At 52.0% G+C, this 60,948-nt stretch overlaps 4 protein-coding genes across 5 annotated transcripts; all 4 read right to left on the bottom strand.

Annotated features, from left to right (window-relative positions):
• Positions 1 to 461: 461 nt before the first annotated feature.
• LOC133343557 (polyisoprenoid diphosphate/phosphate phosphohydrolase PLPP6-like) lies at positions 462 to 7,867 on the bottom strand. Its single transcript, XM_061553242.1, has 3 exons — positions 7,491 to 7,867; positions 6,429 to 6,685; positions 462 to 3,903 (listed from the first exon to the last, which is right to left on the bottom strand). The coding sequence occupies exons 1-3, from the start codon at positions 7,544 to 7,546 to the stop codon at positions 3,515 to 3,517; spliced, it is 702 nt and encodes a 233-aa protein (XP_061409226.1). The 5' UTR covers positions 7,547 to 7,867; the 3' UTR covers positions 462 to 3,514.
• Positions 7,868 to 8,389: 522 nt separating this feature from the next.
• Positions 8,390 to 37,288, bottom strand: LOC133343556 (G protein-coupled receptor kinase 5-like). Its single transcript, XM_061553241.1, has 16 exons — positions 37,129 to 37,288; positions 29,453 to 29,548; positions 23,364 to 23,476; positions 16,677 to 16,754; positions 16,407 to 16,507; positions 16,098 to 16,190; positions 15,727 to 15,790; positions 15,249 to 15,389; positions 14,922 to 15,112; positions 14,455 to 14,492; positions 13,757 to 13,846; positions 13,397 to 13,605; positions 13,096 to 13,233; positions 12,157 to 12,294; positions 11,929 to 12,060; positions 8,390 to 11,478 (listed from the first exon to the last, which is right to left on the bottom strand). The coding sequence occupies exons 1-16, from the start codon at positions 37,178 to 37,180 to the stop codon at positions 11,440 to 11,442; spliced, it is 1,713 nt and encodes a 570-aa protein (XP_061409225.1). The 5' UTR covers positions 37,181 to 37,288; the 3' UTR covers positions 8,390 to 11,439.
• A 2,035-nt stretch (positions 37,289 to 39,323) lies between these two features.
• Positions 39,324 to 45,206, bottom strand: LSM1 (LSM1 homolog, mRNA degradation associated). Of its 2 annotated transcripts, none has more exons than XM_061553240.1 (4): positions 45,031 to 45,206; positions 43,342 to 43,410; positions 40,340 to 40,455; positions 39,324 to 40,115 (listed from the first exon to the last, which is right to left on the bottom strand). In XM_061553240.1, exons 1-4 carry the CDS (start codon positions 45,074 to 45,076, stop codon positions 39,945 to 39,947), a joined length of 402 nt encoding a protein of 133 aa, XP_061409224.1. In that variant the 5' UTR covers positions 45,077 to 45,206; the 3' UTR covers positions 39,324 to 39,944. The 2 variants fall into 2 exon arrangements, with proteins under 2 accessions (XP_061409224.1, XP_061409223.1); XM_061553239.1 differs by lacking the exon at positions 45,031 to 45,206 and adding an exon at positions 44,743 to 44,903.
• A 1,800-nt stretch (positions 45,207 to 47,006) lies between these two features.
• POLR1E (RNA polymerase I subunit E) lies at positions 47,007 to 52,363 on the bottom strand. The gene is made up of 12 exons (XM_061552667.1): positions 52,240 to 52,363; positions 51,034 to 51,137; positions 50,115 to 50,191; positions 49,828 to 49,913; positions 49,641 to 49,693; positions 49,224 to 49,368; positions 48,847 to 48,954; positions 48,634 to 48,730; positions 48,331 to 48,470; positions 48,129 to 48,210; positions 47,899 to 48,030; positions 47,007 to 47,402 (listed from the first exon to the last, which is right to left on the bottom strand). Exons 1-12 carry the CDS (start codon positions 52,295 to 52,297, stop codon positions 47,255 to 47,257), a joined length of 1,230 nt encoding a protein of 409 aa, XP_061408651.1. The 5' UTR covers positions 52,298 to 52,363; the 3' UTR covers positions 47,007 to 47,254.
• Positions 52,364 to 60,948: the final 8,585 nt, after the last annotated feature.

Below are 60,948 nucleotides of genomic sequence, written 5' to 3'. Positions count from 1 at the left end.
TGTTTTCCTCTAAACCCAATACACGGTGCACCTAAAATACTATTTATATAGTTATATCCTACATATTATTGAATATACGGGTTAGAAACATTCGTAGCTATTTCAGTAGAAGCGAGTCGGGAGAAAGGAGAGAGACCCACAGTCGGATCTTGACAGCGCCCCCATGAAAGAGGTCGTTGCGCCCCTGTGTGCACAAGTCACTCCGCTTGTGATGCGACTCTCGAACTAGTTTGGTCAAAGACAAAAAAAAATAGCTCTTCTTTGAAAGGTTGCCGACCCCTGGTCCGGACTTTGCTCCCCCAAACTCGGCCCCCTCGACCTCCGGACCCTGTCCTCACCCAAGACGTCAAACCCCACCCCTCCCTACCTGTATTCTGCATTCCTCCAAGGACCTTCAATGTGGGTCTCACGCTCGCCCACCATAGCGCCCTCCACGTCGCTCGACATCACCAGGCACAGAGTTTCTTGCTCAAGAGTTTTATTGTCCCAGGTTCAACTCAAATTTCCCAGGCAACAAGTGGCCAGCACCGTCCTCACCCGTAAAGTTTAATCACAATGCTTATAACTGGCTCATGTAAGCACAAGTTCCCCTGAAAAAAAAAATCCCATAACAAATAATCACAAGGTTCCCAAAAATACCCAATTTGTTCATGCAAGCCTAGCTCTGCTGACGAGACACTGAATGTCAAAACCAGTCCAGAGATTGTTGAATCGATAGTCCTCAAATGATGCCCTCCCAGAAGGCCATGTGGCGGTTTGGATGTTTACTTTTATTTTTTATGTGGAGGGACATATTATGCAGGAGTTGAACTGTCATGTGTAAGGATGCTAAATATATCCTTATTTAATTCAGGTTACCGCTAACACAGAAGCGTGGCAACCCTGCCATGGAATTGACACGGGAGGGTTTCTATTGACTAGCGCCGGTCACGACAGTTTTTATAGCTTTGCCCGGTGGCCAATGCTGGAAGCAAACCCATTGACATAGCGCCGAGCATGCGGTAGAGTAAACGGCTCTAACATTCGGCGACGCGCGACTCTAATTTACCATTTATTAAACGGTACTAAAGTGGCTATTTTTAGTGGCAATTTAAACAACCTTTGTCAACCTGGTAAACAATAACGACAGTTGTTGCCGTTGAAGTAGATAAGGAACGTGTATCGAGCAACTCAGGGCCATTCGCTTCAACTCCCTTTGGTGGTTTGCGGGTATGATCAACTCTACCCTCAGTGTGCTCGAACTTCTCACCTTCGATTAGCACGGTTGGCTTTGCACGGTGCAAAATAAGTTCAACATACATATTGTGGGTTTACTCTCCAACACACTGGTGTGCTGAACTAGTTACTAAATGGCATGCTTTACGTGGCAAACCTTACTAATCGTCTGTCGGGTGGTGGCGAGTTTAACGACATATTTATGTGAACGCGATATAACCCAAAAAAAAAACTCTTATGGATACATAAATTGTTTTGTGGCAGCGGTGAAGTAATCATGGCCACGGCAACCAACTCAGAACGCTGGGGCCAAACTCGGCTGGAGGCAGCTGACAGCGGCAATTTGTGAGCAGCAGTGACTTCTTGGTCAGGGCGATGCAGCGAGTTACAGGTTCAAATTGTATTCTCTGCAGCGACACCGATTGTATTGTTACATATTCTATATTTACGTTGAGGATGCGTTCCTGGAAAACGCGACATTAGGGAAAACAACAAACATAGAAACTTATTTAACAATTGACTTAATGATATACATTTTTAATACGTTCTTGGGGCACAATTTTAGGTGCAAATTTGCATAAACAAATAAGTACCAAAAAAAGAAAACAAAAGATTTCCAAAAATATTTAAGAAGTTTAAATGTTAGTATAGATTACAGGAATTCCCCGTAATAAGTTACAAGATTATGCATTGTTTTGCATGTACGTTTCTGATGAATTTGGGAATATTTCCTTATACATATTTTTTTTAGAATATGCGTTTTTTATGCATATTGTCTGCGATTGTTAAAACTAAAAATGCACGCGGTCAAAATTGACAATTTCACGAGAGGATTTCCCTCCACACGGAGGAGGGAAGCTGAACTAGACAATGCGGAGTAGACAGACGTGGTGGAGTCCCAAGGTGAGGGCCTGGCAAATGAGGATCTGATGCAGCTGGAACGAGCTGAGGAAAGAGGCCGATGAACCGATACCACCACAACAAATATTCACTGGCATCCCTATGTATAGCGGGGGATTCCTGTACTTACCATAGATGGCAGCAGAGATTCCATTTAGAGCAGGGGTCCCCAACCCCCGGGCCGCGGACCGGTACCGGTCCGCGTCGTGTTAGGAACTGGGCCGCACAGCAGGAGGAGAGCGGTGAGTCCGCGCGTGGCCAGCCTCCATTATTTTATTATTTACAACTTCCATCCGCGCCTCTTTCCCGCACTGCGCACTTGTCTCAGTCACAGTTTTGGCAAGCCCACAAGCTCTAACCCCTAGTAGCCAAAATGAGTAAAAAACAAACGTCGCTGGAGAGCTTCTTTGAAAAGGGAGAAAGACCCAATGATGACCCCCCCTCCCCCCAGTCTGTGAAAGAATTATCTTCCACGAAACCGGTCCCTGGTGCCAAAAAGGTTGGGGACCGCTGATTTAGATGGTCCAGTATTTAGGATGGTGATGTTGTAAACACTGTGTAGTGCGCTGTCACGTATACTGCCAAAACTATTGTTATTTGGAAATGTTTCAAAATAATGGAGGCAATCAATGCACTTTAAATCGAATAATGTTCCAAAATTCGCTGGCGACGTTTAGTGAAACAACGTAAATAGGAGCAACGTAAACAGAGGACTTCCTACTCTTTGGTTCTTTCGGTAAAGTCACGTAGGTATAAAATAAAATAAATCACGTTTCAGGCGAACACAAGCGTCCCACCTGATGACGGACACTTGTGTGGCGCCCGAAACGTCATGATTTACAAACTTAGCATCCCGAGCAGCATCACGAGACCACCGTGCTATCCCTGTGAAAATGTAATGGCTTAAATGTAACGCAGTGCAATGTGCATGGGGGTACACAGGCCACATGTGCTTGAAGTTATACACAACTAGCTTTAATACACGGCCTACGTGGAGGATGGGGGGGGGAGATGCGTGACGTCAGCAGGCACACTGCGTAACGCTGCCGCATGCGGGTGACATCACAGATGTGACGTCACCGCTCACTTGCCGTGCAAAATATATCCATTATTGCGCCCCCCCCCCCTCCCAAAAAAAATACAAAAGTCTATTTTTATACTTTTTGCATTGTGTACAGTCTGGAAGTTACCCACATGCCAAATTTCAAGTTTGTTTCATGTTGGGAAGTATGCTAAACATTTCGAACGGACACACATTCACAAATTTCCCTTTTATATATATATAAGTTGTGTAATCAATGTACTAAGTGGGCTAGGGCAAATTTGTCAATGAAGACTGGTAATATATTTCAGCTCGTTATGTCAAGACTTAACAACTGTGCAGAGTCTAAAGAACCATTCAAATCCAATGCGCATATTGCAGCAGCATCTGGCAGGTGGTGGCAGACAACCACATGACCTCCACGAGCCAGGCCTGTAGCCAGCCTTGCACCAGGCCGCAAGCCACGTCGCTTACGTGGTGCCGTCCGAGCATCACGCGCGACAACCCCACGGCCAGAGCCCAGGCTAGCACTAGCCACCAGCCAAGCCCCGCGATCCACCCGGCACCTCCGCCCGCTCCGCTGAACACCAGCATTGCGAGCATAGCGGCGCGCGTGGCATGACCCGACGGGAACGAGTACTGGTCAACGGAGACCGTGGCGAACATGTCCATGCAATTGTGAGAAGGACGCGGTCGCCGCACCACAGCCTTCACCGTTCCCACCATCACTAGGTCCAGCAGCAGCGCTATGGTGAAGGCACAGGCGAGAAAACGGCACCACACGCGAGCGTTATCCTGATTTCACCAACATCGGCGATGTAACAGAGGTACCTTTAAACACACTTAAGTAGGCATGAGTTACTCTTTAGAAGAGCCCATTTACCAAATGAATACAGCTATGCCAGGTGGCATAGTTAGCGCTACAAAGTTACTCACCGCCTGCCAAAACTGAGTGACGACACCGAGAGTGTGGATTGCAAGTGACAGCGGCAAGACCACTGAGGCATGCAATGTCGCTGGGTCGGAGTGCGAGATGCGTACGGACCCTTGTACACACACTCCTGCATTGCGGTGGCACGGACATCTGGAATTGCCAAACCCGGTGGCGTCATTGCACACATTCGGGGTCATCACAATTCATTGCCACGACACGCGTGAGAGATGAACCCGACACTTGTAACGTGCTGCAGTACTCGCACTGGGCAATAGCGGTGGTCCTCTCCTCTACGAACAACCCACCAGCAGTGCACTCGATCTCGTTCGATCTTGGAAGCTAAGTAGGGGTTGAGCCTGGATAGTGCTTTGATGGGTAACCAGCAAGCATGCCAGGATTCCAGAGGGTGCTATGGGGTTGTGCTCTGCGGTGGTCAGCAGAGGGCAGTGCAGCAAAGCCGGTGGAGAGAAAATGGTTACTCTTTGGTTCTTTCGGTAAAGTCACGTATAAAGAGAAAATAATAAATTAAATACTAGCATACGACGTTTCGATTGCAACACAAGCAATCAGGTATAAATGAAATAGAAACACAAATCTAGTATATTTAGAAATGTAATGTAATACAACAGAGAGTCGGATAACATAACAGTCAACACCCTACCTGGTTGATTACGTTCTTCCTGAGAATGCTAAATTTGAGAGAGAGATAAAACACAGAACCAGAGACATATAGACAGACATATAAGTAGAGACAGATATCACAGAGATACATAGGCACACAGAGAAACCACGCCTCTGTGTCGAGGCCTTAAATAGAGAGAGGGGGCGGGGGCGGAGAGAGAGGGAGGGGTTAGAGAAAATTAGCATGTCAAATGAGTGGCATGCTGCAGAAGCTTGGAAAAATGAGGAGACAGGGAGAGAGACACACTGAATTAAATAACATAGCAAAATTTCGAAATGTAATGCAACACAGAGAGTCGGTCAACACACAATTAACGCATAGACTGGTTGATTACGTTTTTCCAAAGATTGCTAAGTTAGAAGTTAAGTGTGAAATTTTAAAGAAAGACAAGACGCAAACACGAAGAACAGACAAAAGCATAGAGGGAGAGGGACAACAGCTGAGACACACAGAGAGAGCAGAACATAAGAACGACAAAACGATTGGAGACAGAGAAAGTACACTAAATCAAATTTCGATTAAGACCTAGCAAAATTTCGAAATGTAATGCAATGCAACATAGAGGGTCGGTCAACACACAATTAACGCATAGCCTGGTTGATTACGTTCTTCCAAAGATTGCTAAATTAGAAGTTAAGTGTGAAATTTGTAAGACACAGACACGAAGACCGATACACAAGCAGAGAGAGACAACAAAAATCCAGAGAGAGAGAGAAAAAACAAACTTAAACTTCCCCGTAGAAGTGGTTCATACTTAATTTGGAGCTTTCGTGACTGCAGGAATTACTCTTTGGTTCTTTCGGTAAAGTCACGTATAAAGAGAAAATAATAAATTAAATACTAGCATACGACGTTTCGATTGCAACACAAGCAATCATCATTATTATTTTCTCTTTATACGTGACTTTGCCGAAAGAACCAAAGAGTAATTCCTGCAGTCACGAAAGCTCCAAATTAAGTATGAGAAAATGGTTCTCATCCATTTTTGGCTACTGTAGTACTCCCAACATGAATCATGAACATCGATATTTTAACCAATTGTCCATTTTGTGAGGTATCTTTAAATTGCTAGTAACTGCAAGCGAATACAAAAAAAATCAACGGACGCCCTGCATGCGTGACATAATTTGTTTGCGCTTGCTGTTTGCTCTTGGAAACCACATTGCTTACATCAATGAGTTTATAAATAGCTTTTAATATCGTTTTAAGTTACCATATGGGGATTTAAATGTTATCGTAGTTTTTATATTGGGAGATTCATACCTGATTATTCACCAATGACTCTCATGTATGATATCATTTCACACATTTATAAATCATCTCACGTACCCCCCCCCTCCCTTGACATTGACACGTACGCCGAGGGGTCCGCGTGTAACCCCCGGTTGACAACTGTAGTGCAGTGGTTCCCAGCCTTTATGGACCCACAGACCAATGTGAACCCTCTAAGAAATGTCTCAAGACCACCAAGTACAAAAAGCATATTTTTAAAGATTAAAACTATGTCAAGTCATAGTATCGGCATCAGTTCCCAGACCACTTCCCATGCCATTGAGGACCCCTGGGTGGGCCGGAGACCACTGCTGTAAAGTACAGTAAACACCAAAATAACACTCATCCAGCAGTGGATTGACATGTCCTTGAGTAGCGCTCACCGAAGAGTATGTTGATCCACCAGTGTCGCTGCACCGCGCTGTGCCCAAGGTACGTGCACAGAAGGCCCCCAGCCAGCCACGGGATGCCGTGACCGCTGACCTCGATGAGCTTCATGAGGGGCCGCCCCGAGGGCCACTTCGACCCGACCCCAGCGCACACGGCCAGGCGGGAGGTCAGGGCCACGTCCCATGCCACCAGGCGGCCCAACAGTGAGGACTCCGGGGTGCCCTCTGCGCCCAGGGGCCTGTGGCTCACGCTAGCACCACCACCAGCAGGCAAGACGTTTAGATACCGTGGTAAATTCGATATTCATGATATTCGCAACCGACATCACGGAATACTTTTCAAAAGGGAAGCGAAGCCGAAATGGATTTTGTCCCCTTCGCATTAGTTGGTTTTAAATGTCTCGGCGATGTGGTTGCGAATATCGTGAATATGGAACTTCAAACCCACGAGCCATGGTATTTGAGAAGCAGAGCACGCAGGGACGAGGACACCGCCTGGCCTGGATCTGACGGCTCAACAATGGAGAGCCGCGGGCCACGGAGGCCCTTTGCTCACGGCCGACGTGGAGGCCCCGTGACCCGGCACTCTCAACGTGAACCGCTTCGTTTACATTTCAGTGGACAATGCCATGCAATGTCCTCGTGTGCTTTTTGGGTTTCGTTTGTTGTCTTTCCCCCGCACGTCCGATTAGCACAGTTGGCTACGTGGGTGCGAAAGAAGTTCAACATAGGGTATACATGCATGTGGTCCGCACCACCGGCTGTGTTTATGCAATAGGCCTTAGGGCTGACACCAATTCCAATGTATGTAAATCGTGATGAAGATATTAATTTTGCCACCAGATCTCGGTAAAAAATCAACTCCCGCTGCCACCCGAACATATGCCAATTCCCGCTTTGTCTCGTTCAAACCCGGACTGGTGGCAACCCGAGAAGACCTCCTGCGGGGAGCCGCAGCTGCGGGCCCCGAACCCGGCGCGGTGCAGGAGGCCGCCGCCGCCGCCGCCGTCCCGCTGCGTCGTCGCACCTCGACGCCGCCGCCGCCGCCGCCCGGACCTGAAGAGCAGGGAGCTCACAAACCCGCGTTGTGTGGCGCGGGATCTGGGCTCCATTGCGCCTCCTCCACACGGACGCCGCCTCTGCCGCCTCCGCCGCTCCCTCTGCCCTCTTCCCGTCGTCGCCCAGAGACACCCGAGCCCTGGACCCCGGAGCTCGACCGCGGAAGTAGCGAGTGGGCGAGACACGCGAGACACGACGCGAGTCTCGGCGATGAAGGAGCCGCCCCCCGACTGGGTGAGAGCGGCGCCGGTGACCCGGGCCGATCCCTCCCGGCAGGGGGCGCCGTCTCCCTCCACTCCCCGAGTCCGGGAGCCAGGCAAACGGATGGAGGCCGGGCTGTAGCCCTGCACCCACAACCATGTCCTGGTTTACATTTTATTAGTGACTTGGCACGTCATCCCTCCGGGGTCGACTGAGTACCAGTTTGTGGGCAAGTCAACGGTTGGTTGCTCAACGTGTCGGCTCGCCACCGCCATAGGAAGGTGGAGTCACGCCACCCACACCGACCCACTGTCGCAAAGGCTGTGAACAGGAGGTGCGCACCGCCTCAATGCTCATTTGGTCACATCCGTTTTTTTGTTTAAAACAATTGAAACATGTGCTGCACGGTGGACTCGTGCAGCACATGGAATGGGATCCGATGGCATTTCCAAAAGTGTAGGGGAGTTAGTCGCGGCCCTCTGTCATTTGCAGAGGTCCGCAATTGACCGAACCACGTGGGCACACACGAGGGGTTGGGGACATTTGGAGCCAAGGCGGTCCCACCGCCTGCTCTTGCAGAGGTGACTCCGCCACCCTCCAGGCATGAGGGTCACGAGGAGCCCCCCGCCACCCCGAGCACTTTGCGATGTTTCCACTCAAACGCACGCCCGAAAAAGCCACCCCTCCTCCGAGCGGGTTCCATGTATTTATTTTTATTTACAAATAATGCTAAAAATTTTTTTTTTTACAGACTACAAATGTTACATCACCTGTTCATACACTACGTACAGAACCACGTAAAGGGAGGCTGGAAGGCATTGAACATTGAAACAAAGTAAACGGCGGCAGAGAGAAGAGACGTGCCGGATCCATTGGTGTCAGTGTCCCCCCCCCCCCCCCCCCCCCCCGACATCCACCCTCCCTCAGTGTTCATCACCAACATCCATGATTAACAATCCATCCTCAGCGTCCACCTTTGGTCCACCATAAACGCCCACCACCTTTGGCATCTGCGCTTCACGTCCGCCCCTCGTGACACCCCTTGGCAGCCTGGCTCGCGGCGAGTTGGCGACACGGGTACGAAATTAACTCACTTGGCCACCACTCCGGTCTTTGGTTAAAAAATATACAATCGACAAATGTAACAAATGAAATATAATTTGACTATGCCCGTGAAATAGAACAGCTGGTCATTTCACTGTTGCAAATCAAACATTTGCAAACGAGGCAGGGAATTTGCCACGAAGTCCGCTCACTCTCGCGCCACCACTCGGCAGCGCTGGCCCGTTCCAACCTCCTCCTGCTCCCAGTCCACCGACCGCTCGACATGAATACGCGAGTACCGCCATTCTACACAGACAGGCCTCCCTCCCGCGTGACAGCAGGCATGAGGTCACGCCAGGGTCGGTGTTGCAGGTGCGATTAAAAGGGTATAACGCAACACGGAGCACAGGGGGTGAAGAGTGATGATAATTTGAGTGGGGGGGGGCGTTTCACCATTGCCAATTCCCACCACTGGCCCAGTCACGCATGCGCACAGCCCACCCCAGCGCTGTGCTTGTGTCGTGTTCAAAAACCTGTTAAGGCAAACATACATTTGATACTGTGGTCCAATAAATCAGTAAACACAAAAGTTGTAGGTGACAATTCTAAACCTATACCATTCCCTGAATGTGTTGTAAACATTTGGGCACTGACACTACACGTCGCTACACAACCGCACAGCACAGTGTCACATCGATGCAGCAAATAAGACGATGACCACGCAAGACGATTAGAGGGGGGGGGGGGGGGGGTGAGCGCAGTGTGGGGGGGGGGTTACCCCCCCTCCTTCCCGAGGGCCTGGGGTTTCACACTCGTCACGACCACTCGGCTTCATGAGCAAAACGCGTGCAGCCCCGATATTGGCGCACAGCCAGCCCGTGGCTCCACCACCGCTCGTTCACTCACTCGCCCGCCCTCACTCGACTCGGGAGGGCAAGTGAGTGAGTGAGCAGTCACGGCACCGTACGAGGTCGCGGTGGAGCCTGGGAGCATGCAGTCATGGCACTACACACCTGCACGCAGCTCGGCCAGCGGCTATTACCTGTAACCGCCACGTGTCAAAAACAAATCCTTACTAAACATTACATATAAAAATACACAATGACGTTAAAAAGCACAGATTGAAAAGATATCCCAAATTTCTATGTTGACATTTTCAAAAAAGTGAAAGATTGAGAAAAATATTAATAAAAATGCACCATATGCTCAACTGTTGATTATGGCTTTAAACTCTATGCTGGAAATATACATCTAGGGTTATCCTGCGGACGTTTACAAACAAGATTGGATGGCTGACGCCGAATACGTAGACACGGCCCGACCAGGCTTCTTCAGCACTGGTGGGTGGTATTCGATTGTGGAAAAGGAGGACGATGAGAGAACCAGCGCAGAGGGATCGACCCCGTGGAACGATATAGTAGGTGGCAGAAATTCAAGCGGCACGGTGTGGAGCACTGGCTGGGTAGCCCAGGGGAGCGATTGCAAACGGGGAAGTAGGAGGCAAGCCGTGGAGTCTCCAGGATTTGCAGGCAGCCACCGGGACACAAACTCCAGCGAGTGACAAAGGGAAACCCAAGGGTGGAAGGCTGGGATAACTCCAGGGAAAATAAGAGGATGTGTTCAGCGGATGCAGGTTTGCAAAAGAACTAGCAGGATGTTGCAGTAATGCAATAGAAAACCAGAACGAGATTTCACGAGTGAAACTAGGTGATTGTACTAAACGTTTACGCTCCGTTACACAAGTGGCGGGCAGTGGAGTTGTTGTGCAGCAGCGCACATTGTGGTGCGAAGCAAAGACCAATTGCAGCCAAATATTTAGACAAACAGCTTTTGCAGTGTTTCCCCTATTTGTAATGCAGACCACAGCTGTGAATTGACTTTAAATGAACAACAAAAAATCGTGAACGTTTGCCTTGCGGAATTACATAGCCAGGACTTCAGGGACACAAAACTGGTAGAATGCAGACAAAGAGGCGTTGTACAACGTGCAGGCAGAAGACACAGGAGCCATCCCCCCCCCCCCCTTCAATTCTGATGGAGAAGCACATCCTCCGTAGCTACATCAACACAAGACTCCCATGCGACATGGCCCACAGGGTGCTTGGGACAGCCACCGCAGCCCAGCTGGGGCGAGATGTCGGGCCAAAAGACTACTTCTGTGCCAGCAGCCCCATGACCACAATTGGCGAGGAGGTGGCAAGCCAGGGTCTGCAGGTCAGGTTACATCCCGACGGCCGGGGAAGGGAGGCTGCTTGAGTACTGCGGCAGGGTCGACCGGGCTCTGCGTTCAGCGCACAGTTTGAAGCATCAACATATTTAACACTCTCTCTGCATTTAGCTCCGAGTACTGATTTTGACTGTAATACATGCACGCACGCGTGCGGACGCAAGGAGAAAAGTGGCATGTACAGAGTCTGCGGCCGCAGAGGGAGACGTGGAAGCGCAACGCAGGTAGTGTGGTTTGCGTCCCCGCGACGGTCCCTTGCAGAGCCAGCAACTTTCTCGCCGTGGCCACACGACGAGGGTTCGCTTCCCGGCCAGGCGGGGCACACCGGCGGCATTGGTAAACTCAGAAGTCCGGCGCTGTCCAAATGGTATCGCGTGTAACATCACAAGCACGCACGCGCATGGTGCAGTGTTCCCATTCTGGTCGAAAAGTCTGTTGTTGGTGTTTTACAATGTTCGACATCATCCAGGCCGTCTAGTCATCCTCGCCACCCTCCTCACGGCCGAAGCAAACCTGAGGACACACAGTCACCAAGCAGGTTCTGTCAACACCACATCTGCCACACGGCATTTCTTGCATAACCCTCAGTGTTTGTTATGTAACCGAAACATGAGCGAGTACTGTCACCGCACGGCAATGACCCCGTGCGATTGCACGAAGGGCACACAGTAGAGCAGCCGATTGCAAATGGTGCCACTGTGTGCGAGCGGCTTGGTAACATGCATGCAGTCATGGCACTCGGAGCTTCCAAAGTCCCACCCCGACCACAATCCCTCCGTGTCCAACCAAACTCCCTGCCTCTCCCTCCTGGCCAGACTCCATACTGAATAATTAAATACTGAACAATGGGCATGAATCCATGGATGCTACGTAACCTCCGCTGAACACACGTCTGCTGCGTTAACATAGGGTGTGGGAGCTCATACCACACATGCTCATGTGCATATGAGGGTGTGCGCCCACCTGGCGTCCAAAGAGCCTCTGCAAGAGTCCCTTCTTGGGGGGCTGTGGTGGCAGGTTGTCATCGAGATCTGGGGTGGGCGCTCCGTCCGGTCCAAACACATTCAACTCTTTGAAGCATTCCGTCTCGATCATCTAAGACACAAGCACAGGCACACATCAAGAGGGTCCGTGGGGGACACAGGGTTCAAGTGGGCAGGGGGGTGCATGGGCACTTTCTGGGGTCCGCACCTCATCCTGCCAGGGTATGGGAACGCTGCCGGTGGAGAACTTTGAGTAGAAGTCATCGTCGGCAGGGTCCAGGTTGACTCCCTTCACTGTGGAGAACTGCTCAATATCGAGCACGTCCTTGCAGTAGACAGCGCGAGGCTGTCAACACACGCAGACACAACACACACACAGTCCCCATGCCGTTCCAAAGGCAGTTGCAATCACTGAGGATCTCGGCTAGGAGTGCAGTTGACAGCGGCAGAGGTCACGTGACTAAATGTACCTGTGCTAACCGAAACACAGCACGGCCGCACTCTTGCGCCACTCATCTCGCTGTGTGACCATAGACCAATGGCGTGCCACTGCAACCCGCAACAGCGTCTCATTTTTCATCTAATGCAGTTTTTTTCCTAATGTTTTTATCTGTAATCTCATGCAGTTCCAAAATGGAAACCCAAGCACTGGGCTCACTCTGTTGAGCTCCATTTTTTATGAGATTACTGATTGAGCATGAATTAAATTAACCACAATATACCGCTAAGTGGTGGTTACATCATGGCGGCATCTGCGTTTCGGGAGGTGCACAATTTAATCACACTCTTTTTTTCTTCAGATGGACAATAATGCTCACCACAATATAACCCTACCCAAATGCACAAAGACATATTAGATTCAAATTTTTTAAAAGTCTGATGTGCGATTGTTATACTGTTCAGAAGTGGCTTTAGTGACGCATTGCCACAGACGCCATTGCTGACTCGGTCTCCAAGTCTGGCCGAGGTGAGAGGAGTAAACAAACGGCACCCATCACAGGCCAGGGCGTTGCAGCAGCTCCGGTTTTCAACCGAGCGGCCATTACATTTATACACCAAGCGATCGTGCCACCCATTTAATTTTCGTTACTTGCTCCTCCTTTGACAAAGCGCTTTTTTTCGACATCGCAAGGTCGCGTGTACGCACATCGGGCACAAAGGGTGGGTCCATAATGCCAGCCTCCAGCCGCTTGAAGTTGATGTTTCTGAAGAATGCGTGGGCCTTTACATCCGATGCTCCACCTCCTTGGCAGCCCAGCCGCTCCCGTGGGTCTTTGGTTAGAAGCTGCAGGGCCCAACAAGAGGTCACGGTAGTTAGAGAGGCATCAAATAGGCACATAGGGCCCACAGATAACAGTGAATATACAGGTCATGGTGGTCACACAGAAGCCCACAGTAGACACACAAGGCCCACCCAAGTCACGGTGCATGTGAAAAGAAGAGCTCACCAGTGAGCAAAAGGTGCGGGAATCCTCAGAGAACTTGTCCGAGAACTCAACAGCGTCCTCCTTGACGCGGCGGTCCACTTCCTCGCGCTTCACCTTCTCCTTGCGGCCACGGAACGGCGAATGTCCCTCCAGCATCTCGTATACGAGGCAGCCCAGGCCCCACCAGTCAGGCCAGAACGTGTAGCGCTCGTTGTTAATCACTTCCGGAGCTGCACAATGATGTACGCACGCACGCGAACGCACGCTCATTATCACGACGCTCCCACCGTTAACAGCAGCAGTTACCGTTCACATTCGCGTCAAAATGGCTAATATACCAGGCTAGGTGCACTCAACCAACGAAGCAAGTCACAGCCTTACCCATGTACCCCACTGTGCCGACGCGACCCCGGATGCTCTCCCCTTCGGGAATCTTAACAGCCAGGCCAAGGTCCGATATCCGAATGTGGCCTGTGGATGACAGAACACGTGACTCGCATACATTCACGCCAGTGCTAGTGCCGCACGTTATCACGAAGAGACGAGAATACCTCAACTTTTCTCCTGACTCAGCAGCAACCTTCACAGGCAGCCGAAGAGACGCAGCGTGACCCCGTGAGCATGCATGCAAATGCCGCAGTATCTCAGAATAAATCATTTTTCAGTTATGGAAGAAGAAAATATGCAGCCACACCCGAAAAACAATCATTACTTGTTAAAGTAAATCACAAAAGTGTCCCCAACTGCTGTGCTGACCGGGCTGTGCCACACGGCGTTACAACCTGCCAACAGCTGCAGGAGCAAAGGTTAACACGGCTCATTTACAACGGCCGCTACATTGTTGCCAAAAACAAAACCTATAGTTAAAGTAATTATGACGTCAGCAGGGTAGGGAAAAAATCCCCCATCCACATTCCCACGCAGGTTTTGCAGGCTGGGTTTCCAGTTGCTGCACACCTACCAGTCGCCAAACTGCGCACTCAACATCACCCGCAGGGCCCCCAGGCAAAGCGAGAGACAGGGTCCTGCGGTCAATTCCGACAGCTGGAATGATTGGCACTGCAGCCATGAGCACTCACCGTAGTCGTCCAGAAGGATGTTTTCTGGCTTGAGGTCCCTGCAGCGAGAGAATATTGTGTCAGGAGAATAGTCTCACTGCGGTGCAGGGGGCAGCCATTACAGATACAGTTGAGGAGGGGGTTAGCAGTTCAGTTCACTCACTCCACAGGAAGTATGGATGGTAAAGTTGACCAGTTTTTTTTTGTGGGTCTCGGGTAGCTCAAAATGTGGAAGGAAAAACCGGAGGACCCGGAGAAAAATCCACAAGACCACAGGGAGAGATATATACAAACTCCAAATATATAGACGTCAGGGTCGGGATCGAACCCACGACCTCATGTATGCCAGGCGAAGTCATTAACATCTCGCCACCGTGGCAAGATGTCATGGTCAATGGGTCGCTGCGAATGTTGTGGTCAATGTGGGAGCGATAGAGAAGAAAGCCCCATCACATCCCCCCCCCCATCCACCATTGAGCCAGCGGCACCTGTAGACGATGCCCTCGTGGTGGAGGTCGCTCAGGCCACACGTGATCTCAGCGGCGTAGAAGACGGCACGCTCCTCCTCGAAGCCAGGGTTGCCCATGTTGTAGATGTGGAACTTGAGGTCACCACCGTTCATGATGGTGAGCACAAGGCAGAGCGCGTCCTTGGTCTCGTAGCCATACGCCAGGCTCACCTGCACCGCGACAGACGGGCCAACCCCCCATCATTACACATTTGGCGCCTGACGCCATCGCCACCATTGTCCCACTTTTGAACAAACCGTCGGTGGCATCTAAGGCAAGGTTATGGTCAGGGGGCAGCATACTCACCACAAACCTGCTGTTCACCTTCTCTAGGATTTGCTTCTCATTGAGCGCCATCGTTTCTCCTTTCCTCTTTTTGATCCTCTTCTTTTCGAGCTTCTTGCACGCGTACATCTTGCCGGTGGCACGCACCTGACAAGCGCATACCTGCGGGCATGGATTACAGAACATGCACGCACGTCGTGCATCCTTCACAGCAGTTCCATACAGACCAAACACTCACTGAAAAATTACAATCGCACGATCACTCCTTGACGGGACTACGATCCGTTGGAGGGAAAGCCGAAGTCATCCTCCCGTCACCCTAACATGAGCTGAGTTGACGGCTACGAGTTTCCATCTCACGCCCACTGCCCGGACTCCCTGAGTCTATTTGAGCCGTACGAAGTACCCGCGTGAGAATAAAAATGGAGCCAGGAGTCCTGCATCCCGAACACGAAAGTCCCGAGTGTTGTGGCCCTCCTGGACCAAGTGCTTCACTCACCTCCCCAAAACCACCCTTGCCCAGCACCCGGTACTGCCGGAATGTGTTTTTCGTAACCGGCTGCCTAAACCAGGAAAGGCAAAAGCATCGCACGCATTAGAGGGTTTTCAAGCACACATTACATTGCGACAGGTGCATCCTTCTGATCGCGGGAGCGTACCGATTCTATGCACCGAAACGTGAGCTCACTTGCCTGCACACACCACCACACATCGTACTGGTCCTTGCTCACAGCACTCGCGCACACACTGGGCCGCAAGCACAACCTTCAACGCACTCCAGGAATGACGCCTGCAGAGTTCGACACCCCACGTGCCTAAGTGTCCACAGCACACAGCCGGCATCGTGCACACGGCTCCACATGTACTCACCGCTCCAACCATTTCCACTGCAGGAAGCGCGAGAAGTACATGCTCTCCTGGAACTCCTGGAAGGGCTGCCTGCTGAGGTACTCATGCAGCGCCCTACGCATACAGACACCTCCATGTTAGACGTACCAGCGGTAACGACACATTTCGATCGCCGCCGCTGAGATGTTCACGCAAGGTGGTTACAGTTACGGACACAAAAGCATTTTAGGCAGTGGCAGGCCGCGAGGCAAGGCACTGTGGAGAGGTTCGGTACTGCGGAAAAGTGGTGGGGCAAATGAGGTGCTTGGCTTGAGCTGGGCTTAGACTCACTTGGCGGAGGGACCGAAAAGCTCCTTGCAGGGATTCCCATCCAGGTTCTGCTGGCACTGTCTCACCAGCTCATCGCTGATCCCCGGTACTGCCTCTGGTGACTGGAGCACAAAACAACAGGCAGCTCATAGACCACACTCCCACGTGCAAGTGCACCGTGTAACGCTGTTGGTCTCTCGAGCATGGTGTGATGTCTGTCGTGCAGGTGTACGGTGTGAGACTATGCGTTGTACTGCAGGTGCAGAACGATGCCTGCACAGCTATGCTCACGTCGGGAGTGAGGTGCTTCTTGATGATCTTCTCTCCCTCTTCTCTCCGCTTCTCATCTGGGCTAACTTCATAGTCGACCTGTTTCAACACACGCAGCCAACACAGCCCCTTGCTGAGATTTAAACACGCGCACATGTGCTGCTCACGAAAAGTAGCAAACCTCAACTCTCATCATGCCTTGCGTGCATGTCATATGACCACCACATTGCATGTACAATGCTCTTTGTCTTGTCACATATTTCTGTTAGTTTTCCCATAATATACAGTTTTGGATTTAAAATAAAGTCTCTAAAAAGTACACAACTATATGTGGTGAACATTAGCATCAAAACAAATAAGGACACAATACACTTCCTTCACACAATTATTTAATCTCATGTTATACATAATTCTTATCTGTTTGGCAGTTCAAACGGCATTGGTTCAAGCAAGTCCGATTAAGCTGATGAGAGACTAAATGTCAAAACTGATCCAGTGTTGGACTGTGTTCAACCAATGGCTTATGGCTGATAAGAAGTGTAAAGAACACTGATTTTTTTATGCAGAGCGACAAATATGGGAAGGAGGCGAATTGTCTGCTTATTTATTTTGTTACATGCCACAGAGGAATCGATCACACGGAAAGGTGTGCACACGGAAAGGTGTCCTCTGATGCACGCACTTAGAAACAGCTTAAATAAATGCACGGCAGCAGCAGCTGACATCACCAACGGTGAAACGAGCAATAGAACAGTGATGTTTGTAACAGGCACCAAAAAAAAGAGCACTCCAAAAGAACATTAAAATACACACCGCCGTAAGGACACAAACTGACATTGATTACAAAAATAAATCTTCTGGTATGTACAAAAATATACTTGGGTTTGATAGTCAGGGGTGTAGTCAGCGCAAAATAAGTGTGGAGCCGATGAGACCCGTGTGGCCTGTGAGGTGAGTACAAGCACTGTAGCCTGTGTGCCTAACATGTATTTTATGCATATCCTGTGTGTGCTGTATATATAAAACTGTGTGTATCCAATGCTTAACCCATGTGTATCCCACAGACAGCTCATCTGTATACTGTGCAAATCAGTGTGTATTCAAAGCAAGTCTTGTGTGTATATAACCGCGCGTCTCAGGTGTGTGTCCTGTGTGTATAAGCACACTTGTTCTGTCAATGTCCCTGTGTTTATCGCACATCCCGTGCGTTTAGCGAGCGGCTGCGGAGGTTGCGTGCGGTTATCGCCGCGTAACCAGGAGGTGACGTGTGCCGGGGTATCCAGGAAGTCCGTTATGCAGTCGAGTGGGACCGTGGCCAGGAAAGGGAGGTGGCCCCAGGGAAAGGGCGGGGGGGGGGGCGCAGAGGGGCCCACGAGTTTGGGACAACGACCGCCATGTGCTCCTCTTCCCGCTGCTCGCTCCGCAGCGCTGAAGCTACGCACACACGTGCATGTCTGGAGAGCAGCCGACTCAATTGTGTGGGACTGGGGGAGTCTGCTGATTGCAGCCAAGCGCTGCCGTTCGCGAGCATTCCTACCGCCACGCGCAACGCTTCCTGTGTTGAGTCACGGCCATTACACGGCATAAACACGTCCTGGCACACAGCTCCGCACCCAAGCCCTTGCCTCGCTCAAGCTCGCACACACTCCTGCGTGCGCACTCCCCTGGGCATTGACGGCTCGAGGAATGGAAACAACTCCACCTGCTGCTCACGGCATAGCGCACCACTCCCCCTGGTTGGTGCCATGAAAACACGGTCGTCAACATTTGGATACGAAGGCACAGGCTGTGTACGTTTCAACGGTCACCACAAAAATAGGGAGACGGCCGGGGTACCCCTAATGGCGTGGAGTGGATCGGGACGGCACGGAATCGCGCCGGGTCGTGCGTCACGCACGTCATGGCGCGACGGACGTCCCTGTCGCCAGATCGTAGGCGGGGGCTCCCCATGAGGATGACACCTCCTTCTTAATTGCGTCAATTAGGCTCTAAGCGTGTCTAGACGACATTAGGCCATCGTGTGACGTGGGCAAGCCATGTGCAGCACTTATAAGCGGCAATCAGTGCATGCTCGCTCACTGCCTGCACAGACACATACGGTGCGAACACGTGTGTAACAACACCCGGCGTGACTGGTGCGACGAGCACCCCCAACACTCGCACATTCAGTGGTTCCGAAACAGAACACTTCTCTTTCGGCAGCTTCCCTCGCACTGCTCGACTATGCAAATTCCTCCCATCGTCTCGTCTCCCAAGCTCTCGTCTGTTTTGGTGCTCTGCCTCAACGGGCGGTGTTCTTGGTTGCAATTTTCCCCATATTTCTCCATCCTTTGCCCTTCATTTCCACAAATGCCCCCCCTCCCTTCAGCTCCTCCAACATCCCAATCTTTGGCCTTGCTTTTGTTATTTTCCCTCACATTATTTCTTCTGTAATATGTCCTCATTCATCAACCCATGCCCTCGATGCATCCAATCCAGTTCTTCTACCTCCGTCAGATGAAATCCATTATCTCTTTAAAACATGCTAAATGAAAGAAAATGTTCACTCCGACCTATTGCAGAAACTTTGACAGTGCTGCTTGTTGTTGACCACTTAACATTTTGGGCCGTGGACTGCTGTGCTCAGAAAACCGTGTAAAATAACAAAACAATCAGTGGTTCCTATAAGAAAACTCATCGAGGGGCTCCCTAACGTGTTCTCAAGGTGAACAGCACAGGGAGGTGGGGGGGGCCTCGAAGACCGCCCTCACCCAGTGGCAAGAACTCACCCGGTCCCGTGAAGACCCCAGCGCCGCTGTGCATTTACAAATTAAAAAAAACATTTTTATCTTCACCGTGTACAAACGTACACACCCAGACATACATCCGTTAACACTGAGCCTCCGAGTCATGGCATAATCGCTTGGCTAACCAAAAGCTGGCCCATAAATGGAGGCGAGGAGCTCGGTACAAGCTTGGTGGCGGTGCTGGGACGTGATGGGAGCCTCGTCTGATGGCCTCGTGCCGTTGTGTGCGTAGCTTCAGATCTGGGGATGAGGGACCTGGATCGAAAGGAACGGGGGGGGGGGGGGGGGGATCTGGGAAAATGTCGCGTTGTCATGGTCGTCACCCTCCCGGGCGTGCGTGCAATAATGGGCAGGTGGTATTTTTGACAAGAGTGGGCTTCCTAATGCAATCAAACGCACTGTGATAGAAAATCGACACCACTTAAAGCGCGCCTGATTGGTTTATAAAGCCACGTGAGGGAGAATGCCCGCGTGCGATTATCTGCACCCCCCTCCAGAGAGGCCACTGTTTACCACAGTCACCACGGACACAGACACGGCCAGATAACATCCATCTCCCAGAGAACTTCCATGACCGTAACTCCGATAAACCACCGTGAGGCAACGAGCACAGCCTCGAACGTGGGGCTCCGTGCCTGGGAGAGACGCACACCCACACACAGGACAAAGACAAAGTTCCCCCTATAGCCTTTAACAGACCGTTGGGGAAAGTGCTGTTAGCAAGCCGCTATAAAGGCCGGCACGGCACACCAGGGGGTGGGCGGACAGTACCACGACTGGCCGCCTTTGTTTCTCAACTGCCGATATTTACACACCTCACTAGGTAATGATTTGAAGCGGAGTCATCCTAGGGGAGGTCCGCCGGGACCAGCTCAGATAATCGTCACTGGTGTTGGCCGTGAGCGGGAATCAAACTCGGGTTGCCCAGGTTCAGTCACGGACACAAAAAATAAGACAAACACACAGTCATATGTACACACACAGGCACGTGAACATATACGACACACAGTTCCAAACACTTACAGGCATGCACACACACACAGATACTCACATAGATGCAGATACACACAGATTTACAAAGACACATGGTCACATTCACAAATAGGAACGTACAAACAGATACACACATACGCACCAAGGCACATGGTCGCTCACACAGGAAGCACGAGGGGAGAACAGGACCCCTTTAGGAGCGGCTCGGCGCTCCGGGCGCATTCTGCGAGGCATGCGGCCACAGTTAGAGCCAAACAAACACGCAGCTATTTTTAAACCTCTGCGATAACGGCAAAAGTGGATGTGATGTCTCCAACAACTTCTGGGAAGCCACGATTTATAACCTAAACCAACGACTCCTCAACTCCAACAGGGACAATGGCACGAGGCCATCAGACGAGGCTCATGGAGGACGACGTTCCCACAGCAGAGACAGCAAGAATACAGCGCTCACCCTTTAAACACGGGCTAGCAGGGAGCAGTGACACATGACGCAAACGACACGAAGGTTTTGGTTGGCGAAAGAAAACACCGTAATTTAAATACTTTAGACGTCCAAGGATGGTGAGGGTTAAAGTTCAGGCCGCACAAACAAAACGTCAAATTTTCCAGGAAGTATTTCTAGATGCTGCAGTGGCGTGTTGTGGTTGGGCCGGTGCCGCGCCCAGCCCCGCGCCACTCACCACAGCTGACTGCCACCCTCGCTACTTCGCTCACCGTGACACCACGCCCGTTGCCCCAAACAGATCACCGCACACGCACGCAAGCTCACGGTGTGACACTTCACCATACATTATATATCCCGCAAACTCACGCCGCACGAGGCTGTGCTGCGTTAATCAGCAAGTCGCACTACCGCCACACAAGCACCAGTGACCGCACACCGTGCCAGGGGCTTTACGACACCGCCATTTTCCGCAGGGGCATGAGGATGCACATTAGCACAAGAGGAAAAAAGCCTTTAGAAAGATGCGCACGATTGCAGGAGACTCTTGCGCAGCGCGCATCACACTGAGTGCGTGCAACCTTCCTGCTTCTCACAGTGCAGCAAGGAGGTAACCTCGACCTGGGAGGTCCGTGGGGTCCATGACCACGAGGTCGTGGGATTGCCTGGGGTGTGTGCCGCCTGCGGAGCGACGTGGGCAGGATGTTGGGAGTGCACAGGGTGCAATGAGATGGTGGGTAAGTGGTGCAACAGTGTAGGTTGTGCAGACAGTGCACAAAGTACGAATTATGGGGGTGGCGCGGACAGTGGGGGCAGTGCAGGTAGTGCAGGCGGTGTAGGTAGTGCGAGTGGTGTGGGTAGTGCAGGCGGTGTGGGTAGTGCGAGTGGTGTGGGTAGTGCAGGCGGTGTAAGTAGTGCAGGCGGTGTAGGTACTGCAGGCGGTGTAGGTAGTGCGAGTGGTGTGGGTAGTGCAGGTGGTGTGGGTAGTGCAGTCGGTGTAAATAGTGCAGGCGGTGTAGGTAGTGCAGGCGGTGTAGGTAGTACAGGCGGTGTAGGTAGTGCGAGTGGTGTAGGTAGTGCAGGCGGTGTAGGTAGTGCAGTCGGTGTAGGTAGTGCAAGTGGTGTGGGTAGTGCAGGTGGTGTGGGTAGTGCAGGCGGTGTAGGTAGTGCAGGCGGTGTAGGTAGTGCAGGCGGTGTGGGTAGTGCAGGCGGTGTAGGTAGTGCATGTAGTGTGGGTAGTGCAGGCGGTGTAGGTAGTGCAGGCGTGTAGGTAGTGCATGTAGTGTGGGTAGTGCAGGTGGTGTAGGTTGTGCAGGCGGTGTAGGTAGTGCGAGTGGTGTGGGTAGTGCAGGCGGTGTGGGTAGTGCAGGCGGTGTAGGTAGTGCAGGCGGTGTAGGTAGTGCATGTAGTGTGGGTAGTGCAGGCGGTGTAGGTAGTGCGAGTGGTGTGGGTAGTGCAGACGGTGTAGGTAGTGCAGGCGGTGTAGGTAGTACAGGCGGTGTAGGTAGTGCAGGCGGTGTAGGTAGTGCGAGTGGTGTGGGTAGTGCAGGCGGTGGAGGTAGTGCGAGTGGTGTGGGTAGTGCGAGTGGTGTGGGTAGTGCAGGCGATGTAGGTAGTGCAGGCGGTGTAGGTAGTGCAGGCGGTGCAGGTAGTGCAGGCGGTGCAGGTAGTGCAGGCGGTGTAGGTAGTGCACGTAGTGTGGGTAGTGCAGGCGGTGTAGGTAGTGCAGGCGGTGTAGGTAGTGCAGGCGGTGTAGGTAGTGCAGGCGGTGCAGGTAGTGCACGTAGTGTGGGTAGTGCAGGCGGTGTAGGTAGTGCGAGTGGTGTAGGTAGTGCAGGCGGTGTAGGTAGTTCATGTAGTGTGGGTAGTGCAGGCGGTGTAGGTAGTGCAGGCGGTGTAGGTAGTGCAGGCGGTGTAGGTAGTGCAGGCGGTGTGGGTAGTGCAGGCGGTGTAGGTAGTGCAGGCGGTGTAGGTAGTGCAGGCGGTGCAGGTAGTGCAGGCGGTGTAGGTAGTGCAAGTGGTATGGGTAGTGCAGGCGGTGTAGGTAGTACGAGTGGTGTAGGTAGTGCAGGCGGTGTGGGTAGTGCAGGCGGTGTGGGTAGTGCAGGCGGTGTAGGTAGTGCAGGCGGTGCAGGTAGTGCAGGCGGTGTAGGTAGTGCAAGTGGTATGGGTAGTGCAGGCGGTGTAGGTAGTATGAGTGGTGTAGGTAGTGCAGGCGGTGTAGGTAGTGCACGTAGTTTGGGTAGTGCAGGCGGTGTATGTAGTGCGAGTGGTGTGGGTAGTGTAGGCGATGTAGGTAGTGCGAGTGGTGTGGGTAGTGCAGACGGTGTAGGTAGTGCAGGCGGTGTAGGTAGTGCAGACGGTGGAGGTAGTGCGAGTGGTGTGGGTAGTGCAGGCGGTGTAGGTAGTGAGTGATGTGGGTAGTGCAGGCAGTGGTGGGGGCAGTGCAGGCAGTGGGGGTGGTAGTGCAGGTGTCATCCTCACCACGGCATTGAGGAAGCGGATGCAGCAGGCGAACTTGGGGCGCGTCTCACAGAACTGCCGCCACAGGAGCCGCCCAATGGACTGCTTCTCACACAGGCTCCAGTAATTCCTCTCTGCAAAACACGCGAGACCGCGCGTCAGCCACACACACACAAATGTTCCCACGTAGCTGTGGGACATGCAGCTACAACTTCGCTTACAAAAATAAACATCCTGCCCGGGCATCCGCCAACTCCGTTGTCTGTAGACTGGTGGCCACCCCATCTCATTCCTTGGCCTGCGCACAGCGCATGGCCCACGTGACCACGCCACGAGGCTTCGCGGACAGAGAGGCCCGGTAAGTGCAAGCGTCGCCGCATTAATCCCGACCCTTGCCCCAGTGAACCAGACAGTTCCCGGCCATCTCTGCTCCCGTGGCCCTGTCGAGGTTTTTCACGTGCAAGCCAGCTACGGCCCAAGCCGCACAACCAAACACATGCTCCTCGCTGATCATGCGTACACCTGTTCTCACAACTGTGGAATGCGTCACTGCACGGTCCAAATAAAATGCATCGCTCCATCCTCTCATTTGAATGTCAGAACTCTACAAAGGTCAATTGTCAGTGGGACCCTGGGGGTCGGCTGAGCCATCGAAAGAGGACACCAGTCAGTTCGTGCCAACATCAGCAAAGCCCGTCGGCTGCAGGACCAGGTTTTACAGATCGTACTGCAAACCCCCACATCACCGCAGGGCTTTTCCGTTTATATTACGCAGGTTATTTTTAAAGATAAGAAAGTTGTAAGCTTCACCATTTTAAGAAATGTACACAAAGCAACATATTTTTCATAACTCTCAACTTCTGAAAACGTCTTGATTCACGGAATTCAGGTTTACCTACTGCATAGCAGGGCAGCGCTAAGCCAGTCAAATCACAGAGCCCCGGGCACGTGACCACCGTCACCCCGCCACGCAGCCCCCCTGGCAGGGTTGAGCACATCCCACGACTCCGCGGCCCTCGCCCGCCAAGCTAGGATCGGTCGCCACGTGCCGGGTAAATAGCGAGGTCCATGCCGTCGGGTCCCGAGGCCTTCCTTGCACCCACGGGGAGGCGGGCGTCGAGGCTCTCGCTCGCTCCCCACACGCATTGGGAATGGCACCGTTTGCTAATCGTAGTGGAGGGATGGAGGGATTCCTGGTTTTCCCCTTCGTCCTGGCCACCTCCATCGTAAACCGGCTCATAGGACTCGGGCGTTGCCGGCCTCTCTTCCTGCATCGCCTGTCGCCATCCGTACAACGCATCTCAGTCTTTATTTATCGTCTGACGTCGAGTTTCCCGTGTTTAAGCTTTATGGAAATACCCGAGTCGCCGTCCTTCTTTGTCATTGAATTTGTGCAGAATTATAACCAAAAAAAACAGCAGCAACGAGTGTAGGGTTTTTGTGTTCCTGAGAGGTGCTGCCGTGGACAAGCTTCATGCTGGATGGCATTACAACCACCAGGACACTTAAACCCACCCCTCTCACAGATAATATTGGCCTCAAGGGCACAAGATGTCGCATCTAGTTACACTTGGTGGAAGTGGTGCATCCCACACAAGGTTTCGTGTTCATGACGGAGATTACTCGAGGCTGCCCCGATCCTGCACATACCCAGCAGCGCTTCGCACATAGTGCGGAGTGCGCTCAACCAAGAGTGTGCGATGGCGTCTCACGACCAGGAGCTTCAAACGCCTCCCCCTCCTTGACAGTGCTCAAAACACAGGGCCCTGCACGCAGCCACCCAGCACACAACCACCTTTAACTCCTCACGCCCCATGTGCACTCGTAAAGATACAAGTGGAGCTGCATGGCCTCACCACCACGATGAAACCTGGGTCGACACGGAATGCGTTTTGGAGGCCACGCGCTCTCCCCACCACGATAAAGGCAGTACCATGAAGCGATACTCCAACGACGACGTGTCTTTTCAAACCACGGGGAAAAAATGAGATGAGTAGCCCAGACTCCTGTTCCAGCTCAGTGGAGGCTGTGGGGCGCAGTGTGGCCTCACCTCTTCCATGAGGGATATAAATAGAGGGGCTCCCTCCCTTTCCAGTCGGCCCGGTTTTTTGACACAGGTGACGTGAAAAGCCCTCGGCTCTCACCCAGCAAGGACAAGGGTGGGGGTTGGCAGGAGCATGAAGAGGGAGGCAGCGGGAGGGGAGCAGAGGGAGGGGGTAAGGAAAGGGGGGTATGGGAAGAGAAGACTTTGGCACTCCATGAGCTATGTTGTGGACCTGATTAGTAATATTCATGACTTTACTTTGTACTCACAATCATTAATTACCCAAGATAGATTATTTAGCACTGTTTGTTTCTGGAGACAGCCAGCAGTCTAGAGGCTATATTAGCCACACACAGTTAGCTCTTAGTGCTTCTCTGTCAGCCACCAAATTGCTCAGCATCAACAGCGTAGAGCAAGGATCAAAACACAGCACCCAGAGACCAGAGGCACAGTCCCAAGAATCAGGGACATTCCCAGGAATCAGGGACACAGTGCGAGGAATCGACCACAGTCCCAGAATTCAGAGACACGGTCCCAGAATTCAGAGGCACGGTCCCAAGAATCAGCCACGATTCCAAGAATAGGAGACACAGTTCCAGGATTCGGATACATAATCTCTCTGGGCGAATCTAGCAATAATTTGAATGGGGATGAGGCAGCGCTGTGCCTATCACCAGCCAAGGGCCTTTAACCATTCCACCTCGTTTACGAGGGACACCTGGGACCTTTGCACACACTAACAGCTTTTACATGCAAATTCTTTCATGAAGCTAAAACGAATGTCTATTTTTAGATTATGCAAACACCCCGTCCCAACAGACAATGTACACATTTACATTCGAGGATTCAACAGACCCAGCAAACCCCAACCGAGAGTGCAGCGTCCCCTCGCCCCTCCCCACCATCTCCCTGGTGAGGCGAAGATCCCCTCCGTTTTGTGTTGTTTATTTCTTGGATTCCGCCCCCCTTCCATTTCTTACAGCACTCGGACCAGAAGGGGTGTGAGGTGCAGCCACAGAAACCCTCTATAACAGTCTCTCCCAAAGCAAAGCCACCCAACCTCAGCAAGCTTAAAAAAATGTGTTATACACAAGAAAGGTTAACAGAGTCTCTTGACTTTTTTGAGGGTTCTGCCAGTAGCAAATGATTTCTATGGATATGTCAATCGAGTAATTTTCAGATATTTTTATTTATTTGGACAATCGTGCTGGCACAGTAGGGCCTACTCTTGCATCAGCATACGGCACGCCATTTGTACAGTTAATACACCTGCAGAATAAATCTGAGAGGCCGGCGGGTTCGAACCATGAACCTCTCTGTATTAAGCGGTAAATGCGCTACCAATCGGCCATATCACTGCCTCTCCACCTCCCTCCCACCGAGTCACCACTACAGCCACTTTAACCGAAACAGCGGCTTCAGCATCAATTCGCTCGCTACCTGGATTCAGATAACAAACATTGCATGCGCATGGAGATTCATGTGACCGTGACATTTATGAATCGTGACACATCGGCGCAGCAACAGTGACCGTGACGCCGAGATTCTTCTTGGTATGGGAAACAGTTCCCTTCCTGTCATGACTTCGGCATGCCCAGTGTCATGGCCCTTCTCTCGTATGGTGCAAATTTGGCCAGAAATGTTCATATGCTTATATTTAAGATTCGCGAGTGATGAACAAATGGATAGATTTTGGAGGCCCCGTTCGAATATTTGCAATGCTGCCGGGAAGCAATAAAAGCAGGCAGCGGTGTTACCGTGCGGTTCATGGTTTGAGATTAGTGACTGTGGTCGCACTGTGGGATCCAGGGTCACCGCAACACTTGAAAAGCTGCATGGACGAACGACTCATGTTTAATGTTTATGCCATTTGTCCAGCGCCCTTGTGATGGCTTGCCATGTTACGGCATTATAGGAGTTGGCATCGTTATTATTATCTCAGCGGGGGATGTGCAAGCACAGCGAGGGAGTGACGAGCTCCGGGTCGGGCCCGTCATGCCGTGGTTCCCCAAGGAAGCGAGCTGACACCGCCGCGCCGCCCTCTGAAGCTGCTGCTGCCGCATTCATCACCGCACCGTCACCCTCCCTCACTGGCGCTCGCCACTCTCACAAGGCAGTGCAAGAAGTGTGCCCTCGTTTACTCAGCACTTATGGCCACGACCACACACCCGGTCGACCTGCGGTGACACGAGCAGCAGCAACAGCAGAGCTCCGGCACCGCCGAGGCCGCCATCGCACGGGGGCCGGTACCGACAGCGCTGGCAATCAGACTACGCCCCATCCATGCCTCCGGTTTAACTGCTCAGCGTCACCAACAGATGTCTCTACTTTCACAACTTAACCCCTCCGTAATGTGAGACTGACTTGTTGCATCACTGAGAAAAAACACACACATACATCACCATCGCAGCTGTGGCCGCAAGCCAAGCATTTAGCATGGCAGCAATGCACACCCCCTGGTGTGTGCAGGTGAATTACTGCTGAATAAAGCTCACGTTGCAAGTGGCCAGCACCAGTGTTTCACTGAGAAACGGTGTTCACACAAGTGAGCAAACGTACAGATGTACACCTCCACAGGTAAACATATGCAGGTAGGTAAACATCCATACAGGCGAACACATACATACACACACGATCGTTCACGCAAAGGCGCACACATCGGTGAATGCAAGCAGAGCAACACACTCACATGGAAGTGAACACACGCAGATGAATACACCCATACAGAAAAACAACCACACATGCCAAATACAAGTTGATACACCTACTCAAAGATGCGTGTGCTGTGGGCATGCTATCTCAGCCACTACGTGCAGCTGTTCCCCCTGTGAAGTGAGTTCCTACCACTGTACGTTAAAGGTACAAAGCGAGGCCTGTGACCTGGGCGTGTTCCAATGCCTGTGTTGGCTTCACGAGCACAGAGCTCTTCACCCCACACAGGCGAGGGAGGGTGTGACCAAAGCACACACGCACACAAAGGGGCTGTCTATGCGTGGGAGTTGCACGAGTGAGCGAGCGGACAGCGCAAGTGAAACATGACCACGGCAGGACAGTAACCGGACAGGCCGGTTCAGCGATACCTCAACTGTCCTTAAGCGCGAGAAGAGCCACGCGGGAACTAGCCGGAACAAGAGGGGTGATGTTGCCACGTTTTGCCGTGCCCAGCGCCCCCCATAAGGGTGCCATGGTGGTTAGGAGATGTTCACGACGTTGCCTGTTATACAGGAGGTCGTGAGTTCGATCCCGACTCTGGCACCTGTATATTTGGAGTTTGCATGTTCCCCCCGTGGTCATGTGGATTTTTCTTCGGGTCCTCCGGTTTTTCCCTCCATAATTAGAAAATACGTTTAGCGTATTGAGCAGCTATACATTTCCACATGGTCAGCCACTTCGTTGAGCTATCATTTATGGCCAGATAAGTGCTGAAAAAAAGCTATGCAGCTCAGTGGGCTTTACCTGGTAACATAAAAATCGTCCATAGACCAGAAAACAAACTGGTACCACCTAAGGTAGAAAAAAAATTGTACCAATTTACATGCCTAAAAAGTGCTAAATTATTTGAAAACCCCACTCATTTGTAATTGTTACCACATTATTAAATGTTGTTGACCACAAAGAAATTTAAACCACTAAAGCGATGCCACCTCAGGTGGTCCCACCCAACAAGTGAACTAATCAGGTCAGGGCACATGGACGAGCAACGCTGTGAGGCCAATTCTCTCTTGTTGCTCGTGTCCCACGACATTTTCCAGAATGGCACGCAGTCCCCAGCCCCCGGGGCTCTTGTCTTACCGTTTCCACAATGCCATCCACCTGGCTCCCCACAAGTCATGTGGGCTCTCATCAGTCTCAAGAGTCATCGTGGAAATGAAGAGCAGGAAGGTGGGGAGAGGGAATGTGGGTGGTGCAAGTGCACAGGGCCATCAGGGGATTTAGAAATTGAGAGAGGGGATAGAAGTAAGACGAGGAAGCCAAGAAGGTGGTGGGGGGAAGGAAATGTAATGGAGAGGGGGAAGGGAGGAAGAGGGAGGACAAGGGGCATAGGAAGCCCCACGGCATTACTCACCCACAGTGCGACGCAGCTCCTCGCACTGGCTGATGTGAGGGAACCTCAAAATCTCTTTCCACTTCTTGCTCTTCCCCTTTCTCTTCCCCCCACCACCTGCACAGAAAACACACAAATCAGTGCCTCGGCAAAGAAGATGAATGACAGAATCTCATTCATAATCAGCAATTTGATTGTGGTCACATTTTAAACAGTCAGTGAGCTGCAAAGAGTAAAACTAATTTTTACATTTTGTTGCAGAAGCCAGAGATGCCCACACTACACAGTCCAAGCCCCACATTCCCCCTCCCCTCATATCCCTTCCACCACAAGGCTCCCCCCCCCACCTCGCGGTGCCTAAATATTTACCCTTGTATTGGACCTGATATGCGAGAAGTGGCACCCATCTGCCACGTCTCATGCGGCGACGCGCGCTCGCCCCCTTGGCCACCCACCCAGTATTGACCACGTGCCCATCAACTCTGCGTGCACTTCTCCCTGTCAACTCAGCTGCCCATCTTCACCTTAACACGTGACGTATACGCCTACAGCGGGACACTGGGTGCCAAGCAGATGGCTGCGATGACATGAAGGTGCAACCATGAGCGTAACTCGGAGGACAACAGCACGCGCAGATGGAACGCGCGACAAGGAACAAGTTAGGGTTAGGATGGGTGCCCTCTGGATCCCACGGAGCGTGACCCAGGACCAGGAGTCAGCATCCACAGCTCCCATCATCAGAACATAACCTCGAAGTCCCTTGAGTAACCATGGGCAGTGTGCCCTGAACATTTCCCATCACTCCAATTGTCCTTAATTTTCTATCAATTTGGTGTTTGCAAGCTCAATAGGTCAATGAGCTATGAGTACTTACTACTTACCATTATTAATTAAATTCTTATATTAATGTTATTTCATCAGACACCCTTACTGTAGCAACTACATGTGGCAGCACCATTCCTCATTCCCGAGTGCTGCTCTGATGGCAAATTAAACTCTAAGCAGACGGACTTGCTTTGTGCGCCGCAGCCCCAAAGAACAACACAACAAATTAATTGAATGCATAATTAATGCACAGGAATAACTGCGGCATCCTAATGCATGCACAGGCTGAGGCAGCCGGCAGAGTCCTGCCTAAGCCTCGGAGCACCAATCCGTCCTAACATTTTAAACAAAAAAAACAACAACCGGGTCCTTTATTAAACTAACGTGTGACTCAAGCTGCATTCCCCTCGACGTAAAACACTGTAATAGCATTGGTAAGTGCCTGTGTTGGGAACGCAAAGCACGTGAAACATGCTGCACAAACAGCGCTTCCTTGTCCGACTCCGGTACCACACTGGTGCCACACCAGTGCTGCCGTGACTCCAGCCGAAATCCCGAGCCTGCGAGGTCAATTGCGTCCACCCGAGGGCCTTACCCTGCACCATCCATGCTCCCTTGCATCTGACTCGGTACTCTGGCCAGAAAACAGACATCTCCTTCTGTTGATCTCATCGCAAACAGCAGCCCCGCAGTCTGTATGCATGACGCATAAGCTTATGCTTTCTGCTGAGAACACTTTGTATGTATGCATGTTCAACTTCTTTCGCACCGTACGTAGCCAAGCGTGCTAATCGGAGGTGCGGGGGAAGGAAATCAGACTTTTCATGGACTGCGTGTGCTGCCATGGCATCACTCCAAAGAGCTCGCAAATAAGAGGGTGAATGAGTGATGCACGGGGCGGATTCACAAGCTCCCATCACCAGTTGTAGTCTGGATATTACCTACCTACTCTATTTATAGACTCCCCAACATGTATGTATGTAGAACTTTTTTCACATCATATGTAGCCAACAATGCTAATAGGAGGTGTGGGGAAAGGACAACAAACTAAACACAAAAAGCAGTTCTCAAGAAGTGAGTTCAAAGGTCCTCCAATGTGGGTCAATGGCAATACATTGAGGCAATTTGAGTACCAGTGTTTGATATCGGTTCTTGGTCGATAGAGTGAAACCCTCTGACCCAGCAGCAACAGGAAGTTGAGACCACACTGACCACTTCCTCCTGAAAGCAGTCCCAGCCAAGAGCCAAGCTCAGCCTTCCAACAGCATGTCTTTTAGATAGAGCAACCATTGCGCTTATGCAGTTTTAATAATTAATCACCATAAGTGGTGGCTGGGAATGTCTCGATATTTTAACCCACATTTACAGCCTGATCAAGGCCACGTGTGATCTCAGTGCTGACCTTTTAAAGCTGTGGAATTTTTCTGAGATGAATATCGTTAAAGAAACTAATTTGTTACATCCACATAGAAAACAGCACTTCACACACACCACATAATGTAAGCCATGCTCAAATTTAAACACCCTTCAAAAATCAATAATGAACTGCCTGGAGCACACAATACAACCCTTACACACACGGTTAGCACACACTATGCTCATATGCACAAATCACGCAGAATTGTGCAGAACATGTAACCAGCAAGATAAGAAAAATGACTTGCTGGCTTGGTCAAGGCCTGGCCGAGCCTAATGAACAGGCCCCTTGTGCCACACTCTTCCGCTCCTGGAAGGCCCACCAGGGTTGCAGTGCCTTCTTTTTTTGTATGGCATTTGAAAAAAGCAACAGGCTACTATTGCATGTATTATTTTGTAAGCCATTCCAAGTAATCCGGGGTGGTAGCTGAGTAGAGTCAACTTGTTTCTCCAGAATACGTATGCCATATTTGGCAGTCCTCATCAGTGATATCCTGATGGTTGGTACCTCACTGCATTCGCAGATTAGAGAGTCCTTGATCTTCAGTTTATGGATGAAATATCCACACCTTCCACCTGCCGATGCACCGCGTATCGCTCTTGCAAACTAGCTGGTTAACTGGCTCAACTGGATTTTCCGTATAACAAATAAACATCGAATTGAATGTGTTTTTCGGACACGGTAGAGATTTGTCCACTTTCAGTGGGACAGAAAGACTGGGCTATTCCTTCGTCGGGTCTTCAATAGGACAGCAGTGTGAACCATAAGGTACTGTTTGCCACGGGTCCTACAGTGTAGCACCAGGACCGCCTGTACACGTGTGTAGGGAGATCTTTATCTTTGCGAGCGGACGAGAGGCGGGCTCACGTACAGTCCGACCCAACAGGAACCCCGTAGCGCTCTCCCAATGCTGCCTGTGCCAGGCCAAGACGAACTCACTCCATCTCAAGTTAACTTCCCTCACCCGAAACGCTAACTCACGTGACAGCTCCTTCTTACCAAAGGAGTGCATGTCCACACGGACCTTGTCTAGCATCCTGCTCTGTTATTCACAGGCTATGCGGCACACATAATGTATGCTGCACTGTGGCAGACGATTGCCCAACTGCTTTTAGGGGCTTTATGCCACAAATAACGTGGCTGCACTGTCCAGCGCTAAATGGGAAGGGCCTGCAGGGTGGCCCTGGGAAACCAGAGCTCCCGATTATCGGCACCACTGCAGGCATTGCCGTGATATAAAACAGAGCTACCACGAATTCGAGGAGGCTCGAGCCCATCCAATAACTTTCCCCGAGAGAATGTAAATTCATCAATTTGCTAGCATCTGCGCGAAGCAGACACCAGGCCACGGAGTCGCCACAAGCAACACGCGGGGTCTGGACGGAGCTCCGACCCGGCAGGCGCTCAGGAATCAGGGCCCACGAGGCATGGCACCGCCACCGTGGCCTAAAGTGCCCGCGCGTTATCTCTGGCGCGGCGTTAATCTTCATAAAAGTTTATGGGCAGTGTCATTAAAATAATCCACTATGCAAGCCATGAACTGTGTGTACTGACGGTGCATCCACTAATGACATAAGCGGCTTGTCTCAATCACCCCGCCACGGCGGAGATCAACAAAGCGTGCGGCAAAGACGGTGCCATCGGTACAATTTAATAAAGCGAGAGGGTCATCAAGCTTTGAACCCTTATTTGCACTTGTGGTTTGTAAAAGTCTTGCCCAGGGAGGGATAAATCAGCTGTCGTGGCAAAGTTCGCCACCACCACACCCAGAGAGAGCGGCCATCAACGAAAGACACATGAACACCCGGTCAACGAAAACACACGGCGCGAAAGCCCCGTTCCAGCGAAGCCTTGTACATCGCCAACGTAAACAACACGCGTTCACAACACCACCAACATCACCGCACAGTACTAGCACGCACCGCCAACATCAACTAACACACACCATAACACCACTAATTCACTCATCGCCAACGTAAACATACATTACCAACATGATTGACACACATCACGAACATTATCAACAACATATATCACTGACACCCGTCGCGAATCTCGCCAACACAGCACCACCACTAACCATGACACATCCCCAAGACCACCAATGAACATCGCCAACATCACCATTACACACCACGATCACGAACAAACATTAACATCAGCTAACACGCGGCAACCGCCCGCACTATTGAAGCTCATTCCGCCGCGTATCCCAATGGAACCGGCCTGGCCTGGCCACCCACCGCCATGTGCTCGGGTGGCGCTGGGTGGATGAGGAAGTGGGATCAACCTCCAGCCCGTACCGAAGCATCACCAGTCGAGTGCAACAGGCCAGCGCTAAGAGGGCAGCTGTTCTTTAGTGGGGGCAGGGGGTGGGCAAGCCCGTGCCCCCCGGTGAGTGGGGGGGGCAAGCCCGTGCCCCCCGGTGAGGGGGGGGGCAAGCCCGTGCCCCCGGTGAGGGGCTAACCCCGTGCCCCCAGGTGGGGGGGGGCTAACCCCCGTGCCCCCCGGTGAGGGGGGGCAAGCCCGTGCCCCCCGGTGAGGGGGGGCAAGCCCGTGCCCCCAGGTGGGGGGGGGGGGGCTACCCCCCGTGCCCCCCGGTGGGGGGCTAACCCCCGTGTCCCCCGATGGGGGGGTTAACCCCCGTGCCGAAGACAACCCCTGGGCGACCACGGACACCACCGCTCACAGCCCGCGGGGCACATGGCGCTCGCCAACACAAACCACCACACTGCCGCCTCCACCACCAGCACTTCCACATAATCATTACCACCTCGCATATAGTTTGTGAGCAGTTGCGCAGCGTGGGTGGTGGCATGGGCCTTAAGTGCAAGTACTTAAATGAAGCCCCATGCCCCCCTCCTGCAAAAGCCTGGCACTTTGCCCCCCCCCCCGCGACCCATGCGCAGCTGAACCGCCTGCACACTACACATCGACGCCACTGTCAACGGGCCTAAAAACGATCCAGAGATGATCGTCGGGGACCCTGACCCACGTGTTTAACCGCTGCTGGTTGACCGAAGCCCATCTGCAGCTGCCGATAGGCCCTGCTCCAAGATAATGATTTGTTCCTTGTCCAAGTGAGTTGTGTCTGCCAGATCCACGGTCTCGGCCAGCCCAACCCGGCCGACATGGCTGTGGTTGCAGCTACGCGAATCTTATTTGACAACGTTGGTTCCAAATGTGCGTGTGTGAGAAATCGACGTTTGGTTCAGCCTGGACGGAGCCGGTGTGCTGCCCGGTATCGGCAGGCCTCGCACGCCAACCCGCGCCGGCTCTCCTGGCGAGAGGACTGTGGCGTGTGGGGGTGGTTTGGGTAATCGGCATCATTTCGTGTTCCTCATACCAACGAAAGTGCGTAGTACATTACGGTGGATGTGGTGTGCCGGTGTATATCTAGGTATGTGTTATCCGTACCACGGTGTGTTTGCCCGTGAGCGTTTGGTGTGTACCACGATATGTGGTGTTATTCCAGGGTGTGTATGGTGTGTACCAGGATGTGTGGCGTATAATTGTGTGTGCGTTGTGTGTACGGATGAAACACGGCACGTTGGCAGAACGGAGAGCAGATGGTGCATCTCTGCCAGTCATCTCGGTCAACTGGGTCTGTCCCGCGACCTGCCAGCAGCGAGCATTCCACACGAAACATGGCCTGAAGGTGCACCTAGCCTGGCACATGCGCCGTGCTAAAGTCCCGACCACTTCGTGGATAATGGTGGTTGTAGTGTGTACTCATGTGTGCACGGTGTATACCACTGTGTAAAGTGTGTTTACCTGGGCGTGGAGTGTGCGTGGTGAGCTCCAGGTGGTGAGCGTGGTGAGCACCAGGTGGTGAGCGTGGTGAGAACCAGGTGGTGTGCGTGCTGAGCGTGGAGAGCGCCAGGTGGTGAGCGTGGCGAGCGTGGTGAGCACCACCAGGTGGTGAGCGTGGTTAGCGCCAGGTGATGAGCGTGGTGAGCACCAGGTGGTGAGCGTGGTTAGCGCCAGGTGGTGAGCGTGGTGAGCACCAGGTGGTGTGCGTGGTGAGCGTGGAGAGCGCCAGGTGGTGAGGGTGGTTAGCGCCAGGTGGTGAGCGCCAGGTGGTGAGCGTGGTGAGCACCACCAGGTGGTGAGCGTGGTGAGCGCCAGTTGGTGTGCGTGGTGAGCACCACCAGGTGGTGTGCGTGGTGAGCACCACCAGGTGGTGAGCGTGGTGAGCGTGGTGAGCACCACCAGGTGGTGAGCGTGGTGAGCGCCAGGCGGTGAGCGTGGTGAGCACCAGGTGGTGAGCGTGGTGAGCACCGGGTGGTGAGCGTGGTGAGCACCACCAGGTGGTGAGCGTGGTGAGCACCACCAGGTGGTGAGCGTGGTGAGCACCGGGTGGTGAACGTGGTGAGCACCGGGTGGTGAACGTGGTGAGCACTGGGTGGTGAGCGTGGTGAGCACCAGGTGGTGAGCACCACCAGGTGGTGAGCGTGGTGAGCACCACCAGGTGGTGAGCGTGGTGAGCACCACCAGGTGGTGAGCGTGGTGAGCACCGGGTGGTGAACGTGGTGAGCACTGGGTGGTGAGCGTGGTGAGCACCAGGTGGTGAGCACCACTAGGTGGTGAGCGTGGTGAGCACCACCAGGTGGTGAGCGTGGTGAGCACCACCAGGTGGTGAGCGTGGTGAGCACCACCAGGTGGTGAGCGTGGTGAGCACCGGGTGGTGAGCGTGGTGAGCACCACCAGGTGGTGAGCGTGGTGAGCACCGGGTGGTGAGCGTGGTGAACACCACCAGGTGGTGAGCGTGGTGAGCACCGGGTGGTGAGCGTGGTGAGCGTGGACCGGCTGCCTCTCACACAGCAAAGGGACCCTCGGCCGCGTTCAAAGCAAAATCTCAGCATTGCCGGGTGTTGTTTGCGATGGCGCTCGTGACGGTGTTGGTTATGATGAGGATGGTGGTGGTGCCTGTGTCAGGGCTGTTGCGTTTTTAGGGTCGTTGTGATGGCGGTTCTAGTTATTTGCAGTTGTGTTGACGGCGAGAGATATTGGTTGTTGCGGTTGGAACGTGGTGCTTGTTGAGGCTGTGATTACGATGGTGGATATGTTGGTGATGGTGGTGATGGTGGTTGTCGACATGGTGAATGTTTTATTTAATCGCGCGTCAGGGCCGCGTCCTCTCAGGTGTTCTCGGACAAAAGGCGGCGCGGGCGGCCCGAGGCGGCGAGCGCGGAGGACTCCATCTGCGCTCCTCGTTCTCGTGGATTCATCCGCGGCCCTGGCGGCTCCTGCCTACCCAGCTCCCTCACCCCTCCATGTCTCTCTCCCTCTCCGCCTCCCCGCCTTTATGCCTCCCTGGCTTCTGCGCGTCTCTCCCCTTTCCTCCCCATCTCCCACGTCTTTCTCCCTGCGTCTCTCGGCACGTCTCGCCATCTATCCCCCCCCGCCACCCCAAAACGCCTCAGCGTCTCTCCCCCGACTAGCTGCGTCTCACCTTCACGGGCCTTCAACAACACGGTGTTGGCGACGATGTTCTCCAGCTCCATGGGACAGGGCGGGCGGCGGCGGCTTGGGATGCGTCTGCTGCGTGCGGCTCCGTGACCGCGTCTCTCCCGTCAGGCGCCACGGACACCTATCGCGCGACCGAGCGGGGTCCTCGCCAGCGCTGACTGAAAGTCAGGCGCCGCGGGCAGCCCCGCGTGGGAGGCAGAGGGGTCCTCAAGACGCGACCCACGCCTATTGGCTGCCGCTCACGAGCGCGCACTCGAGACACGCCCCCCTGAGCTCCGCCCCCTCCCCGAGCTTCGCCCCGCCCCCTCGCCCCTCCACGATCGGGGTCCGAACGGAACGAGGGATCATTACTACCCGGGTTAGGTCGGAACCGTGACCGGGATTGTTTTCCCACCCCCCGCCACACACCACGTCCAGCAGTCTTATACCTCCGGATACGCTCGTGGCTACCATGAGCCACGTGCCACCCTCTTCGAAGGTCAACCGGCGATCCCGGAGCACAAAAACATGCGCTCACGGCACGTGAAGCGGAACCAGAGCCGAACCCAGAACTCAAATGATTCCGATTGGAATTGGACCTAAACACGAACGCAGCTGGAACCGACCGCAGTCACCCCCCCCACCCCCGTCCCGTGAGTGGTTGGGAGTGGCGCGGTCAGGGCAATCGACGCGGACATCTAAAGTGGTGACCCGGCTTGCAAGCGTGTCTCGTCAATGCCAGCGTGACGCCGATTGTCTTCAAACGCCGCCCACCACCTCCCAGCCAGTGGCACAGTTGGGAACGTGCGATTTTCCCTACGTTCCCATTATCGATCAGTCGAGTAATCAAATACAGGAATTGGATATCCCAGCTCTCATGCCAAAACACCCCAATGAGAATGACGTACAGCCATTCTTTGTTAATCCACTGCTGGATGAAGACCGACTCAAGCCGGTGCGGGGTTATTTGACCATTCACCGCGCTGGTCATTGCAGGATGTTGAATGCGAGCAGCAGAGACCGGACAGCACAAAAGCAGGACAATGATGTACAGGATCTTGTTGTACTCTGCCCTCTGCTGCCCACAATAAGTGGCTTCCCACCGTCTCCTCACACCAAACTATTAAACTTTTTTTATTTTACCATCGTAAGGCGCACCGAGCTAGATAGCTCTTTTCTCCCGAAGCGACCTGGCCACAAATGATAACTCAACTTAGTGGCGTATGCGGAAATGTATAGCAGCCGAATAATCTAGATGTTGATTCTAAATGTGGATGGAAAAACTGGAGAACCTGGAGAAAAATCCACGGAGACACGCAAACTCCAAATATATAGCAGGCGTCAGGGTCTGGATTGAACCCACAACCTGTATCCCAGGCGAGGTAGTTAACGTCTCGCCACCGTGAAACCCCACTATCCAAATTCATCGTCCCGATGAATTTCAGCTGCTCGTGCAAAGAGATCCACGTCCGGTCGCACGACATGCAGATATACAATCTTGCAACGGAAGGCGTCAGAGCTTTCTTGAAGCAAAACAGAAATAACGCACATGCATGGAATCTGTGCCGCGCTGCAACATGCATGTCCTCAGTATGTAATTGGGATAACGTTCCGTTTCATGGCTGAACGATGAGATGACGTCCACGCAATTGTTTTGGCCAAACAATTTAGCTCTGGATGTTTTTACACCAAGAGTTGGGCAACCTTTTGATCATTATCGCTGGTTTTCTATTGGGAAATCCCTAATAACGAGACTTTAAACGAACATTTAGCTCAGTGTATCATCTTTATAAACGTTATCATGCTCCCCTTCCCATTACACAGCTAATATATGTTCACTTTCAACCGGTTGGAAAGAGTTAAATAGGGAGATAATCTGTGAATTGCTTCTGTCGTGAAGTTGAGCCGCTGCCTGCATTCAGGCTCGGTATGGGGCTCAATGCCCTGGATCCCATGCACTGGGGTAACAAGCACGTGGGACCACGGAGACGAGCTACGGCGCCTTTCACGTTCTGGAAACGTGGCGACGGGAGGAGACGTGAAGGAGCGAGGGCCCTTCGACGTGTCGACATGTCTCCTCCTGTTGTGGCGACGGGAGGAGGTGCTCCTCTCTGGCGAGAGCGATCCGAGCCCCGTGCAGTTTATTCAAACGTGTCATAAACTTCACCAACGAAACAAAGTGTTCAATATCTGCAAAACTGCTTGTAAAACAATTTATAGAAATAAAAAGTAAAACAGACACCGTTATGAACATAAATGCTTGTGTTTTAGGCTTCGGTGAAAGATGTAAAGGGGTGATTGTGACAATCAATCATATTTAACATCTCTTTAGAGCACCTTCACAAAAAGATAATTGGTTATTTTTGTACGTTGGAAGCCCCAAATGCTGCATGCAAATTGAACACTTCCATGACAAAGAAAAATCAGCTTAAAACACCAGACGTGTGCACGGCAACCCTGCCCAGCATATACATTCCACCCCTGGTCTAGTGTCTCAACAGTATCTGTTATAAATGTTCATCTACCGCCGACATTCTACGAAAACCGCACATGCGCTCATTTTAACGCGACAGTTGAACCCAGGCACAGAATGCATTCCAACAGTGTATTGAACCATCCGCCGTGTGTGGCTGGCAGCGGAGTCGCGTTTCTTTGTGTCGGTGGCAAAAACATGCAGGATGGGCGAGGACGGTCGGAGCTTCCTGGTCGGCGTCGCATCACGCATCGTCCACCCTCGGGAGGGCCGGCGCTTCATTGCGCGCGAGAGGATGCAGTCAACCTGGGCGTTTGTTGCAGGGCCGAATTTCTCCCTGGCCACAGCTAGTACTCCTCGGCAGTGTCTGTACGTGGAAGGGGAAGGCCCCGCTCCTTGAGGGCCTTTATTTTGGCCTTCTCAGCCTCGGCTTTATCCTGCTGCTCCTCGCGCTGGGCCTCGAGGATTGCTTCGATGGACACCCTCTCAAGGCTCGTCTCCTGCTCCTTGTCCGCGTCCTTCAAAACATTTGAGTAAAGATGAAGAATGCATTGAGGCTTAACGATCGTCAAGTTCGCACCGTCAGATTGGCTGTCGGTGACAAGACACAGGATGTTTTGCCGACATCATGACGAAAATGACCAAAAATGCGTGCGTGAACAGTAAAAACAACTTCCAGTAAAACTTAGCGTGAAAAAATTAGTGTTTTGGTTGAAAGTGGAGACGTTGATGCGCGACTTACAATCTCGCCGAGCAGGACAACGTTCTCACCGCGCACCACAAAGATCCCACGCGGGATGTCCCCATACCTCTTCCCTACATGGATCCGCTCAATGGTCTGGTGCAGCACCAAGTTCGCTACGTGGGACACGCGCACACGAGAATACGGGCTCGGTGGGCATGTGTCTGGCACTCTCCACATACCTTGACACAGCTCCATTTAGGCCTCAACTCTAACCAAATATAAATGTTTTATTTCTTGCACTGGCGATCACGTGTGTGTTCATGTGAACACAAACGGGTGTACGCTGAATGAAAAATGTACTCAAAGACATTTTTTTTTTAAGTTCTCCATAACCAAAGTTGGTGGTCAGTAGTTTTATATATGTTTGCATATTGCAACATACATCTAGAGAGAGCAATTGCTGGCACTATGTGTGGTGGTGGCCTTTTCATTCAAATTAGAGATAAAAACACTGACTTAGTCACCGACCAGACCCCCACATCGCAGTCTAATGAGCTTCCCAGTTACTGTGATGTGCAAGAACAGCTGGAAACTCCTGATTCGTGCTCCCCACCGATCAGCCCTTATTACCCCCCACCAAGGCACTGACGCACACACACCCCTACGCGAGTACCCAGTGACAGTGGTGACTACAGAACATTGCACCTGCTAAACATGTGCTGCACCTGAACACATACTCAAGCCACAACCTGTCTCCTCTGAATAAAGTAACATTACTGGATAAATAAGCAGACAATTACACCTTCACATATCCATCTCTTCATATAAAGTTTTTTTTACTTCACATCCCATCAACCACATTGCTTTCTGGGAGTGAATCTTTCGGCAGCATTGGTTTAATACAACTAAACTCTGGACAGTATCAACATTCTGTGTCTCATCAGCAGGCTTGCTGGGTGGTGGCGCACGCCTATAATACAGAACTCCGAGGCAAGGGTTTGTGGATCACATAAATTATTAGAAACTCCCCATGGACGTCGAGGTGCCATACCCAGGAAAATATGGTACAGCATACGTGGACTCCACCTGTTCCATCTGTATGGGACAGTGTTGCCCCCTTCCATATATGAGTTTTCTCCGGGTGCTCCAGTTTCCTCCCACGTGTATAAACACTCATTAATCGGCCGGATCGCCGCCTGGCTGCCTTCCTGTACGTCTGTGGTTCCTCGCGCCTCTGAGTTGGTCTCTCTAAGAATAAGCAAATACTCTGCGTGTTACACAAGTTGTAATTATTATTATAAATCAATGATAGTGAACTGCCAGATGTTTATAGGAAAGGACCCTCTCTTTAATATGGATTCTAGTTCAACTCAAAACTATATAATACACAGCACAACAATCATGTGTTGATGTGGATACTAACAAAATCAATATGCAGGCAATATGCCTCCTTTCCATATTGTCTCTACACATACAAATATACGTTTATTTTAAACATCCAATCAAACAGCCTTCCGACAGATATGTGAAAGAGGCATATTGTCTGCTTAACAACGCAAATTACAATTCTGTGCAAAGTTACTGAGCAGCTTCACTCACAAACAAGCATTCAGCTCTGCTAGGTATTTGATGCAGATAACACCAAGTGTCACTGCCACGTAAATTAAGACAGTTGGTCTCGCAACACTGAACAAGGCAGTCACGTTCATCCACCATAGGTTACAAAATTAACTGCCATCATTTTTCGTACGATGCACAGCGGCCGGTGGCGCCTGTTAGTCACACAGACATCACTGGAGAAGCAATGAGAAGCACTTGTACAAAATGAAGCATCATCGCAACTTTATTCAGCGGGGATATATTAATTACAAAACTAGTGGGGGGAAATTATGAAAATGTCAGAAGTAGCCATCAAAATAATCTGTCTGGAGGAAACATGACAACTCTTGGTCTGATTGAACTGTCGTGTTAACTTAGCCAGAACCAGCACAGCTTCTCTATGTGATCGCAAATGTATTACTGTACCACGAGAGGGGTTGAAATAACCTCTGAATAAATATTCATTAGCGTTATTGTGAAGAATATAAATACAATAAATAGTCTCCTTCAGATATCAATCATTCCACGTAAAAATGTAACTTCTTACACAATTATTATATTTATACACAAAAAAATCTCCATGACTCTCATGATTATTTTGAGTTACGTATTATATAATTTTGCATCGGACTGGGACCCCACAGTGTAAGGGGAGAGCTCTTGCCTGGAAGATCGGCAGTTCACCAGCACTGATTCAAGCAAATATGACTGCTGATAAGACGAACCAGTCAATACTTATCTACAAACAATGCTGCGGAATTAATGCACTCCCTGAAGGCCGTGCAACTTATCCGTTGTGTAAGACATACTTAATTTTTTTGTATGCGGAGAAACGAATATGTGAAAGAGACAGTCCGCTTCTTTAGTCTCCTATGAAGGCCGCACCTGAAGCAGGGCGCCCTCTAGTGGTGACTGAGTCGCATTCTTGCGCAACTCACCGGAGTGAGCCACTTCACAGTGCCAACGTCCTTGGGACACTGCCCTTTCCAGGCGTTTTCTGTCCTTTACATTTGACTCACAATGCGGGCGGAGCTAGGCGTGAATGCATTAGCATCTCCCGGCCATAACCGCCCTGACCAAACGAAAATATCCCCCTCATAGTCTTAACAGACTTTTGTGGCAAGTGCTGTTAGCGGGGATGGGTGGCCAGCACCACGCTCGGCCGCCTTTGTCTCCCCAGTGCTAATGTGTACACGTCGCACCAGGTACTCATTTGAGTAGACCTAGGAGAAGCCGACCAGGACCGGTTCAAACACCCACCACTGTGAACAGTTATAAGCGGGAATTGAACTCGGGACGCCAGGTTCGTAGCGCAGCGCACAAACTACTACATTACTGCTCCCTACACATCTGTAACCACCACCATCGTCAACGAGGACTCTCAACTCTAGCGGAGAAACTGCTTCGCCCCCTGCCATGGTTCAAGGCTCACATCTCCTCGACAGTGCGGGAGGACTCACCGAACTGGTCAATGCTCCTAAGGAAGCCGATGAGCGTGCGCCCGTCCCGCAGCAGCACGAGGTGTTTCTCTGGGGACATAAGAAGAAACCGTGAGGATATAAAACACCACCATCACCACTATTGCCAAAACACCATCTTCCCGAGCACCAAATCATTACCACCAACTAGCATCATAATCACCACCAGAATCACCATTATTATCACCACCATCATCAGGACAAGTGTATCACCGAAAACCACCATCATTTCCAACAACAGCATCACCACCATCATCACCCCTACCAGCAGCATCACCAACAATTACCACCATCAAAATCATAACCACCACCACCTGCCATCATCATGCGGGTGGATTAACCATCATAGGCACGCAGTCTGCTTGACAGTGGATGTTAACATCCCGTGACGTCATTCTGAGAAGAGTATGCCATTGTGCGAAAGGCATCATGGTCCAAATAAAAAAAATATGCGCAATTTACTTCATTGGGAACAGCAATTGTCGCACCCAACTGAAAAAAATCAGAACTATTTTTTATTTTCTTGGTTCTTTCGGTAAAGTCACGTAGAAGAGAAGTAATAAAATAATAAAAATAAAACATAATAAAATAATTCTCACGACGTTTCGGCCACAACGCAAGCAGCCGTCCTCAGGTGAAGAATGAAACACCGCCTGAGGACGGCTGCTTGCGTTGTGGCCGAAACGTCGTGAGAATTATTTTATTATGTTTTATTTTTATTATTTTATTACTTCCCTTCTACGTGACTTTACCGAAAGAACCAAGAAGATGAATCCCTGCAGTCACGAAAGCTTTAAATCGAAATTTATTTTTTATTTTATTTAAGACTCAACTATTTTATTTTACCAGGCAAGGCCCACTCAGGTATGTACAATAGCTATTTTTCAGAAACGACCTGGCCGCAAATGATAGCTCAACGAAGTGGCTTATCGAGTATATCAGCCAAATACTCGAAACGCATGTTTATAAATGTGGAGGGAAAACCCGGAGGACCTGGAGAAAAATCCACGCGGCCATAGGGTCGATGAAACCCACGACGACCACCTGTATACCAAGCGAGGTAGTTAACATCTCCTAACCACCGTTGCGCCCCAACTGAAAAAGTTGAGTCTCAGTGAGGCTTTCCTGGGTAAACGCGTGTAATGATAACGACAAATCACCACCCCCATCACCAACAACCACCACCATCGTCAACATCATCACCAACAAAACCACGCCAAACACGACCACAAATACCATGGCCACCATCACCACCACAAGCAACATCAACACGACCATCGCGACCAACATCATCATTCATAACCTCAGCGACCACCAGCAAAAACAAAGATCCTCCAATATCGCCTTTAACAGACTGCTGTGACAAGTGTTGTTCGTGAGCACCTATTAAGGCTCGTGCAGTGGGGGCAGCACCAAGCCCGGCCGCCTTTATCTCTTCAATGCTGTTTAAAAACTGCATCAACACTTGTTTAAGGCTGCGTCAACCAGCAGTACCACCATCATCATAACCACCACCGGCCACCATCAACCAAGACCATCACACCACGCCGATCTCTGGCTCCCCCTAGGGATTCTCCGCAAGCCCCCCCCCCCTTAACCCGCGTTTGCCGGCAGCGGTTGCAGGCTCGTGCTTGGACCTCCGCGGAGACCTTTACGCGGGACGCCACTCACTGTCGATGTCCTCGATGAGGCTCGCCGTGCCGGGCATGTAGTTCATGGTGGCGCCTCGTCTCCTCCCTCGTACCGCCCGCCCGCCCGCTCGGAGGAGTCGAAGCCCAACTCTAACTCATGCCGGAGGGCGCGCCTGGCGGGAGAACCTCGACTTCCGGGTCATCGGGGACACGTGACCGGTAAGCCTCGCCCCGCCCCCCATAGCAACCGCGGGGGGTGCGCGGGGAGGGGAATGATTCACATTCCAGGGCCTCGTGCGAACGCCGCGTTCAGAGCGCGGGGCGCCGTTCAGGGGGTCTCCCTGTGCAGTGAGGAACGGTCGCTTGTGTTTTAGGAGCGGGAAGCCGCGGAACTTCGACAATAAATGGATGGCGAATATGTGAAGAGCTTAATTAACTAATGATTCCACTTCGCCACCCCGGTCTCGTGACGTCATCGCGCCCTCAACCTCACCCCAATCTCGTGACGTCATTACTCTCGTTCTCTCCACAGGGTCTCCTGACGTCATCGTCCCCACTCCACCACTTACCCGAATCCCGCGTTATGTTATCACTGCTCTCCTTAACCTCACCCCAATGTCGCCCTTCTGCAACTCACCAGTGTCGCGTGACGTCATCACCCCTCTCCCCGCGTGGTCCAAATCCCGCCTCACGTCATCAACCCCCTGTCCTCGCGTAGCGTCATAACCAGCCCCCCTCTCCTCACCACTCCCGCGTCTCGACGTCACTCAAAATCGTAATATTTATTATTTATACACAACATTATTTCTCTACGATGCTCATGATTATTTTGAGTTACATTTTATAATTTCGCGTTGAACTGGAACCCCCAGTGCAAGGGAAGTTCCTTTTCCTAGATGATCGGCAGAATCTCTCTTTCGACTGGAGGAATCATTTTGAGCTAAGGGGCCGTTCATAAATGACGTCACGCGATTTTGAACGATTTTTGACCCCCCCACTCGTCACACGGCGTCACAAAGTCAGACCCCGCCTCAAATATGACGTCACAAAGCTCTGCCCCCCCCCCCAAAATAAAACATGCTTCAAATCGCTTTAAACTATTGTCATTGTCGTGCGTATTTAATGTGGCGCTGCACTCTGATGTAGGATAAAACATTTATTAAAAAGTCGATTTAATTAAGTAGAACAAGTTGCGTATTTTGATGTGACGTCACATTTCTCAGATGTCCAGTGGAGTGACATCAACCCCTCTTCACCCCCGTCTCGTGACGCCACTCTTTCCTCACCTCAATGTCGTGACGTCACAATCCCTCTACTGCAACTCAGCAGTTTTGGGTGACGTCATCACTCTTCGCCTGTCCACCTTCGTCTCGTGAGGTCATGAAGCCCTTCGCACACCGCCCCAATCTCGCGTGACGTCAATGCAGCACTCCTCTCTTCCACACCCCCGCGTCTATGACGACATTAACCCCTCCCACCTCAGCACAATCTCGCGTGACGTCATCTGGATGCATTACAAAGATCGCCCGTGGAGCCTTCACAGGCTGCGGTTGGCGAGCACCTATTAAGGCCGGAACGGCACATAAGTGGGAGGCCGCCTTTGTCTCCCGAGTGGCAATGTTTACACATTGCACCAAGTACTCATTTGAGGCCGAGTCTACCTAGGGGAGGCCTAGAACCAATTCAGATATTTGTCACTGGTGTTAGTCGTGAGCAAGAATAAAATTCGGGTCTCCGGGTGAAGCAACAATGCACCAGCACGTGCACATTAACTGATCGAACCACTCCATCTCTTATGTGGACACTCGTGAGCATGTTTACTCCCTTGACTGCCACTCTGTTAGCAGCCTCGACCACAAGCCACCATCCCTTCCACCGACATGTCCTTCCCAAGCCAACTTTCCAACTTGTGCGTGTTCTCTAACCTATGTGTTTCACTTCCTGTCAGTCTAATTCTGAACACACTTCATGGTCCAAATGACAATACTTGCCTCAAATAATATCACTCAGCAGCCATTGTGCAAATTCAAAACTTTATTAGAAAAAAAATAACGTTACAGTGAAGTCTCGAACCATACTCCTTGCTCCTGCCCTCTGCGAAATAGTCGTACTACCTAAGTCTCTCGTGAGTGGCTCTCTCCTCCCAGAGTTGAATTGATGCACTGGAGGATCGGATTAAGCCATCGCTTGGTTTCCCCCTCTGTGCAGAACTAGCGCTCATGCATGCATATGTGATGTGTCGGTGACACCAGGCAGGTGGGTTCCTATCTTTTGCGCTTGCGCTCGTGAGAGGCAACGGGCATGGTGAGGGGTACAGCCAACTCAGCTATGCGGGACTTGAGGTCCGTGGTGGAGCTCGTTGCTCGGGTTTGTTTGATCTTCAATCCCAGAGCACGCGCCACCTCCAGGATCCTGAACAGGGCAGAGCAAAACAGGTGGCATGGTTGTGAGAGCAGTCATGACACAAACGAAGTCAAGTGCGATTGAGCATGACACAGATGAGTCGATGATCGCGACATCTGTCCCGAGAGGGTGACCTCTGCGGGTGGCCGTCAGGTTTGACCATTGTGCTATTGTAGTGGCCGACAATTTCGTTGCTGCTTGCTTTAGCCACATGTGCATGCTGACATGACCCAAGGCCAGCTCATACCCAACTCTGAAATCATGGCCATTAGAATGCTGCATAGAAAATATAGAATAACCTCTAACAGGATTTCAAAACACAAACACACGACTCTCCTGGCCATACTGATGAAGGCGCTCAAAAAAGCTCTCAAGCCGTCAATTTAACTTGCAATCAGCGATTTTGAGCCAATTAGGATCAAAAGAAAAGCATTGCAGTTAGTGTTACAACTTAAACCCATCTGGATGACATCAAATGTGCAGAGCTCCAGACCCCATCACTTACTTTTTCTCGCTGACCTTGAAGTCCTTCTGCAGTAGCGAGAGGTTGATTGAGAACGAGTTGAGGTGCAGCGCCAGCACCAGCACGTACGCAATGATCTTGTCCCGTAGCGCTGGGGTCATGGCATTCTGCACCCTGCACAACCGGACATGACCGAAGCACGACGTCACATGCGCACCACCAGAAACATCGGCACCACTGTGTGGAGGCCGCCAAATGGATTCTACTCTGACCTGCCATTGTCGAAGGAGACCGTTGTGAAGCACTCAAGGATCTTGGTCCTCAGCAGAGGCGGCATGTGGTCACCCAGAGTATCTGAATGACAAGCAACACCGGTGTTCTCCACTCAAAACTGTACCGACAGCACATTATGACCGAGGCACTGTGCATGCAGATAAAGTGCTATAGCTGCGAATATGCAAAATGCCACAATACCTCTGGAGGAGAACTTCTTCTTCTTCAGATGGAACAAGTGGACCAAGGTGTCCAGATACCACACGAGTCCAGCCCGTAATTTGCGGATAGAGGCATCATTAGGCGTGACTCGTATCGCCCCCACAGCAATTGCACTCAACCTGCGAGTGGGCGCACACACACACCGCTCTCTTGATGCACAACCAACAGCCCGTCATGCACAGTCTCTATGCAGCAGGCATTCTCCACCGAGGTGAAGGAGAGGCAGTGCAGCGTTTAGCCGAGGCATTATGATCACGCTCCCTCTGTCGGTACCATACGCACGTGGGGTCTTGTGCGACGAATGTCATGCCAGACTTCATTAGCTCCAAGTATTTGGAGCTCGCTTCCTCCGCTGCCTCAAGTTCGGTCTCTGTGATGACTGATAGAAATACCTCAGGAAAAAAAATTGAGACATGGGGACCCACATTCACTGTTACACTGACCTTAAACCGTCACCCCTGACCTTACAGCCCCAGCCGGCGACACAGAGGATACTGTCATTGAGTTTGTAGGCCTCGTCCGGAGAGGTGGCTTTGGGGTTGCACGGTGGAAGGTAGGGCGATTGCTCGAATGCCTCCACCCGCTGCACTTCACGTGTCAGGACTGCACACATGTGCGTGCACGTACAAGAGAGCCCACATTCACACACAATGCATACATACATACACACACCGTGTACTGGAATAATTTTGTACAATATTCATAATCCGCAATCTGATCGCCTCAGACTCTTAGTGGTCAAAACAGACGAAAGGTTGATGCAGATATTGTTGAGATTATTATTAAACCTTACAGATTGCGACACATGAGAGTGGCATATTCACAAGCGTGGAGAAGAACATGGTCGTTTGTACGCGAGCGAGCGCACTCACACTCGGAGCCACGGGTGTCGATGATTTGCTGAGCCACGGTGGAGACGGCCTTCTGAAGGCTCTCACCGCCCACCTGGTTCATGCGACGCGCTGAGAGCGCACGCTTCTGCTTGTGACTCCCAAACGCCTCGATCAAAGCGTCAACCTGCACGAAAGAACGAACCACACACATACGTCATCACCCAGCACCGCACACAAACGTACAAGTTATCACGCACACACAACAGGTTGATGCACCAACATGTTAATGCACCTCCGATTAGCACAGTTGGCTACTTATGGTGCAAAAGAAGTTCAACATCCATACAACAGTCATCATACATCACCATACACATGTTCATCAGTCATCGCGTATGACCACACAAACCCAACAACCGACAATGCAAGTGCAATGTGGATTCAGGTGCATGCCATCACCTTATCTCTATATGAGCCTTCTGATTTCTTCTTTGGCTCGTATTCTTTCTCTCCTGTTGGCAACATTGGTCACACATATTATTGGCTGCTCATAGGGCTACAAGTCTCATTTGGGTTTGGTTTGTGAGCCAATGCGATGAAGGTGCCGTGGTCTGCAGTGGGCGAGTCGGGGGCTTGGCGGCATCACCTTGGATATTGGGTTGCATCACGAAGTGCTGCGCGTTGTACACCCTCATCTTGCCATCCTTCTTGTCCAGCACGCCCACGTAGTACCTGCCACAGCAGAGGCACAGCCATCCACCACACTCCTTTCTTTGTACCCTTTGAAGTGCCCAGCACAGTTGGACTCAACGTCAGCGGATTTAAAGTTGTGTACAGGTCTAGCTCCACTACGTAAATACTTCCCGGCCGGCTATGGGCACTTAAGCGGTATTTACACGTGTACACAAGTCATGCTTCCAGGCTCCGCCTCACCTACACAGGCTGTTGCACCGTGACGTATTCACGCCAAAGTTTTGTCCCACGTAGTACAGATGCTCCGCTTGTGCCACCTGCAACACAAATGAGGGTCGGTCAAAGAACGCGAGTGACCCATATTTCTCTAACCGTCTCTACAGTAGTGACCCAAACATGCACACTCACACTCAAACCCACAACTTATTGTCTTTCCCCCGCACCTCAGATTAGTACGGTTGGCTACGTACGGTGCGAAAGAAGCTCAACATACACACATAAATCAGCATGCAGCAATCTCCCAGACTCACTGACTTATGCCATTAGCCTCACCTTATGGAACAATTTTTACCCAGTATCAAAAAATCTGAAAAAAAAAAGGTTTAGTGGAGACTTGAAGCCTTGTAAAAGCTTACCATCTGCTGTTTGAATATCTTAACACCTTTATTACCAACCCGAAACCTTTATTACTGCCGTAAAGGGTAACGCCTATTCTTTTTTCAGTCTCACCTTATTAAAAACGTACATTTGCAACTGTTACAGCTGGACAGCATTCTACAATCTACGTGAAAGAGCAGTGTGCACCATTCGATCATTCATGCAATTTAGTCGTGTGTTGGGACTGGGCTTGTCGGTTCATTGTATATATATAACGTGGCATTGGTTATAAATCTGAAATATTTGCATGTGATCTGTTTGGTAAAAAATGGGTCAATAGCCAATCCGAAACCTCGCCTGGTTGAAACTCTCGCAAATTCGATGTTCCTCCGATTAGCACGTTTGGCTACGAATGGTGCGAGAGAAATTCAACGTGACATACGTTCCATCTCGGAGGGTTTTCCGGGTGAAAAATATAGTCAGATGAAATAATACCCGTGTGGCTCCCAAGTTAAGAGAGAGAGGTGGTGGGGGCGAGATGGGCTGCGTGTCTCCTCCTCACCACGATGGCGCGGTGCTTCTTACGCGGGTGCTCCCGCTCCGTGCTCGTGAACACGGAGAGGCCGATGCCTCCCGCGCTCGCCGGTTCTCCATTGGCGAACTGCACTGGAGGGGGAAGGTGGAGGGGGAAGGTGGACGGGATGGGAGGGGGCAGGTGGAGGGGGTGAGAGGGGGCAGGTGGAGGGAGTGAGAGGGAGAAGGTGGAGGGGGTGAAAGGGGGAAGGTGGAGGGGGCAAGGTGGAGAGGGTGAGAGGGGGAAGGTGGAGGGGGTGAGAGGGGGAAGGTGGAGGGGGAGGGTGGAGGGGGTGAAAGGGGGAAGGTGGACGGGATGGGAGGGGGCAGGTGGAGGGAGTGAGAGGGGGAAGGTGGAGGGGGCAAGGTGGAGAGGGTGAGAGGGGGAAGGTGGAGGGGGAAGGTGGAGGGGGTGAAAGGGGGAAGGTGGAGGGGGCAAGGTGGAGAGGGTGAGAGGGGGAAGGTGGAGGGGGAAGGTGGAGGGGGTGAAAGGGGGAAGGTGGAGGGGGCAAGGTGGAGGGGGTGAAAGGGGGAAGGTGGACGGGATGGGAGGGGGCAGGTGGAGGGAGTGAGAGGGGGAAGGTGGAGGGGGAAGGTGGAGAGGGTGAGAGGGGGCAGGTGGAGCGGATGGGAGGGGGCAGGTGGGTGGAAGGTGGAGGGGGTTCAACCTCGAGGACGAGCGAAGCGTTCAACGGGGCGAGAAGCGTTCAGCGCGGTCGGTTTACGTACGGTGCAAAAGTTAAACGTGCGCACATACAGACGGCCACACTTGCCCCGTTGTTTAAAACCGCACACACTAAAGACAAAATAACCTCTGCCACGAGATGGACCTGAGGCCAGCTAACGGAATGGGGGGGGGGGCCTCCGCTGCCGTGCGGCTACGAGTGTCGCCCTCCTCGTCCATCTGCCCGGCCTCGCGACCTCCACCGCCGCTCATTCTGGGCTGAGGAGCGCGAGCAACAAACAACAACCCCTGCCCGCCGCCTCCTCCTCCTCCCCAAGCTGCTGGCCGCGTTACTTTTGAGCGGGCTGGGCGCCTCTGAAGCTCCCCGCCCCCCCCCGTAAACGCGGGTTCCCTTCTTAGCACGGGTTGGGAACAAGGCCCCGCGATTACAGCCGCGACTCGGCGAACACGGAGCCCGCAGCAAGACCCGCGTGGTCTCGTATCTCCTGGTCCCCAGCGGCCTCGCCTCACCCAGCGCGGCGCGGGGCCCGGGATCGCCACTCTCCCACATGGCCCTGGAAGCCGCCATGGCGCCACGAAGGGCCCCAAGTCGACTACCCCGCCTCCTCGGCTCCCCCGCCCCTTCGCCCCTCCCCCTCCCTTCGCCCCTCCCCCTCCCTTCGCCCCTCCCCCTCCCTTCGCCCCTCCCCCTCCCTTCGCCCCTCCCCCTCCCTTCGCCCCTCCTCTCCCCCTCGGCTCCCCGCCCCCTTCGCCACCCTCCCTCCACGAGGTTCAATCTCCACGCCCACACCTGGAGGGGCATTAAGAGAGAAAACTGTTTAACAGGCGACGTTTCGGGCAAAGGACCTTCTAGCATAGCAAATAAAGAGGCCAGAGAGATGGAGTATATAATACGAGTTGGAGACGACACCGTGGGGGTCTGATGGGGATTACATTTGCCAAAATGTTTCATGCTAATCGTTTTTAAATGGGTATATAGACACATAGCTTTGAGCAATAGGCAAGCCCTCCTCCAATAATAACAATGTATCGATCCTAAAACTTTTGTGAATGTTTTGTATTTAAATGTCCATACGGTGAGTGATGAATGTGCTACGGTTAAATACCGTATGTAAATAAAACATGAAATAAAGTAACATTATATTATTATTATATTATTTTATTATATTATTATATTATTTTATTATGTTTTATTTTATTATTTTATTACTTCCCTTCTACGTGACTTTACCGAAAGAACCAAGAAGATAAAGTAACATTTTCACTTTCCTCGAGTCCTGATGCTGGCTTGCTCGTCGGAATGGGCGCAATGCAGCACCCACAATGGGACACGCGCGCGCGGGGCACGCGCACGCAAAGAAGACCCACGTGGAGCCTTAACAGACTGTTGGTGGCAAGTGCTGTTCGCGAGCAGCACCTTTGAAGGCCATCACTGTGGCACACGAGAGGGTGAGTCGGCAGCACCACGCCCGGCCACATTTGACTGTGCAAGTGGCGATCTTTACACACTGCACCAGGTGCTCATTTGAGGCGGAGTCGACTTAGGGGAGGCCCAGGACCCATTCAGATAATCGTCACTGGTGCTGGCCGTGAGCAGGAATCCAACTGCGGTCGCCGGGTTGGAAGCGCAGCGCGCTAACCATTGCACCACCGCTCCACACACACAGACACAAAGATCCCCCATATAGCCTAAACAGGCCGTTGGAGCAAGTGCTGTTAGCGAGCACCTTTGAAGGCCGGCACTTGGCACACGAGGGGCTGGGTGGGCAGCACCACGCGCGCACACACACATTTCCCGCGTGAGGGTGACATCTCGCTGAACAAAATAGTTATGCGGTTCCGTTTGCAAGTGACTGTAAAAAATATATATTTCATGGAAGCTGGTTCGAAAGTGCGGGCATTCGTAAGGCGGGCATTCGTAAGTCGAGGCCTGCCTGTTATCGCATTGGCAAAATCAAATGTCGCATTCCTCGGCCTAACTTTCATTGCAATTGGGTTCAATGGGCTCTCAAGAAATGCCACTGCCAAATGGATTTTCAAAAGTTTTGCATATCTAAGCCTTGCAAACCGGATAGAGAAATTGATGGGAGACCATTTAAAAACTACCTAAGTTGTAGTTTTAGAAAACTATACAAAAGTTTTTTTAAACAACGGTTTTATTTTAAAGTGCACTGAAAAGTGAAAAAAATAAATTCAGCCGTCACCAGCTGATCAGAATATTTTTCGACATTTGTAACTAAACATAAAACAGTGGGGTGCTCCTTTAATATTTGTATGCATAATACGTTGCTTTAACATTTTTTTGTTTAAATAGATACAATTGTAGTGTCACTACTGTGTACACACACACACGCACACGTGTGACGTCACTATGCGAGAGAGCATCACTATCCCGCGGGTCTACACACACATGACGTCAATCTTAATTTTGGAGCTTTCGTGACTGCAGGAATTATTCTTTGGTTTTTTCGGTAAAGTCACGTATAAAGATAAAATAATAAATTAAATAATAGCATACGACGTTTCGATTGCAACACAAGCAATCATCATCAGGTATAAATGAAATAGCAACAAAAAATGGGAAAATGTCAAAACTGGGTGGTTTTTAACTTTTGCCGACAAAACTGGATCCCAAATGTCAAAACTGGGTGCACCCTGGGTGGCCAAAAACTTGAGTTTTGGACACTCAGGGTGCACCCAGTTTTGACATTTGTCAAATACACTTGATAATTGTATACTAGCACAGTGTGCCAGCACCCCATTCATCCAAACACTTGGTATTTGTATACTGGCACACTGTGCCAGCACCCCATTCATCTAAACACTTGGTATTAGTATGCTGGCACAGTGTGCCAGCACCATATAACTACACACACTTGATATTTGTACGCTGGCACAGTGTGCCAGCACCCCAACGACCAACATTTCAAGCTACGGCTCGGACTCGGAAGTGAGCTCGGGGCGGGCTTGCGACCAGGCGGGCGCACTGCCACCTTGCGTGATGACCTAGACTAGTGACTCGCGTCAATACCAAACTTTTGGATTGTTGGTTGATGCTACGCGCTACTGTACACCCTTAAATTTGCCATGCATTCGACCATAGCCCGCCAAACGACCAAGCACAGAGACAAAGGCGACGTCCTTGGGAGATGGACCAGCCTGCTTGACGCTCCTGACCATGGTCCCAATGGTGCGGAACAAACCAACGAATGCGCATCTCGTTGATTGGTCAATCCTTTGGCCCACCGTTACGGTGATTGGCGGAAATATTGTGTGAAAAATCAAATTGCTGGCAATGAAAATAGACATATTGTCTCGTGAAAAATTGAAAGTAGACGTAGAAACGTGATTTTTCACAAGCATTTTTCACGAAACAGGTGGAGGAGCGGCTCACATTCGAATGGCAACCCTCCACCCCAAGAAGACTTTTACCACGCGCCGCGAGGCCATCCACGGCATCCAAGACTTTGCTTTGCAACAAGGCAAGCGCGCGGTCCTTGACCTCAAGCGAAGCGGCGGACGGCACGTTGCCATCGTCTGCTCTAGTTCAACACCTTGTTCCTTCAAGGTGAAGCTGACGAAGCTCACGGGGGAACGACGCGGCTTCCGCGTCTCGGCGCTGTGCACGGATCACCACGGCTGCACGGGCACTACCAAGATCACGCAGCGCCAAGTGGAGGCGAACACGACAGCCCGTTCGGCCTTTCGCGCCAACCCCCGTACCTCCGCACCGACTGTCATTGCCCAGGTCGCCGACGTTGCTCGCGTCATTGTTCCGACCCGGATGATGTACCGCGCCAAGGACACGTGCATCGCGGCAAACGAGAGTGCGGCCCATGCAGGCTTCGAGTTCATCAACTCGCTGGTGGAGACGTTCGGCAAGCTCAACGCGACGACCTGCAGTGTGCGAGAAGACGCGGGCATCTTCTGGGGTGCGTTCATCTGCAACCCGATCGCACGCTCGTTGCAGCCAAGTCTTCAACGCGTCGTCGGCATCGACGGGTCGCACATGAAGGCGCGCGCCTACAACGGAACCATGCTCGTTCTCGTTGGGCGCGACGGCAACAACCGCAACGTCCTTCTCGCCGTGGCGCTGGTGCCGTCCGAGACGGCAGCGGCCTACGACTGGTTTCTCAACTGCTGCACGACCAACGACATCGTGCTCGACGGCACGCCGGTCTTCTGCGATCGTGGCACGGGCATCCTAGCCTCCGACTGGAAGGACCTCATGCTCATCCACTGCACGCGGCATTTGATCTGCAACGGCGTGGACAACATCGGCTCCGCGTTCACGCCCGACCTCCAAGGCATCATCTACGATGCCCAAGGGTGCGCCTCCGAGGCCGCGTTCCGCAGCTCCTTGGGCTGCTTGGACGTAGCTCTGCCTGCGGCGGCCACGTACTACAACAAGATCGACCCCCACACGTGGGCGCTCTACCCGCACCTGCACACGACGCCATTGTACGGCTGGCGCACGACGAACTTTGTGGAGTCCACGAACAGCGAGGCCCTGCCGGCTCGCGAGATGGACCCCTTCCACTTCCTCATGCACCACATGGAAGACATGATGACGACGGCCTTTGCCCACCGCAGCGACGCCGAGAAGTGGGCCGCTCAAGGGCGTGTCATTACGCCGTACGCTCAAGGACTCATCGACGCTCAGCAGGCGTTGGCCCCGAGGTACAAGGTCTACGAGAGTACCTCGACGCGTGCATACGTCAAGGATCCAGACGCCTACGCCTCTGCCAAGCGCCGAGTCGATCTCAGCTCTCGGTCGTGCACGTGCGGGTACATGAAGCAGATGGGCTTGCCGTGTCGGCACTACATTCGTGCCCTCATGGCGTTTGGGCGGATGCCCGAGCTCTACGACGCATGTGCGGTGTGTTACCAAGTCTCTGCCATCAACACGACATGGACCTCGGTTGCCGGTATCGAGCTGCCCATTGCCGAGGAGCTGCAACGCGACAACACCATGATGCCACCTCCTCGCCAGAAGAAGGCTGGCCGCCCGAAGAAGCGTCGGATTCGCAACCGTGGCGAAGGTGGCCCATTGGGCCTCACGCGGTGCTCCTTCTGTCGCGCCAAGGGCCACAACAAGCGCTCTTGCCCGTCGAAGTAGTTATATATATGTAACAAACATGTTTTGTTCTAAGTGTGCAGTACCATACTTCTCGACGCAAACACTATCTACCGTTGTTCTACTGTAGTAGGTGTAGCATGCAAGCTGGTACACTGTACCAGTATACAAATGGCAAGTTCGTGTATGTTCGCGAGCTGAAAGTGTTACTGTAGTTGCAAGCTGGCACACTGTGCCAGTATACATATGGCAAGTAAGTGTTACTGTAGTAGCGAGCTGGCACACTGTGCCAGTATACAAACGGCAAGTAAGCGAGCTGGCACACTGTGCCAGTATGCAAACGGGAAGTTTGTGGTGCAAGGTATGGAACATGAGCCACGAGAAACATCATTTGGAACGCTCTAAATCTGTGGCGACATATGGATGAATAACGCAAGGACCTAAACGTGTACAAAATGATACATTAAATCGTACACCTTCTTCACCCAGTTTTGACATTTGTCCACATTGAACATCACCCAGTTTTGTCATATCAAAAAGCACCACCCTGTTTTGCCTGTCGTTTTCCAAGACCACCCAGTTTTGACATTTGGGATCCAGTTTTGTCGGCAAAAGTTAAAAACCACCCAGTTTTGACATTTTCCCAACAAAAAATCTAACCAGAAAACTATAGACAGACATATAAGCAGACAGATATCACCAAGATACATAGAGAGAGTAACACAGGTACAGAAAGGGGGATCGTCTCTGTGGGGTGGCCTTAAATAGACAGAGGGGGGCGGAGGCAGAGAGAGGGAGGTAGTAAAGTACGCAGGCTTGAACATTAGGAGAGAGGGAGAAAGAACACACTAATTAAATAACCTAGCAAAATATCGAAATGTTATGTAATACAACACAGAGAGCCGGTCAACACACAATTAACGCATATCCTGGTCGATTACGTATTTCAAAGATTGCACGGCGCTCCACACCGGTGGCGGCCTTCAAGGAGATGGCCACCATTTACGACCCGCCGTCCACTATCCGGAACAGATTCGTGGAATGACGGCAGAGGGAAACCGAGTCGCCCCTTGCCTTCAGAAGCGCCCTCTTGTCACTTGCTTAGGCTGCATTCCCGAAATTGGGCCGATGGGTGTCGACTTCCTGGTGATGTACCAGTTGTTGGGGATGGCTAAGGAGCTGAACGTCGCCCTGCCCGCGTCCGAGGAAGATGATCCGACTTCCCTCGTGATCGAGCGATGTATCCAGTCCCACCTCAGGTTGAAGAAATGCTCGGGCCTCGTGGCCCGAGCCGGAGGCCAGAGGCGCGACCGTCCTCCACGTTTACCTCCCTGATCGGGCTCTACTCGTGGCGTCTGCTTCAACTGCGGGTGGGCGGGACACGTCGCTGTGGAGTGCCGGTCGCCACGTCGAGGATGTCCTGGGCCGCCATCCTCGTCTCCTCACCCGCCTTCGGCTTCCAAGGGTCCCCAGGCGAGTTGCGATGCACCACACATTCGGCTCTCGTTCCCACCTCACCCATCTTTCGATCATGTTGATCCATGTACGGTCATTACTCCTTTGCGTCTTGTCATGCCGCGCAGGGGTTCCGCCGCGTCGGGTGAGAATTGGGCCTTCGGCCGCGCACAGTCATCGCAGTTGGCCCGTCGAGTCGTGGCCACGGCCGTCGGGTCATCTACGGTCGTCGGTACCATTCAGGGAATTGATGTGCGAATCCTCATTGACACCGGTGCCACCGCCACCATTATTTCCTAATTGATTTTTTATATATTGCCGGCCCATTGCTGTCTGTTACGTCCCATCCCGGTTCCATATTTTGCGGCTAACGGGGGTTGGCTGGGAATTTTGGGACAGATTGTCGTGGAGGTTTCCATCGGCGGCATTTCTTTGCAGGGAACCATCCTGGTTTCTGATCCCCTGGTGGTGCCGTGTCTGTTGGGGACAGACTTCCTTGGGAAAATGCCCCTCAAAATCTTGACGGACCACGGGTGTCTGGAGTTGCCTTCGGGATGACGGATAGCGTTCTTATTTTCGCCTGATGACACGGCCAAGGGCTGTGCGTCGGTACAGGTGCTTGTTACCGATACAGTTACGATTCCCCCAGGGGGACAGATGCTCATGCCCCTCCGGTTGCGCAAGCCGCTTGCTCGCGATGCCACTGAGTGGGGTATCGTGCTAACGCCCGCGAATAAAGCGACCCGAGCGATGGCGCTTGTGGGGGCGCAGACGTTGGTGTCTCGGGATCACCAGCCCTTTATTCAGCCTCTCTGGCTACGCTGTGGAAACTGATCGGGAAACCGAGATCTCATTTGGCGGGATAGAAATGGCAGATATTTCGGGGCCAGGCGGGATTACTGATGTGTACGGATGGATTGTCTGACCGTTCACGCCTGGTTGTGCCGACATCCCTTTGCCACGACCTGCTCTGCGCTCTGCACGCCGACAAGCTGATGCACCTCGGCGTGCAGAAAACGTTGGCCGTAATGCAGCAGGATTTCTTTTGGCCCGGCATGACAACAGATGTCACTAACTTTATCCGGTCATGCCATGATTGTGCAAAGAGGAAACCGCCTCGTCAAAATTATGTCCCGCCACTACGTTCGATTGAGGTGTCCCGTATTAATGAGCTAGTTGCTCTGGACATCCTGGGCCCATTCCCCTCCATCGGCTAGGGGAAACAAATACCTTTTGGTCGGGGTCGAATATTTTTCTCACTGGCCTATGTCCTGGCCTTTGCCTGACCAAACGGCCTCGTCCATCACCGAGGCTTTCTTGAATGGATACGTCATGGATAAAGGAGCACCCGAAGGGCTGCTCAGGGATCAAGGACGTAACTTCTCCTCCAAATTGCTCAAGGATGTATGCTCTGCACTGGGTACTAAGAAAATCCGCACTTCCCCTTACTATCCGCAAACGGATGGCATGGTGGATCGATTTAACCGCACCCTTTCGGCCATGCTTTGTCACACGGTGAGTGAAAAACAAACCGATTGGGACTTGCACATACCGGGCGTCCTGGCGGCATACCGCATGCGTCCACAGGATATTTGCCATTTTTCCTGATGTATGGCCGTGAGAATGTACCCCCGATTGATGTGCAACTGGGTGCAGCGGGGAAACAATCGTCCCCTTCCTTGCCTGATCATGTACGGGACTCGCTTAAACGGGTTACGGAGGCGCGAGAAGCCGCCAGATGTGCGACGGCCCGTATGCAGGCAAAGAACGAGAGGTATGCGCGTCAATCGCTAACTGACATGCCCTGGTCGGTGGGTGATATGGCATGGCTCCATTGCCCTCAGGTGCCAGTGGGCACGTCCCCTAAACTGTACAAGCCTTGGCGGGGGCCTGTGAGGATGGTGGACATTCGGAATCCCCAGTGTTCGCATCCAGTATGGCCATCGTCGTTGGTATGTCCGTTGATCCCCAGCGGGGCTGTGTTATACCCCCCGCAGATGAACAGGTTTTGAGTGACGACGCGACCCCGGACGTCCCTCCTCCAACGGGACTTGTCGCAGATACAACGGAAACCGAACATTCTTCTTCTTCTTCTCCACGGCAACCACCTCCGGCGTCGCGCACGCGGTCAAAATCTCTCCCGTTTCGCTAATATTGATTGCCTTGCGGTCTGTCACCCTGTTGTTACTGCGCTACAAGGGCGCCCTAATGTATGTCTGTTGTAAAATGTTTTGAATTCCCCGGCGCGTAGACGCCTACTCCCCCCTTACCTTGTTAATGCGTCTAAGACGCCCTAAAATTTTTCCTAATGGGATTCGGCTTGTCACCCTTTTCCCAGCCGAGACGGCTGACTTTTTACACCGGGGGGGGGGGGGGGTGATGTAATGTGAGGATATATCCGGCTCACTGACGTATCACCACTCGTCATGAGGATTGGCTCTGCTGGTCCTGGTCTATAGCCAATGGGGGGAAGCCTAGGGGCGTGGCCCTGACGTAATGGAAAGGTGACAACTGTAAGTAGAGGATTGGTTCTGCTGGCTTTGGCCACAGCCAATGGGGAGATGAGTCAGGGGCGTGGTCCCGGGAGCTTACGAGGGAGCCTGGAATATTCCATGGAGGCTAACCAGGATTTGTGGAAACGTACCACGTGACCCGGGTATTAAATAGGGGTGGAGACGAACGACACG

The sequence above is a fragment of the Lethenteron reissneri genome, chromosome 17, assembly GCF_015708825.2.
Source record: "Lethenteron reissneri isolate LAM-NWPU_2019-01 chromosome 17, ASM1570882v1, whole genome shotgun sequence".
Taxonomy (NCBI): Eukaryota; Metazoa; Chordata; class Hyperoartia; order Petromyzontiformes; family Petromyzontidae; genus Lethenteron; species Lethenteron reissneri.
This window is presented reverse-complemented; position numbering and strand designations above follow the sequence as displayed.

Excerpts from the sequence above, each read along its gene's own strand:
- LOC133343557 (XM_061553242.1), bottom strand. The coding sequence starts at position 7,546 with ATGGAGCCCAGATCCCGCGCCACACAACGCGGGTTTGTGAGCTCCCTG. Across the intron at positions 6,686-7,490 it reads GTGAGCTCCCTGCTCTTCAG|CGTGAGCCACAGGCCCCTGG; the intron begins GTCCGGGCGGCG and ends TGGTGGTGCTAG. Across the intron at positions 3,904-6,428 it reads GTGGATCAACATACTCTTCG|CGCTGCTGCTGGACCTAGTG; the intron begins GTGAGCGCTACT and ends CCTTCACCATAG.
- LOC133343556 (XM_061553241.1), bottom strand. The coding sequence starts at position 37,180 with ATGGAGCTGGAGAACATCGTCGCCAACACCGTGTTGTTGAAGGCCCGT. Across the intron at positions 16,191-16,406 it reads CTTTTCGGTCCCTCCGCCAA|GGCGCTGCATGAGTACCTCA; the intron begins GTGAGTCTAAGC and ends CTGTATGCGTAG. Across the intron at positions 12,295-13,095 it reads ACCCACCCTTTGTGCCCGAT|CCTCGCGCTGTCTACTGCAA; the intron begins GTGCGTACACGC and ends GTGTGTTGACAG.
- LSM1 (XM_061553239.1), bottom strand. The coding sequence starts at position 44,818 with ATGCAGTTTTTAAACAGCATTGAAGAGATAAAGGCGGCCGGGCTTGGT. Across the intron at positions 43,411-44,742 it reads CACTGCACGAGCCTTAATAG|AGAAACACCTCGTGCTGCTG; the intron begins GTGCTCACGAAC and ends TTATGTCCCCAG. Across the intron at positions 40,116-40,339 it reads TTGTCCTGCTCGGCGAGATT|GACGCGGACAAGGAGCAGGA; the intron begins GTAAGTCGCGCA and ends AATGTTTTGAAG.
- POLR1E (XM_061552667.1), bottom strand. The coding sequence starts at position 52,297 with ATGGCGGCTTCCAGGGCCATGTGGGAGAGTGGCGATCCCGGGCCCCGC. Across the intron at positions 48,731-48,846 it reads GGCCTACAAACTCAATGACA|TCATCACAGAGACCGAACTT; the intron begins GTATCCTCTGTG and ends TATTTCTATCAG. Across the intron at positions 48,031-48,128 it reads GTCTCCTTCGACAATGGCAG|GGTGCAGAATGCCATGACCC; the intron begins GTCAGAGTAGAA and ends CCGGTTGTGCAG.